The 72,089-nt window shown below is 37.2% G+C and overlaps 5 protein-coding genes across 8 annotated transcripts; 2 read left to right on the forward strand and 3 right to left on the reverse strand.

Annotated features, from left to right (window-relative positions):
* Positions 1-1,965: 1,965 nt before the first annotated feature.
* Positions 1,966-4,736, forward strand: LOC131621617 (transcription factor PCL1-like). Of its 2 annotated transcripts, none has more exons than XM_058892654.1 (2): positions 1,966-3,300; positions 4,223-4,736. In XM_058892654.1, exon 1 carries the CDS (start codon positions 2,297-2,299, stop codon positions 3,260-3,262), a length of 966 nt encoding a protein of 321 aa, XP_058748637.1. In that variant the 5' UTR covers positions 1,966-2,296; the 3' UTR covers positions 3,263-3,300; positions 4,223-4,736. The 2 variants fall into 2 exon arrangements, with proteins under 2 accessions (XP_058748637.1, XP_058748638.1); XM_058892655.1 differs by having other exon boundaries at positions 1,966-3,285.
* Positions 4,737-12,211: 7,475 nt separating this feature from the next.
* On the reverse strand, positions 12,212-14,243 carry LOC131621618 (pentatricopeptide repeat-containing protein At5g59600-like). Its single transcript, XM_058892656.1, has one exon. The coding sequence runs from the start codon at positions 14,197-14,199 to the stop codon at positions 12,544-12,546; it is 1,656 nt and encodes a 551-aa protein (XP_058748639.1). The 5' UTR covers positions 14,200-14,243; the 3' UTR covers positions 12,212-12,543.
* Positions 14,244-30,485: 16,242 nt separating this feature from the next.
* LOC131621727 (protein TOC75, chloroplastic) lies at positions 30,486-35,367 on the reverse strand. Its single transcript, XM_058892771.1, has 7 exons — positions 34,092-35,367; positions 33,742-33,963; positions 33,539-33,646; positions 33,222-33,413; positions 32,876-33,124; positions 31,183-31,437; positions 30,486-31,067 (listed from the first exon to the last, which is right to left on the reverse strand). The coding sequence occupies exons 1-7, from the start codon at positions 35,256-35,258 to the stop codon at positions 30,828-30,830; spliced, it is 2,433 nt and encodes an 810-aa protein (XP_058748754.1). The 5' UTR covers positions 35,259-35,367; the 3' UTR covers positions 30,486-30,827.
* A 3,761-nt stretch (positions 35,368-39,128) lies between these two features.
* On the forward strand, positions 39,129-41,114 carry LOC131621729 (uncharacterized). 3 transcript variants are annotated; one of them, XM_058892775.1, is made up of 4 exons: positions 39,134-39,354; positions 39,481-39,801; positions 39,895-40,779; positions 40,884-41,114. In XM_058892775.1, the coding sequence occupies exons 1-4, from the start codon at positions 39,270-39,272 to the stop codon at positions 40,925-40,927; spliced, it is 1,335 nt and encodes a 444-aa protein (XP_058748758.1). In that variant the 5' UTR covers positions 39,134-39,269; the 3' UTR covers positions 40,928-41,114. The 3 variants fall into 3 exon arrangements, with proteins under 3 accessions (XP_058748756.1, XP_058748757.1, XP_058748758.1); XM_058892773.1 differs by having other exon boundaries at positions 39,129-39,354; positions 39,895-41,114; XM_058892774.1 differs by having other exon boundaries at positions 39,131-39,354; positions 39,484-39,801; positions 39,895-41,114.
* Positions 41,115-41,174: 60 nt separating this feature from the next.
* On the reverse strand, positions 41,175-45,019 carry LOC131621728 (D-xylose-proton symporter-like 3, chloroplastic). The gene is made up of 14 exons (XM_058892772.1): positions 44,711-45,019; positions 44,532-44,632; positions 43,979-44,057; positions 43,821-43,880; positions 43,651-43,717; positions 43,236-43,360; positions 43,051-43,152; positions 42,593-42,970; positions 42,401-42,448; positions 42,241-42,303; positions 42,067-42,147; positions 41,872-41,970; positions 41,576-41,713; positions 41,175-41,463 (listed from the first exon to the last, which is right to left on the reverse strand). Exons 1-14 carry the CDS (start codon positions 44,891-44,893, stop codon positions 41,329-41,331), a joined length of 1,659 nt encoding a protein of 552 aa, XP_058748755.1. The 5' UTR covers positions 44,894-45,019; the 3' UTR covers positions 41,175-41,328.
* Between the last annotated feature and the right edge of the window lie 27,070 nt (positions 45,020-72,089).

The following is a 72,089-nucleotide window of genomic DNA, read 5'->3' on the forward strand; positions in this document are numbered from 1 at the left end:
CAACCATCTCCGAACCCTACGCTATGCTCATCCAGAACGTGAGTCTCCTGCTGACTCAGCCCTAGCACGGGACGTTCTGGCAGTTCCCTAGCACGTGGGCCTCCAGTTGGATTTGGCCCAATTAGGGAACCTTGGCCCAGCGCTGGGGGCTATAAATACCCTCTTTCACTAGAGGGTCAGGTATTCCATTCTTCACTCTCAACCCTCATTCTCTGATAGCTACTAACTTAAGCATCGGAGAACCTTGCAGGTACCCCCATCTTGCTCTCCAAGCCAGATTCCGCTGCCTTGACGATTCTTCTGATCAGGTACGATCACTTTTGATACTTCTATGGCTACTACCACGTGGTCGAACTTTGGATCAAATGACTTGAAGATCTTTGCGACAACTGATATTGATGTCAATGCTTCTCCACATACCTTGATTTATTTCACCAGTTTCGTAATCCTAGTGAAGAAGTCAATTATGCTTTCACTTTCTTCCATCTGAAGCATTTCATACGTTCTTTTGTGAGTTTGTAACCTCATCTCTTTTACTTTTTCAGCGTCTCCAAGCGATTTTTCCAAAATTTCCTATGCTTCTTTCGCTGATTTAACATCATTAGCTTTTTGAAATTATCTGAACTAACACATTGATGAATTATAAAGAGAGCTTTATAATTTTTCTTCTTCAATTCTTTGTGTGCGGCTTCTTGCTTATCCACCATGTTTTTTGCAAGTGGTGTTACTCCTTCTTTCACAAGATCCCAAAGATCTTGATAACAAACACCAGTCTTCATCTGCTTACACTAAGTCTCATAGTAGTCAACTTTTAGAATCGGAATACTCGCTGAAAAATGCTCGTTTGGATGATTCATCGCACTATGCTTCCCAAGAATCACATAGTTAGTGCTCTAGACACCAGATGTTGGAATTACACACCAAATTTTGAAGAATTTCAAATCAATCTTGATGAACAAGAATCAATCACATCGATGATTTCGCCTCTTGTTCTTCACTCTTCACTCAAGTGAATCAAACACACATTGGTTGCAAGATGACTCTGCTGCACAATTATTATGAGAGAAGAAAAGAAAAGATGATTTGGGGAAGAAAAGAGAAATTAGGATTTGGGAGAAAAGGGGAAGAAGAAGAAAATTTATGTAGAGTTTATCTCTGCCTTCAAAATTAAAATTTTATTCAACTTTTCTTCACACCTTACAAATGATAGGGTACGTACCTTCCTATTTGTATGTCGACATTGCTTACACATTAAGCAATTCATAACAAACTAACTAAAACAATCAAAACAATGTTAAGTCGAACTTCCGAGACACTTCTTCGACATTTCAACACATAATATAGTTTCAGCACAAAAAATTACTCTAAACAACTAAGCCTTCTAAGAGTTGGCTTATTTCACACCTAGAGAAAAACTAAAAAATAATATACTTTCCAAAATTAAAAATTTAAATTACGGATGCATACCTCCATGGTAAATTTCAGTTAAAGAGAATCATAAATCTCAACGAAGATTTGGCATAAATTTACGTATAATATATCATTTGTCGAACTCCAAACTTAAATATAAGACGGTAAGCACAAGGAGTTTTCAAAAAAGTAAATATGAAACAAAGAACATTTTTTAAAATTAAAACCATCTAATTTATGTCAAAGCGGAACTTAATATTAAAGAGATTAACTGGCAGAAACGAAGTAAAGGTGTTTTCCACTTTTAAAATAGTAAGAAATTCAATAAACAAATAATAAAAAAAAGTAATAATAAATAATGCAATTGCAATAGAGAAAGAACATGAAGAAGATATTTATGAATGGAAGGATCAAAAATATCTAGCTAAATGGTACACATCGGCACCGCCACTTGGCTCAAGAATATAATATTATACTTTTTCCCTCACTTTTTCGCAATTTCCTCCCAATTACAATTATTATAATTATCATTATTAAAATTAAAAAACTCACTTCAGTTCCTCCTTCATTATTATCTTTTCCTTGTTCCCTGTTTGGCCTCTTTTCATCTCTACCCAAAAACACACACTGCCGAATCTCAGAAAATATCTAGATTTTCTGTCTCTATTATTCTGTTTTCATCTTTCATCTTCTTCATTCAATTCCATTCCTTCTTTCATTCATCCAATCCAACCCAACCCAACCCAACCATTTTGACTTTCTGGATTTCTGGATCCAAATTCTACCAGACCCGAATTATTGCCTTTGCAAACAGAAATACAGTTTTTCAAAATTATATAATTTTTTTTTTTAAATTATCATTTGTTGAAACGGTTAGAGGAAGTGAATGGGGGAAGAGATAAGAACAGACGAAGAGCGAGTATCGGAGTGGGAAAAGGGTCTACCCACCTTTCACGATCTCACTCCTCTCACCATGGCGTTAATCCCGCCGGAGCTAGCTTCCGCCTTCAGCATCTCCCCGGAGCCTCACCGCACACTCATCGACGTCAACCGCGCCTCCCGCAACACTCTCTCCATCCTCCGCGGCGGCGGCACAAGTCATCACCAAACGTTCTCATCCAACCACGACGAGCCTCTCGAAGAAGACGAAGAAATGGAAGAGGAAACCGATCGGGACGGCTCCGGTTCGGATTCGCGAAAGCACCGGAAGATCGATTCGGTTTCGGTTACGGAGGAAGCGGATTCGGCGGTTAGAACAGAGACGACGCTAAAACGGCCGCGTTTAGTGTGGACTCCGCAGCTTCACAAGAGATTCGTCGACGTTGTGGCGCATCTCGGGATAAAGAACGCGGTTCCGAAGACGATTATGCAGTTGATGAATGTGGAAGGGTTAACACGAGAGAATGTTGCTAGTCATTTGCAGAAGTATCGGCTTTATTTGAAGAGGATGCAAGGTCTTTCGAACGATGCTCCTTCTTCTTCTGATCATCTTTTTGCTTCTACTCCTGTTCCTCAGAGCTTGCATGAATCTGCTTCTGCTGTGAATTCTCATGCTCATTCTCACGCTCATTCGCATGCTCATTCTCATTCGCAATCGAATGGACATGGGAATTCGCAATCGCATCATTCCGTTACGATTTCTATGCCTTATCCGCCGCCTCCGCCGATGATGTCTATGCCTTTAATTGGTATGCCGCCGCATCCGCATGGTCATATGGGAATGGCTTTGCATCCTCCTTCTGGTTCTTCTTACCGATCACATCCGTTTAATATGATGCATCATAGGGATTGGCCTCCTCATCCTCACTCTCACTCTCACCCTCATATGTCTCCTAATGATAGTAATAAATAGAAGGGATTCTATCTTATCTTCAGGTCAGCAATCACATGGTAAAATCACCATTTCATTGTACTTCAAAACAATTGTTACTCTTTCTTATTGTTTGAGCTCATTTAAATTGTATTTATAATTGTGAGAGTGTTTGGAATGCTAATGGAAGTCTATAACATGTGCTTATTGATGCTCCCTTGATTAAACGAACACCTATATCTATAGCACAAGCACTTATATTGATAAGTTTTCTGTAAGTTGTTTCTATAACACAAGATAGAATAAAGTTTAATTTTTTGGGTACTATATCATATCAACTATCTTGGAGAACTTACCGAAATAAGTTGAAAAAACTTAAACTTAAGTTAGTAGATAAATTTAAATAAGTCAATTGAAATATGACTTTGTTTACTTAGGATTGATTGAGGTTATGGCTTTTCTTAAATGTACTATGGTTTGAGTAACTCAACTCCCTTTCACAAACATCTGTTACTTAATTGCTGATTATGGTAGTAAACTAGACTATGTTGTGTTGTTAGTTGTTAAAACATAGTTAAGAGGGCGTTCGTATTGTTTTTAGTATGGGTTGTTAATTAAGCGGGAAGTAGGAAATGCAATGAGCTTGGTTATTTGTTCTGTTTTTGAGTGCATTATACTGAGGTGCTAAATGACATTGAGATCAATCTCATGTAAATGATTGGTGGATCACTTTAATGATGTCGTTACCTGTTACATTGTGTTGTCATCCTCATATGGTAAAATTATATTGATACTTGGAATGCTTGATCAGATTTGGTCTTTGTTTCTATTGATTTTTTAGGATGGTCTTTGCTGTTGGATGTAGAATGTACTTTATTTCTTTATTTGGATTTATATTACCATTACTCAGATTGATGACATTCACAGTTCTTGTTGTTTATTAATTTAAATTTTATGAAGAAATAGTAATTTTATGCATTTTCATTGTAATGTCTCGTGTAGATTCAAATGCTTGATTGTTGATTGTAACTGCATCAATCATCCTCTCTAGTTTGCCCAAACTGATTCTTGAGGAAGTATATGAAGATTCCATGGAACTAAATTACTGTCAGAATCAGAAGAGTATGTACTGTGTCCGCAGATCTACAAACTTCTTGGCACACATGCTTAATTTATGTCACATACATGTAGGTGATGATTGTCAATTACATCATGTTTCTTCTGGTAGATAGCTGATTCTAAAGTAAATTCTAAACTAGTTAGTTCTCTTATTCATAAATCATTCAGTGCTATTATACTGTGTAGTCTGTACTCCTAAAAAGGTTTACCTTCTTTTTCAAAACAATTTGAATAAAAGATAGACTGAAAAATAGTCGGCAACCACTACCAATCGGAACATGCTCTGTAGTCTGTAGCATTAGAGTTGTATTTTCTATATCTTAATGTTCTGAGTATTATCTTATTTGACATAAACCCGCCATTATAATATTAGAAATGTTACAGTGAGACTGGAAAATGATTTGTATATAGAGGCACAAAATATGTACACACACGCTTTGAGAATTATTGTTTTACTCGTGAGCATTCATTTTAATGGGTTTTATTTCCCTTTATCAAAAGAACTAAGAGCTTGAAGAAGTTTGATCTATCATCTGCGCAGTTTGTACATTTTGCTAATTTGTTGTTCCTTAGCAGGCACAATATTTATGTGTGCTTTTAAGAACCTTTTCTTATGGATAAGGCTTATTTAAGGTTGTAGATATTTTGTTTGCTTTTTTGCTAGTTGAATTTCGTAAACGACAATATTAAAAAAGAGTAGCCAAAAGATTCCAAGCAGAGTTTGGTTGGAAGTTGGAGACTTGGTGGTCGATTAAAGCAACTTGAATGAGTTAAAAGAAAAAGAACCTATGGCATCATCCTCTTTATTTGAATAAATAAAAGAATAATGAAATCGATGTCAAAGACGCAAATCCTTTAGGGTGTGTTTGATTGTGAGATGAAAATGAGAAGAGAGAAAAATGTGAGAAAGCGTGTTAGAAGAGAGAAATGGGTGAGAAATGAGTGAGAAATAGGATATATTTAATGTATTGTTTGTTATGAGAGAAGTATGAGAGAAATAGAAGAGAGAGAAGTGTAATTATTTTTGAAAGGACAAAAATACCCTTAAATTAAAAAAATTAATGCTACAATTTTTTTCATTAAATTTTTATCACTATTTAAATATATATTTTAATTAAAATAACAATTATTGAGTAATTTTCATTTATTTAATTGTTTTATTATTTTAATTATCAAAATAATTTAATTTAGTAAATTTATTTGTTTTTATACTATATGCAAATAGGCTAACAAATAAAAAAAAAAAAACACAACAAATTTAACTTTGGCCAATTGTAAACCACAATAAACCAAAGTCGTTATTTAATTGATTTTATTGAAGTATCATCATTAGAAAAAGAAACAACGTATAAGGGTATTGATTGGAAACAAAAAAAATTAGACCTTTCTCTTCTCTTTCTTCTCTATAATGAGAAGAAAGCAAAATGTGGTGGGATCCACTTATTTTCTTTCTCTCTTCAACATTTCTTCTCATTACCAAGCAAGAGAAGTTAGCTCTTTCTTTGCAACTTCTCTCTTTGATACTTCTCTCTCTTGTTCCAAACACACCCTTAGTGGGATTAGGTTTCTTGAATAAAATAGAGTAAAGTTTTTATGTACTTCAAGAAATTTATCAAATACTAATATTTAAATGATTGAATAGAGAAATTGGTCGGCAATATTATAAGCCTTTATAAAATAGTTTGCAAATCTTGCAAACTTTTATTGCTTTACAAAAACTGCAACACATCAATCAAACAAAATAATAATAGTCCTCTTAGTTTATTTTTTTGAATTTTTGATTGAAGCATTTGAAATTCATTTTGAATATGAAAAATTAATTTTGACATATTTGGTTATTTTTTAATAAAAAAATTGTTTTCATAATTGATTTTATTTTTAAGCTTAAATGAGATTTTTACATTAAAATTTATTGTTCAATTCACTTCCGTGCTGTTTTGGAATCATAAATGGATTGAGGAGCGGTGATGATGGCGGATCAAAGTTTCAGATGCGGTGGAAAGGAGGTTGGCCAACAATGTTAGCACTCTAATACTCAAGTCAATACGTGAAAGAAAAGAGTAAAGTGAGTTTGAATTTGAAACTTGTTGCTTGATTTAGACGCCTTCTTTATATATAGTAGAGAGAATAACAAACTCATTATTTGTTAGGAGTGAATTGCGGAGAGTCGTTAGATGCACTTATAGTTGTGATCCTTTGTAATCATTAAGATGATAGTTCTCGTGTGCTAAGATTTTGGAAGAATTGTGATCCCTTATTGGTGGTCGATCGAGGTCGATATGGTCGGTTCAAAACATTTGTCCCCCAAGCTCTTGCTTATTCACAACAATGCGGGGGTTTGTCACGTCAACCTCGGATGCCGACCACTTCTTTGTTCACCTTTGGAAGGATGAAAGAGAAATGTTTGAGTTTCTTGGGGATTTGCGCATTTATGATCCATACTTCAAACGTCTCTTCGAAGGTGTCATCATTACGACCCTATAAAACCAAAACACTAGAGTATTGTGTGCGAGTGGTTTGACATGTTTGGTATAGTTTACTTTCTTTTCCATGATGGAATTTAGCTATTGAAGAGTCACTGTTACCTCTTCTTTTCTTTTGAGTTACTTTCTCAGTTTAGCAATTATCTCCTTTTCCTTGCCATCTCGTCTTCTTGCTTTTGAAAAAGTCCGTGCATTATGGGTAAAAAAGATCACAAAAGAGTGCTCACAAATTCTAGAAGAATGACCCATTTTCTTGAGTGAATTCTCTCTATTCTTCTTATGTTTTTTGTTTTTTTTCTTCCAAAAATGGCAGTATTGGTGGAGCCTTCCTTGAAGTTTGCATGTTATTTGATTGGGGTGCATGGACTCCCACCGAGGATGAGAGGATATGCAGTAAGTATGGTAATTGTGTCATTCCTTTTTATGAATTCACTTTCTCTATTATGCGTCTTCGCCTTCCTTCACTGCCTTTGAGATAGAAGTCCTAAAGCATCTGGTGATGGCTACTTCACAACTTCATCTCACAAGCTGGGCGTACGTGAATGTCTATTAGTAATGTCATGAATACTTGAAGGAGATGCCTTCTTTGACCCTTTCCTTTCATCTCTTTTGACGTTTTCTTAGTCCTGCAAGTTGAGGGCGTAACAAAGGATTAATCTCCCTAGAGCCGATCGTCCATGGCTTTAGGCCTCTTCCTGAGCTACAACCTTTCAAATATTGATTATTTATAGTCACTACTAACCGCTAGGAAGATCATGCTACAATCTACATTATTGGGGACGGAGTAGAAGAAAGATGTGTTGAGTTGTTCCCAAGTACTGGATTGAGAGTCACTTTCTTATGAGGAATAAGATGTATGTATATAAAGAGGGGGATCTTACTACAGAAGATATGTATCAAAATAAACGATTGACGGGCTTTAATAGTAACCTTGGTTACTTTGGGTGAGATTCCCCCATGGATGAAGTCGGTCGCAAACACTTGCAGTGTCTTATTGACATTCAGTTGTTGGCGGCGACTGTTCCCGAGAAGAGAGGAAAGTGATTTTCGGTAAGTTATGGAAACTCTTAAATTTGTTGCCTTCATTTTCCTATTCATTATGCATTTGTTCTAACAATGATCATGTGCAAATTAGATTAATGATACAATGATCATGTGCAAATTAGATTAATGATGAAGTACAATTTGACTTATAAAGCGGGGAATATGACCGGAAGGGAGTGACGTTGCTTTGAATACGCTTCTGACGCTGCCGAGTATGTCAGATCTTCTTGCTAGTCTATTATTGATGGGGTCGAGCTCTCATTCCTTTATAGACCGTTGAAACCCTCCTTCAAAAGTAAACTCTTCATAATTGGCCAATTTGTCTGAGTCTTCCTTGGAAGAGGAACTGGTGACTCTGGCTCGGTATACCCGGTATACTCTGGCCAATTTGTTCTAACAATGATCATGTGCAAATTAGATTAATGATGAAGTACAATTTGACTTATAAAGCGGGGAATATGACCGATAGGGAGTGACGTTGCTTTGAATACGCTTCCGACGCTACCGAGTATGTCAGATCTTCTTGCTAGTCTATTATTGATGGGGTCGAGCTCTCATTCCTCTATAGACCGTTGAAACCCTCCTTCCAAAGTAAATTCTTCATAATTGGCCAATTTGTGCGAGTCTTCCCTGGAAGAGGAACTGGTGACTCTGGCTCGGTATACTCAGTATACTCTGGCCAATTTGATCTAACAATGATCATGTGCAAATTAGATTAATGATGAAGTACAATTTGACTTATAAAGCGGGGAATATGACCGGCAGGTAGTGACATTGATTTGAATACGCTTCTGACGCTGCCGAGTATGTCAGATCTTCTTGCTAGTCTATTATTGATGGGGTCGAGCTCTCATTCCTCTATAGACCGTTGAAACCCTCCTTCAAAAGTAAACTCTTCATAATTGGCTAATTTGTCTGAGTCTTCCCTGGAGGAGGAAGTGGTGACTCTGGCTCGGTATATCTGGTGTGCCACCATCGCTTTGGCCCTTAGTGGAACTAGCTGCTTGAAGGCTCTTTGGTCCAACCAAAAACGTGTTAAGAAGAAATGGCGAGAGAAGAATGTTTGTGATCTGAAGTTTCAGTGGGATAATTACCTGCAAGAAATAGAGATAACTTCTACTTATTTTATCAGGGTAAAGAATGCTTTGCTTCCCCTTAATTTCCCAGGTTATCTTTTCGACCAAGATACCCATTTGGTGAGAATGGTGACGAGGAATAATTAGGCTCTAGTTTCTGTTTGGGACAATTTGTCATCTTCTCAAACATCTATTACCACGACCTAGAAGGGATTAGAGTCTTTGCGCCTTGAGAACACTGCTCTGGTTCAACAGCTGGTCAATTTCACGAAGCCCGGTCTTGAGGTGGTCTTGTAGTCATTTGAGAAATCCATGTAGCAAGTGGAGCATTTCACCGACCTCTTATTATCTTGAGGGCACAAGTTTGACCTGTCCAAATGCTCAAAGATGATGAGACTATTTCTCTGTTGGAGTAGTTATGCTCTCCCTTTTTGTAATATATGTATAGTACTAATGTATTGAAAGGAAATGTGGGCATATTTTTATTTTTTGGAATGAAATTTATCTGTACCTAATTTGAGGTGTATGCGTATGATCATGAGGGAAGAGTTCTGGATCTTGTGCAAACTTACGAGATCTTTCCTCAAAGTTTTTTGGACGCCATTGGAGCCGTTCTTAGTCAAGGGTTGGTTCTCCTTCCCCCTACTAGATGAAAATTGGTTTATGGTAAACGTGTGGCCAACCCACTAGATGAAAACATTTTTTTGGTAATTCTAATATAAAATATAGAGGCTTTCCAATCATTCAAAAGTGCTTGTGTGATTTTCCTTACTAAAATCTAGAGTTATTCTTATACGTTTATCATAGAGATCACTCGACACGGGCTTGGAGATCTTTCACACTTCCACATTTCACAACTCTAAAGCTTTGTGTTATTTGTCACATTATCTTTGACTTTAACATTTCATTATAACCTTAAATCTTATCTTTGATGAGACTTGAGATAACTCTTCATGATAGACACCATCATTAGACAAACTGCTTGATTAAAGATCTTTGCGGACTTCACCGAACGTCGCTTGACATAAGGTGATGTCCTTTAAAGATAGACTTTGAAAAGTCGATCTCCAAGCATCACAACATGATATTCAATCACCACTACTTGATTACATCAAATGATAATTTCACCGGTCATCATCCGAACCAAAAGGCCTTGATCGACATTTTTGATGAAGACTTCTCTTAAGGGCATTGTCAACATTAAAACCAAATAGTTTGTTACATATATAATAACTGCAAACACATAGATCCACATTATCAACCTCTTGTGTAGAAAAATCATCCATGAACACAAAGTTTACCTAGGGAGGTACGCCCTACGACAAAAAGGTGGAAGAAAATATTTAGGGATGGCTTATGACCCCGGTAATCGCAGAAAAAATAGAACACTTTCACCAAAACCCAAGCATTGAAGTGCACTTGATATAGGGAAATCTTCATATGTCTGAAAACTCCTACTTCAAATTCATTGAAAGAAAATATCATATTTGGCTGAGTAAACTGACATTCATAAAAAAGGATGGAATATTCGTCAAAGTAACTATGAATCCTCTTATTATAGTCTACAAAGACGATCACCCGATTTATAGACCAACCTACATTTATGAGACCATTTCCACTTTTGTTTTTGTATAAAAAATAGAGATAATGATTGATTTGCATCAGCCGACTCCAGAGAGGGGAGACCTCATAGACCTTCAGGTAGTGGGCAACGCTAACAAAACACGATTGACATATTTCAATATTTGATTTGGCGCTTGATCTCGGCCTCACTAGTATCATGATCATGAGTATTTCTATATGACCGAATAAAGTGTTCAAGTGTTTGCTCATCTCGAGCGACAATCTTCATAGATGATAAAGGACCGACAAGAATGGGAGACGTTAGTGACCCCTAGGAGGCCAAAATAACATTATCAATTTGAACACCACCAGTTGGCTTCTCATCACTCTCATCAAAATTAAATACTAGAAGAATCGTTAGAAAAGTTCTCCCTAAAAATAGATTTATTGGAAGCACCATAAAATTAAGGGCTATCACAAACAACCACATGAAGTGAATCAGGGATAATATGCTCCTGAGAATTACTATTCAAATCATTTGGGATTTTTTCCCCAGTAGAAGATAAAAGATCATTATCGACAAAACTACTTCCCAAATTAGCAAGTCACTCATTCATATAGCTCATTACAAATATAAAGGGATGGAAACCATGAAATAGGAGTCCAAATTCGAAAATGGTACCTAAAGAGAAGCTGAGTCAAAGAGCTAAAGGCAAGCGAGAGAAATGAAAGATTGAGAACAACCCAAAGGACACCCTGCTCCGATAGGAAAAAGGGGCATTGTTGTAACATCCGAATTCAATTAATTTATTTAATTGAATTTAGCTGTATTTTAGTTGATTTTAGTGAATATGTGTGTAGTATTTGGCATGTGGTTGGGTTGGTGACAGTAGTAGAATTAATTAAAACTTTAAATTAATCCTATAATGAGGAGAACAATTGGAACAGTATAAGTGTAACACTCCGTTTCTCGTATAGATTATATGATTTTATTTATTTATGCCTTTTTGAGAATTTATTTAATTATTGGATGTTTATGGGGTAAGTGTCCTTGAGTTAGATGCATAAAGAGATCATCAAAGGAGAATAGAATAATTTAGAATTATTTTATTAATTAAAATAATGTTTTAGTTTTATTCTTTTAAATAAAATAAGAGAAATATCACAATTGGGCCAAATGTGAGGATTAGGGAAAAGTTATGGGGAGAAAGGAGTAAGAAGTATGTCTGTTGCTCCGAAACAAGGTCCAATGACTATTTGACCTATATGTATATATGCTTCTTCATACGTAAGGCTTAAGCTACACACATTTTTCATACTTCATTTTATCTACTACTAATTTCATACTTCATTTTAGCTACTACTAAACTCTTTCACTGACTTAACTGTTAGAGTGTTAAACTTACATGTACACCCCGTGTTGTATAAGAGGATTGTAGTACTGGATCAGTATTCCAACATGCAACTCACACTTAATTCTGAAAAAATGGATTCGAAATTTAATTTATAATTTAACAAAATAACATTTAAATGCATTTGATAATATTCAATTTTGTTTTTTTTTTTAACAATTTGCGAAATCGACTTAAATCCGTTTAAATTTGAAGATATGAAAACCTTAGTAGTTGGAAGCTTGCAGTTTTTGAAGGAAAATATTCTACACTGTATGTTTGTTGGAATGTGCCAACAAAGATGGGTTATTTTGAATAACAAAACATGTATAACCACTCGATTCTAATATCAAATTCTGCAACCTCTATCGCGGCGTCTCTCCTCTTTGTAGCCACTGACTATGGACAAAAAGAAAATACTACTAATAACTTGACTTGACAGTTTAGGTTTTAAATGCTAGTTTATTCATGTCAATTTTGCTCATAGTCACTCTATGGTAGAGTATTATACTCGTGTTTTGTTTAGGCTTTAATTCTTGGAGTTTTTCTTAAGTGAATGGTACTACTACAATCTTGGCTTTTTCTATTAAACAAATTTGCAAAGGAACCTCGAACATAAACAATCACTCATCCACCAATAACAGTTATTATACATTATTATCTATCCAACTCAATCCTTGAAGTTTTCTTAATTTTCCCTTCTTTATCCTTTTCTTGATCCGCTCAACCCTTCCCCATTTTCCAGCATCGGCATACAAGCTGGACAACAGGAGACTGTTCCCAGCACTGTCAGGTTCTAACTCCAACAAATGCTTGGCAGCCACTTCAGCAAGCTCTACATGCCCATGATTTCTACAAGCAGACAATAATGCACCCCAAACAAACAAATCAGGTTCAACTGGCATTGTCTTGATTATTCCATGCGCTTCCTCGAGTTTCCCTGCTCGACCAAATAGATCCACCATGCTTGCATAATGCTCCAATCGTGGCTCAATGCAGTATTTCCCTTGCATAATCTTGAACAGCCTCTGCCCAAGTTCAATATTTCCAACATGACTACATGCTGTAAGAGCTGCAGTAAAAGTTAAATGATCTAGTTTTGTTACCCCTTCCATCTCCATCTGGTTGAAGAGCTCTATAGCTTCTTCGCAATATCCATGATTCGCATAACCGAAAATCATAGAGTTCATAGTCACCGTGTTCTTCTCCGGCATCTTACAAAACAGTGTCCTAGCTTCGGAAATGAACCCACATTTTGCATACATGTCAACCAAAGCACTCCTTACATATAAATCTTCCTCCACACCAATCACCAAAGCATAGCCATGAATCTCCTTCCCAAGCCTCACTCTTGCCGCAGTAGCACAAGCTGGAAGAAGTGCACTGATAGTAGCCGAAGTTGGGCAGAACCCACGATGCAACATTTGCTTAAACATATCAAAAGCTTCCTCATTTCGAAAGTTCTGTACAAAACCAGATATCACAGAAGTCCATGACACCACATCAGGCTCAACGCCATCTTCAATCATCAACCTGAAAATTTGAGATATCATTGCTCTGTCACATTTCTGAGCAAACCCAGATATCAATGCATTCCAAGTCACCACATTCGGTTTCAAACCCATCAACTTCATATTTTCAACCAAACCGATCGCCTCATTTGGAAGCCCTTGTTGAGCATATCCAGAAACAACAGCATTCAAAGACACCAAATCCTTCATATCCATTTCATCAAACACCTTACGTGCATCTTCAACTTTAGCACACTTAGAATACATAACAATCAACGCACTTGAAACAAAAGCATCAATCTCAAACGAACACTTCAAGATCAAGCCATGTATTTGCTCTCCGTAGAGTCTGTAACCAACGTGGCCACAAGCTTTGAGAATACTAGGAATAACGAAGATGCTGTTGGGTTTCAAGCCATTGATGGTTTGCATCTCGGAGAACACGGAGAGAGCGTGATCATAAAAGCCGCAGCGAGCACATGTGCCGATGAGGGCGATCCAACCGCGAACATTTGTTGGAGGAATTTTGTCAAACAGTTTGCGTGCATGGGAGAGTTGGCCACAGCATGCGTATAACGCTACGAGATTGGATGCTACAAGGTTGAAACGCGCGTAGCCGTTGGTGGTTAGATGCGCGTGAAGCTTCTTTCCTTGCTGCAATGCTCGATTGTGAGTGTATATTTCGATGAGTTTAGCGTAGGATTCTGGTTCTGATCGGAGAAATTGATGGTTGGGGATGACATTTTTGGCGGGAATGCTTATGACTGTTCTGCTTCTTACCAGAACATGCATGGCAAGCACAAAGCTACTGACAGCACTACCAACGCTCAATTATCTTTTCAAAATAAAAGGGGTGTTTACTAATTTATGTCTATTTCCACTTTCTAAAGCATTTTTGTTGGGAAATTAGTAATATACCCGTGGTCTGCACGGGTAAAAGTTATTTAATAGTGTAAAATTATACTTTAAATTGAGAGTTATGTTTATGTATACTTAACAGCAAATTAAAAATAAGAATTTCGTATCTCTAATAATAAGAATTTTGTAAAATATGTATTTTGTTGATAGTGGTCCGTGAAAAAAAGAAAATAATTTGACATTTTAAAATATAAATTTTGTGTCTTAAATAAAGACAAATGTTAATTAAAATAAAATAGGTGTGAGAAAAAGAGAAATTTAACTGACAATGGTTCATGAGAAAAGAGAAATTTTGATATTTTAAAATAAAAAGTTTGTATAAATTTAAAAATTTATTAATTAATATTTTTAACAATATTAAATAAATAGAGATAATTTTATATAGTGTACAATCTATTTAAATATAAATATAAATTTAAAATAAATTATTTAATTGTAAAATAAATAATAATAATAATAATAATAATTTAAATTCAGCTGTATTGAATAATCTTATATAAAAATAAAGAATTCGTAAGATAAAGAAAGAAAAAAAATGGAAATTTTAACGTTTGAAATTTTTTTCATTGTGAAATTCAAACCACAATAGTTTTAATGAAGTGGTTTTAGTGAAGAGAGAGATAAAAGTTATTTAGAAGTGAAGTGGAAGTGATTTGAAATGGGAGGATGATGTACTATGGTTTTAGTGAAAAAAAAATATATGTTGTGAGAATTATTGGATTATCCATAGATTTATTACATGTGGGCGTGGCAACATGAGAAATGATGGGAAGGTTGGAAAAATAGGTTGATTATGAATAGACCATTTTAGCCTTTGTGCTTTGTAAATTTAAAAATAGAAAAGAATATTTTAGGCAATATGGTGGTATCTTTTATTAATGGCTAGATAGTTGATAACCTTCATAATTTTACTCCTCCGTGAACTCAAAAATAGGCACTAGTGAAAACATGAAATATAAACTTAAAGACATAAGAAAATTTTAACGTGGAAAACCTTTTTAATATGATAAAAAAATCACGGGACTTTTAGGCCTCTTAAACTTCCACTATAATGATAATGGGAATACAACAACTTCACCCTTAGGTGGAATTCACTATAATGTATCTCTCAATTTACAAGAAACACTCTCAGAACGAAACTCTCTATGAAGAACAATTTTCTCTCTTGAGCAAGACTCTCTTTCTCTCTTGCTTCTTGTTCTTCTCTTTTGAGTTGTGATTTGAATGATTTGCTTATGGTCCTATTTATAGGAGAAGCAAGCCAAAGGTACCTTACATGCATTAAGACACTTGTCTTTTGCCTTCCATACAAAACACCAAATGTTCTTAACAAATCATGTACCATAACAAGTGTTTTTTGCAAAACATACACCATAATAAACATAATAAGTGTTCTTTGCAAGATAGCACCATAACATGTGTACATCATAAATTTTTTTACTTGTCATCACATGCAACCTTTCATTTAATCAAATATATGTTGGTCATGTGAAAATGGTCGGACCCCGCAATTTTTTGGGTTGTTTTTGTTGAAATATAAACTTGATTTGGGCCTAAATTAATTATTAGTATTTTGGGCTTAGTTATTTTGGGCTTAGATAATTTTGGGTAGTGTTTCTAGAGAATTCTTGTAGTGTTTGGAATGTCTAGATATTTCTTATAGTTGTAAAATTCTCTAGAATACTCTTTGAATCTCTAGAGTTGAGAACTCTCTAGAATTAGTGAGTCTAGAGTTCTCCTTAGAGTACTATAAATAGAGATGTAATCTACACATTTGCATCAAGCAAAAATACAAAGTTCTCTCTTCCATAAAGAATTCTCCTACCTATCAAGTTTCTATTCAAGCCTCCAATATTTAAAAACACTTGTCCTACACACAAAAACAACCTTAATTCCAACAAAGTGGTACCAGAGCTTCAAGGTCCTCAAAAGATGGCAAATGGAGGTTTCCCTTTTCAAATGTCGATGCTCACAAAGAACAACTATGATAATTGGAGTATCAAGATGAAGGCGCTACTAGGATCTCAAGATGTGTGGGATGTCGTTGAAAAAGGCTTCAAGGAGCAAGATGAAGCCTCACTAAGTCAAGGTGCAAAAGATACTGATCGCGACTTTACGTGTCTATTAGTCGGGATAACTGCAAGTGCACAGTCGTGTCGTGTAGTTTTAAAAGATATCGAATCCACAGGGACTATAAATCGACCTACCGTTATCTAAAGTTACTATGTAAAGCTAAGGCTAATGATATTTAGGTTTTTTATAAATGGGGAAACTAAAATCTTAAATCTAGGTAAAATATAATAACAAACGGATATCAGTATGTATTTCATCTAACTTAGGTGATCCGAAGTTCCATTGGCCAGATTCTAATTAAATCAAAGATCTTTACTAACTATGTTATTTAAAAGTCCTCCTCTCAAACTCTCGCTCTATTGATTCAGACTACGATCCTAACTCTTAATGTACGCTTTCGCCATCCCACCAGATTTAGAAACGCTTTTTGAAAACAACGTAATTAATAAAATGCTTGTTTTATGAAGTCGTTATCTACTTAAATCTCCTAATCTCAAACTTTCGCTCTGTTGACTCGGAACATGCTAATATCCCTAACGTGCGCTTTCGCCATCCCGCGCGGGGTTAAAAACACTTTTTGAAAATAAATAAGTTCTAATTAGTTTTAATACGCTTTCGCCATCCTTAAAACTAATGTCCTATGTCTACTATCCAGTTAAAGATCTCAAACTTTCGCTCTATTGATTTTAACCTTTGACCGTCTTAACCCCTCAAACTTTCGCTCTATTGGTTTTAAGACTTACTATTAAATTAGACATACAAACCAAAAGCAAGTGACATTTAATAAAACATAATTAAGCCAATTTAATTCGGATCCCTACGGTTAAATTACTTTACATACCGACATCTAAATAAATTAGCCAGACATACTTAAAGAAACAAACATGAAATTATAATTATTAAACATGGAGTTATAATTATTAAACATGAAATTATAATTACTAACCATATTATAATGATAATGATAATGATAAAACAATATTATAAGAACATAAAACTAAAATAATTGCAAATAAATAAACCTGGAAGTAAAGTAGACGAAATAAACTTGAATTAAATTGCGAACAAAACAAATCTTGAAACTTGAATGAAGCTTTGAAATAATGTCGGCAAGATTGTGATCCAAGAGTACATAAATTGTAGGCCTAAAACTAATGGTGTGGTAGTTCCTCAATGTGAGAAACTACCACTTTTACAAAGTGATAATTTATGCCTAAAATTATGAACAGCGCTTCCGCGCCTAAAACTTGGATGCCTTCAAATGAATGCTAAGACCCTTTATATAGTGAATGGCAATGGAAGTTACATTCAGCATCACGTGAGAAGTAGTGGAGATAGTGCGTGGGAAGTTGAGAAAAAGGTGGAGACGTGCGCCCTGAAGTGAGAAAAAGGTGGAGACGGACGTCTCCTTCGATGACGTGGCCTATGATCGTGGGTGAGCTTGGGAGACGGACGTCTCCTTTGATGACGTGGCCCTAGAACATTGGAGACGGGCGTCTCCTATGCAATTGGGCCCTTAGACGGGCGTCTCAGCTTCGTGGGCTGGGCTTCCATGCTTGATCCATCGTATTTTCACCCTTCACATTTGATTCATTCCATTTGCACCTCCACTTCACTACAGTACCTCTTTTCCATCTTTTAGGCACAAATAGTAGTGATTTTAGCTCAATTTCTTTCCTTTTCACAAATAGTCCCAATATGAGCGTAAAACCTGAAAACATAGAAAATACCGGCATAATACCAACATAAAGCAACATAATTAAGATAAAATCGGGAAATAATTGATATAAATCGAGCCAAATAAACGATACATTTTCGTGTTATCAAATATCCCCACACTTAAACCATTGCTTGTCCTCAAGCAATCAACCACACGGTAAAAGAAATATTTAAGCTCGATTTGAAACAAGGGCATGACACGACTCCTAATCATATTTGTGTTAGGCAAATGTTACAACGATAAGTAATAGATATCAACACCAAGGATACCGCGACGACACAATGTTCAGAAACTCCCTCCTTATACAAACCAATTCGAATTATGCCATTATAACTTAACCTATATCTCTCGTTTTTCATTTCACTCTTTTCATTCAAGCGCAATCACATTAAGCCCGTTATCTGTACACGCACATAGTAGGGGAAATCGGTTAGCGACTATGATCCTTTTCTTTTCTTTAGCACGGGGTTCTGGTTTTTTAAATGGCGAAGCCCCATCTTTCCCAACTGCGGTTGTGGGGGATCGGATCGTAGTCCACCCTACCAAGCCCAGTACCAGTGACCTCTAGGCCAACCAACAGTGGGTTCTAATTATTAAATCCTTATTGGCTTAACAACCGTTGGGCTAAATGACCGGGTGAGGGTCACCTAACTTAGAAGGCTATTCTTCAATTAAATCATTTAAAAAAAACAGGATCATTCACTTATATTCATCGACTCCCTACGTAGTTTGTGCTTAAGATGGTGCCGACTGCTAATATAAACTACTTAAGAGCTACTTTGAAAACTTGAGCCTAAGGTCTCGACATAATGGGGGTCCAAATTGATATTACATAATTAGGGGGTTTAGGGTGTCAGGACGGTATCGATGTTGTTGAGACATCTCCAAGTCTTTCTAACAAAGCCTAAAGTAGGACAACCTTTATACTTTCAGAGTGTGTATGCCATGCGTCAAAATTCAAATTTTCGTCGGAGGTTAAAATTTTCAAATTTTCAAATTTTTGGGAACATTCGATAACAACAGAAAATCATATATAAAGACTTGACAACATAACTAGAAAACAATAAAACAACAAATGAAAGCGGTAAAGCTTCTCCCCCACACTTAAACCAAACATTGTCCTCAATGTTTCGATCCAAGGTGGAGAAGAAAAGACAAAACCTGTATGGATGCTACTAGCGGGTTATCTCGACCAAATCCGCTCCGCGTCCGGAGGAAATACCTTCTCCTATCATGCTCATCAATTGTGTCACCACCAGCAGCAACACTCGTAGGAATGTGCGTGGAGACCCTCTCATCTTTGAGATGATCGTCTATAGATTTTTCGCCTAGATATGGTTGAGACGTGACAAGCGATCCATACTTTTATTTTCTGCAAATTCAAACAATAAAAGGAAAACATTAAATAGAAAGCTCGTGGGTTGCCTCCCACGCAGCGCTTTGTTTAACGTCGATAGCTCGACGGCTTAAGAGTGCAAGCACTCAAGGTGGTTCTCTCGAGAATGACTCCTCGGTTGAACTTTTAGGAAACCTCATTTTCCATGGCCACTTATCAAGCCATCTCACATATCCCTCACCTTTTCTTTTCTTTCTTCTGTGGGGTGGTTCATTCTTTTGAAATCGTGGTGGCGGTTCTGGATCGATCCTAAGTATCAGCTTTTCAAGTTCGGGCTTAGTGATATTATCCACCACCTCAAAGGTTAACCTTACCCTCTTATCACTAACGATATCCTTAGTTTCATGGTCGTCTAAATTTCTCTTTTTATGCAAGACTTCAAATAAGGGTGCATAAGTGTGGATATTTTCCAATATCTTCACATACATTATGGATTTGGAGTCTACCTTAGCTTCCACAAAACTTTGCGGGAAAGAAATCGGTGGGGTATAGGGAAGAGGAACAACTATAGGTGCTTCCCTCCCTACCTCTTCTACAACCTCCCTTTCAGATGGTGTTGGTGGATTTTTCTCAATCTTCACTCTTTTCTCACTAGAAATCTCTTCAACCACATTATCACTCTCTTCAATCTCATAATCACTCTCCTCAATCTCATTATTACTCTCCTCAGGAATTTCAATTTGTTCTTCACTAATGGTTGTGCCAATATACTCCTCAAGTAAGTCTCCTAGTGGCTTTTGTTCAAGTTGGGCGATTTGAGTATCTAACGCCATGTTGTGAGTCGCGAGGGACTCGACCATAGTGGTCAGTTGCCTAAGGGTTTCATTGTTTTGAAGACTTTGTTTGATAAACTCTTGGTTTTGGACGGTTTGTGTCTCTACAAAGTGCTCCATCATGGCTTCTAATCTAGAGTGAGTTAGCGTCTCGTCGGAATCCTCCATTGATGTTTCGAAGTTAAAATTATGGGATTCTTGAGGTTCTTCAAAGGGAGCTAGCGTAGCATTTTGCGTTTCTTCAAAATGCTCCGTCGTCATAGATTCTAGCCTAGAGAGAGTTTGTGCTTCAATGAATTCCTCCATTAAGATTTCGAGGTTGGATTTATGATAATCTTGCGACTCCTCGAAATGTTGGGCGTGGTGATCGTAGAGGAAATTCGGTTGATGATAAGTTTGCGTTGTATTGAAATCCTCTATTGATGCTTCAAGGTTAGAGTTATAGGATTCTTGTGGTTCCTCGAAGTAGGTTAGCGTCACATTTTGTGTTTCCACAAAGTTCCTTGTCATCATAGATGTTTCATTAAAATTTTCCATTATCATTTCGAGGTCGGATTTATGGGGTTCTGGAGACTCCTCAAAATATTGATTGTGGTGATCGTATAGGATATTCGGTTGAGGATAGGTTTGGTTGGGATTATAAAATTCTTGCGACTCCTCAAAATGTTGGGATTGGTGATTGTAGAGGGAATTCGGTTGAGGATAAGCTAGTGTCGAGTTGTAATCCCCAATTAATGTTTCGAGGTTTGGATTGTAGGTTTCTTGTGGTTCCTCGAAATGTTGAGATTGGGAGTTGCAGAGGTAATTTGGGTGAGAATGAATTGGTGGCGCATCATTGAAATTCTCCAATAGTATTTCGAGATCGGATTTATAGGATCCAGGTGATTCCTCGAAATACTGGGAGTGGGGGTTATAGAAAAAGTTTGGGTGATACATAGTAGTAAATGAAAAGAAAAAAAAAAATTGCCTTAGTCTCTACGGTGTAACAGTGAGTTACGATATCGACTTAAATAGTCCCCGGCAACGGCGCCAAAAACTTGATCGCGACTTTACGTGTCTATTAGTCGGGATAACTGCAAGTGCACAGTCGTGTCGTGTAGTTTTAAAAGATATCGAATCCACAGGGACTATAAATCGACCTACCGTTATCTAAAGTTACTATGTAAAGCTAAGGCTAATGATATTTAGGTTTTTTATAAATGGGGAAACTAAAATCTTAAATCTAGGTAAAATATAATAACAAACGGATATCAGTATGTATTTCATCTAACTTAGGTGATCCGAAGTTCCATTGGCCAGATTCTAATTAAATCAAAGATCTTTACTAACTATGTTATTTAAAAGTCCTCCTCTCAAACTCTCGCTCTATTGATTCAGACTACGATCCTAACTCTTAATGTACGCTTTCGCCATCCCACCAGATTTAGAAACGCTTTTTGAAAACAACGTAATTAATAAAATGCTTGTTTTATGAAGTCGTTATCTACTTAAATCTCCTAATCTCAAACTTTCGCTCTGTTGACTCGGAACATGCTAATATCCCTAACGTACGCTTTCGCCATCCCGCGCGGGGTTAAAAACACTTTTTGAAAATAAATAAGTTCTAATTAGTTTTAATACGCTTTCGCCATCCTTAAAACTAATGTCCTATGTCTACTATCCAGTTAAAGATCTCAAACTTTCGCTCTATTGATTTTAACCTTTGACCGTCTTAACCCCTCAAACTTTCGCTCTATTGGTTTTAAGACTTACTATTAAATTAGACATACAAACCAAAAGCAAGTGACATTTAATAAAACATAATTAAGCCAATTTAATTCGGATCCCTACGGTTAAATTACTTTACATACCGACATCTAAATAAATTAGCCAGACATACTTAAAGAAACAAACATGAAATTATAATTATTAAACATGGAGTTATAATTATTAAACATGAAATTATAATTACTAACCATATTATAATGATAATGATAATGATAAAACAATATTATAAGAACATAAAACTAAAATAATTGCAAATAAATAAACCTGGAAGTAAAGTAGACGAAATAAACTTGAATTAAATTGCGAACAAAACAAATCTTGAAACTTGAATGAAGCTTTGAAATAATGTCGGCAAGATTGTGATCCAAGAGTACATAAATTGTAGGCCTAAAACTAATGGTGTGGTAGTTCCTCAATGTGAGAAACTACCACTTTTACAAAGTGATAATTTATGCCTAAAATTATGAACAGCGCTTCCGCGCCTAAAACTTGGATGCCTTCAAATGAATGCTAAGACCCTTTATATAGTGAATGGCAATGGAAGTTACATTCAGCATCACGTGAGAAGTAGTGGAGATAGTGCGTGGGAAGTTGAGAAAAAGGTGGAGACGTGCGCCCTGAAGTGAGAAAAAGGTGGAGACGGACGTCTCCTTCGATGACGTGGCCTATGATCGTGGGTGAGCTTGGGAGACGGACGTCTCCTTTGATGACGTGGCCCTAGAACATTGGAGACGGGCGTCTCCTATGCAATTGGGCCCTTAGACGGGCGTCTCAGCTTCGTGGGCTGGGCTTCCATGCTTGATCCATCGTATTTTCACCCTTCACATTTGATTCATTCCATTTGCACCTCCACTTCACTACAGTACCTCTTTTCCATCTTTTAGGCACAAATAGTAGTGATTTTAGCTCAATTTCTTTCCTTTTCACAAATAGTCCCAATATGAGCGTAAAACCTGAAAACATAGAAAATACCGGCATAATACCAACATAAAGCAACATAATTAAGATAAAATCGGGAAATAATTGATATAAATCGAGCCAAATAAACGATACATTTTCGTGTTATCAGATACATTGAAGGAGTCAAGAAAGAGAGACAAGAAAGCTCTCTTCCTCATTTATCAATCGGTGGATGAAGATACTTTTGAGAAGATATCCATCGCAACGACGACCAAAGAAGCGTGGGACAAGCTTCAAACTTGCAACAAAGTAGTTGAGCAGGTAAAAAAGATTCGTCTTCAAACTCTTAGAGGTGACTTTGAACGTTTGTTTATGGAGGAGTCCGAGTCAATTTCTGATTATTTTTCTCGAGTATTGGTCGTAGTCAATCAACTTAAAAGAAATGGTGAAGATGTTGATGATGTGAAAGTCATGGAGAAAATACTTCGCACTTTAAATCCAAGTTTTGACTTCATTGTTACCAACATTGAATAAAACAAGGATTTAAAGACCATGACCATAGAGCAACTTATGGGTTCCTTACAAGCATATGAAGAAAAACAAAAGAGAAAAACTAAACAAAAGGAGGCTATAGAGCAACTACTACAACTCCACATAAAGGAAGCAAACTATGTAAACTACAAGAGCCAAAGAGGACGAGGACGTGGCCAAGATCGTGGACGTGGACGAGGACGTGAAGGAGAAGGAAGAGGAGGTTACAACAACTACTCTAACAACTTCAACAAAGGAGAAAGAAGTTGGAATCCACAAGCGACAAGAGGTCGTGGAAGAGGAAATTCATGGTCGAGGTACGAAAAATCACAAATCAAGTGCTTCAACTGCAACAAGATTGGTCACTATGCATCCGAGTGTAGATTCTCGAAGAAGGTTGAAGAGAAAGCTAACTTTGTAGAAGAAAAAGGTGGAGAAGAAGAAACTTTGCTACTCGCATGTCAAAACCAAGTTGAAGAGAAAAGAAACAAGTGGTACCTCGACACTGGTGCAAGCAACCACATGTGCGGTGATCGAAGCATGTTTATAGAGACCAATGAAGCGGCAACTGGCGATGTCTCATTTGGAGATAACTCGAAGATACCGGTCAAAGGCAAAGGTAAAATTCTCATACGCTTGAAGAATGGTAGTCATCAATTCATATCCAATGTCTACTATGTGCCTAACATGAAGAATAATATTTTGAGCTTGGGACAATTATTAGAGAAAGGCTATGACATCCACTTGAAAGAACATAGTCTTTTCTTAAGAGATTCTAGACATAACTTGATTGCTAAGGTGCCTATGTCAAAGAATAGAATGTTCCTTTTGAACATTCAAAATGATGTGGCAAAGTGTCTCAAGGTGTGCTATACCGACTCTTCTTGGCTATGGCATCTACGATTTGGGCATCTCAACTTCGATGGTCTAGAATGTTTGGAAAAGAAGGAGATGGTGAGAGGCTTGCCTAGCATCAACCGCCCATACCAACTCTGCGAAGGATGTGTAATTGGGAAGCAATTCCAAAAAAGCTTTCCAAAGGAATCAATATCAAGAGCCACAAAGCCGCTAGAGCTCATACACACCGATGTTTGTGGACCAATCAAACCCATCTCTTTTGGTAAGAGTAAGTACTTTCTCCTCTTTATTGATGATTATTCCAGAAAAACATGGGTTTACTTCTTAAAGGAGAAGTCAGAAGTGTTTGAAAATTTTAAGAAGTTCAAAGCCCTTGTGGAGAAAGAAAGTGGTCTTTTCATTAAGGCCATGAGATCTGATCGAGGAGGAGAGTTAACTTCAAATGAGTTCAATAAATATTGTGAAGACCATGGAATCCGTCGTCCACTGACTGTGCCAAGATCGCCACAACAAAATGGAGTAGCAGAAAGAAAGAATCGAACCATACTTAACATGGTGCAAAGCATGCTGAAGAGCAAGAACATGCCGAAAGAGTTTTGGGCCGAAGCTGTGGCATGTGCAGTTTACTTGACAAATCGCTCCCCAACAAGAAGTGTGCACGAGAAGACACCACAAGAAACATGGAGTGGAAGGAAGCCTGGGATCTCTCATCTTAAAGTGTTTGGAAGTATTGCCTATACCCATGTTCCAGACGAAAGAAGAACAAAGCTCGATGATAAAAGTGAGAAATATGTGTTTGTTGGTTACGAATCAAGTTCCAAAGGATACAAGCTTTATAATCCAAATAGTGGAAAGATCGTCATAAGCCGCGACGTGGAGTTCGATGAAGAAGATTGTTGGGATTGGAGTGTTCAAGAAGAAAGGTATGATTTTCTTCCTTACTTTGAAGAAGAAGAAGAAATTGAACAACCAATGATAGAGGAACATTTTACACCACCGACCTCACCGACACCAAGGTTGGAAGAAACAAGCTCAAGTGAGAGGACACCACGACTAAGGAGCATTGAAGAGCTTTATGAGGTAACCGAAAACCTAAACAACATTAACCTCTTTTGTCTTTTTGGTGATTGTGAGCCTCTAAGCTACCAAGAAGCGGCGGAAAACATAAAGTGGAGAGATGCCATGAACGAAGAAATCAAGTCAATCCCGAAGAATGATACGTGGGAACTTACTACACTTCCACGAGGACACAGAGCAATCGGAGTAAGATGGGTGTACAAGGCAAAGAAGAATGCAAAAGGAGAAGTGGAGAGATATAAAGCAAGATTGGTGGCGAAAGGATATAGTCAAAGACAAGGAATTGATTATGATGAGGTATTTGCTCCCGTTGCTCGTCTTGAAACTATTAGACTGATCATTTCTTTGGCAGCCCAAAATAAATGGAAGATCTATCAAATGGACGTGAAATCGGCCTTCTTGAATGGTTTCCTCGAAGAATAAGTTTATATCGAGCAACCATTGGGCTATAAAGTAAAAGGGCAAGAAGAAAAAGTCTTGAAGTTGAAGAAGGCATTGTATGGTCTCAAGCAAGCACCAAGAGCTTGGAATGTTCGAATCGACAAGTACTTTCAAGACAAGAACTTCATCAAGTGTCCATATGAGCATGCACTTTATATCAAAGCGCAAAGTGGAGATATTTTAATTGTGTGCTTGTATGTAGATGACTTTATTTTCACAGGAAACAGTCCAAGCATGTTTGAAGAGTTCAAGAAAGACATGGCAAATGAATTTGAGATGACAGATTTGGGGCTCATGGCATATTATCTCGGCATCGAAGTAAAGCAAGGAGACAAAGGAATTTTCATCACCCAAGAAGGTTATGCCAAAGAAATACTTAAGAAATTCAAGATGGATGACGCCAATCCAGTTGGCACCCCGATGGAATGTGGAAGCAAGTTGAGCAAGCATGAAAATGGAGAGACTGTGGATCCAACTCTTTACAAAAGTTTGGTTGGAAGTTTACGTTACTTGACATGTACAAGGCCGGATATTCTCTATGCCGTAGGAGTTTTAAGTCGCTACATGGAAGCTCCAACAACAACTCACTTCAAGGCGACAAAGAGAATTCTTCGATACATTAAAGGTACAACAAATTTTGGTTTGCACTATTACTCTTCTAACAATTATGAGATTGTTGGCTATAGTGATAGCGATTGGAGTGGAGACTTGGATGATAGAAAGAGCACTACTGGTTTTGTGTTCTTTATGGGAGATACTGCTTTCACTTGGATGTCAAAGAAGCAACCTATAGTCACACTATCAACTTGTGAAGCCGAGTATGTCGCTGCCACATCATGTGTTTGTCATGCAGTTTGGCTAAGGAACTTGTTGAAGGAGTTAAAGATGCCACAAAAAGATCCTATAGAAATATGTGTTGACAATAAATCAGCACTTGCTTTAGCAAAGAATCCCGTCTTTCATGAAAGAAGTAAGCACATCGACACACGTTACCACTTCATAAGAGAATGCATTGAGAGAAAGGAGGTGAAGTTGAAGTATGTGATGTCTCAAGATCAAGCTGCCGACATTTTCACCAAGCCACTCAAGTTGGAAACTTTCGTGAAGCTAAGGAGTATGCTTGGAGTCACAAATCAAGTTTAAGGGGGGATGTTGAAATATAAACTTGATTTGGGCCTAAATTAATTATTTGTATTTTGGGCTTAGATAATTTTGGGTAGTGTTTCTAGAGAATTCTTGTAGTGTTTGGAATGTCTAGATATTTCTTATAGTTGTAAAATTCTCTAGAATACTCTTTGAATCTCTAGAGTTGAGAACTCTCTAGAATTAGTGAGTCTAGAGTTCTCCTTAGAGTACTATAAATAGAGATGTAATCCTACACATTTGCATCAAGCAAAAATACAAAGTTCTATCTTCCATAAAGAATTCTCCTACCTATCAAGTTTCTATTCAAGCCTCCAATATTTAAAAACACTTGTCCTACACACAAAAACAACCTTAATTCCAACAGTTTTTAACATCAAAGATAATTGTTTATATCAAACTTTGGAAAATTTGTGGGGAAACTTTGGAAAAATCATGCTAATTATAAATATTTAGCTGTTACTCAGATTCTTAGAATTTTTTTATCTTATTTCTAAGGTTCATAGAAACCCTCGCTGTTATGCTTTTGTAATAGCCTGCATTCATGACTTGTCAATCTTTGGTGCATTAAGGCTATTCTTAGGGGATTTGAATTAGTTTCCGGTATTCGTGTGAACTTATCTAAGAGTAGGTTGGTAGGCGTTAATTTGGGGGAGGAGTTCGTTCAAGCGGCGTCGACCTTTCTCAATTGTGTGGTGGGTTCTTCTCATTTTTCTTTTCTTGGAATTCCGGTGGGTATTAATCATAGGAGAAGGGAAATGTGGAGATCAATGGTCTTGAAGATTCGGAGAAGATTGGATTCTTGGAGATTTAAGCATTTGTCAATAGGTGGTAGAGTGGTCCTCTTGAATTCGGTCTTGTCAAGTATTCTGATTTATCTCTTTTCCTTTTATAAGGCGCCTAAAGTGGTCATCAAGGAGATTATCAAGATTCAGAGATGCTTCCTTTGGGGAGGGTCGGAGGGGGATAAGAAGGTGAGTTGGGTAGGGTGGAACACGGTTTGCCTTCCAAAGAAGGAGGGTGGCTTAGGAGTAAAGCATTGCGGGTTGTTTAACATTGCGTTGCTTAGTAAATGGAGATGGAGGATGTTGAATGAGAAACATAGTTTTTGGACTAACCTTCTTTCTTGCAGGTACGGTGACTTAACAAGGCTAATGTTAACAAATTCGGTGAAGCATAGAAGAAACTCGGCTTCTTTGTGGTGGAAAGACATTTGCTTGATTGGTGCGGGGGGAGTCGGTCCGTTGGAAAATTGGTTTACATCTTCGATTGTGTGCAAGCTTGGTAATGGGGACTCTATTGATTTTTGGCTTGATCGTTGGATCGGAGGTACACCTCTTTGCGACCGCTTTCCATCTCTTTTTCTTTTAGCCGACTCTAATTGTTCTAAGGTGAGCGACAATGGCTTTTGGATCTCCGGTTCGTGGGATTGGCGCATCAACTTTATTGGCGCGCTTGTTTTGGAGGAATACGGTGATAGTGTTGCTTCTCTTATGTCGGTGCTAGATGGGAAAGCGCCGTTGTTTGACGTGGATGATTCTTTTGTTTGGTGGAGGAATTCTTCCGGTTTCTCGGTTAGGACCGCTTATGCTATGATCATGGAAGACAAACTTAGTAGAACGAATCTTGATGATAACCTTTTGAAGGCTTTGAGTGGGCTTTAGAAAACTAAGATTCCAAGTAAGTGTTTAATTTTTGGTTGGAGACTTCTCCTAGATATGTTGCCTTCCAAAGTTAATTTGGCTAGAAGGAAGATTTTGGTTGATCCGTCGGCTTTGTTGTGTTCGTTGTGTGGTTCGGAGGAGGAGACTTTGGAGCATATTTTTGCTTCTTGCACGGTTTTTAACCATTGGTGGATCTTGCTTTGTGGTTGGCTCATGTTTGATGTGGCTTCCTTTTCGGGTACTCTCTTTGACCGTCTTTGTCTTTTGGAGTCCTTGTGTAGAGTTAATTTCAAAACCCACACTAGATGGCTTTTTGGTATGGCTTTTTGTTGGGGGGTTTGGAAGTGTAGAAATGAGGTAGTTTTTAATAATGTTGTAGTGACTAATGTTGATGTGTTTGGGATGATTAAAGTTCTCACTTGGGAGTGGTTTCTTACTTCTTTCAATGGTAGAGACTATTGTGTGGGTTGATTGGTGTAATAATCCGGGTTCTTGTTTATGATAGTTTAGTGCTTGTGGGTTGGTGTGGTCTTTTGTAGGGGGTGGGAGTGCTTTTGCTCCTTTTTCTTTTGTAATCATGGGTTAGCACCCCTTGTGCTTGTTATATTCCATTTTGGCTTATAAAAAAAAAAAGTTGGATTAGAGAATGAATCTATCTCACAAATGTTATGTTTAGAATTTAAATTAATGAATCTATCTCACAAACTATGGTTATGTTTAGAATTTAGATTCATGGAATTTGATGGAATAAAGTCGAATGAAATGATATAAGTTTATGTTCTATATTTCATCTCATTCCGTCACTTATCACTATTTTTTGTGTTTTACATGTAAATTTTATCTCATTCCGTCACTTATTACTATTTTTTATGTGTTCCACATGTAAATTTCATCTCTTTCTGTCACTTATCACTATTTTTTATATGTTCCATTCCGCCATCATATTCTTTTAAAATATTCAGTCTTAGGGTAGCACTAATTTTCTTTCTTGATTGAGTTCCAGCAATAACGTCAAGCTGAAAATTTGTTAGTCTACACTGGATGATTTGAAGAGTTTTCTAGCTACCGATCTTTCTTAACCAATGAAGAATTGGGAAATTATGTTTTACAACTTTTCAAATTAAAAGGAGTTATGAAGAATTAGGAGATTATGTTTTACAACTTTTCAAATTTCAAGGAGTTACAAATCCGATTGATAAGTAAAAATTAACACTACATTTTTCAAATCAAACGAGCTCAAGTGCAGATAAGTAAAGCTAACCAAGCGGTTGAGCTCCATTGGCAAGGAGCCCTGTCCAAGGACGTACTCGGGGAATACCGAGTTCGATTCCCAGGCGGAACAATCTTGCTTGGCCAGTGCGCATGCCTCTCCGCACGAGCCGGATTAGTGGCCCACCTGTGGTGGGTCGACACCGGTGCGAATAGCAAAAAAAAAAAAAAAAACTTATATAACGTGTATAACAGTTTTCAAAATAAGAATTTTACACAGTGCTGAATATAAAGGTTTTTTATTTATTTATTTTATATAGATGAAAGGATTACATATTTTGGCTGCAAAGAAGTTTCAAAATCGAGTGAAAACAACAAGTGATTGAGCCTAAATCGGTAATGAACTTTAATTAAAGCCAAATCAATCAGAAATACTCAAATTCCATCTCTAGTTAAAATAATTTTTAACCAAATTTTGCTTATCTCTGGACCAAACTTTATTACCAAGACCTTTCAATAATTGAGAGGAAACCTCAGTTACAAATGGTACCAGAAGAGAAGAAAAGATGAGACACAGAAATTGGCAAAAGTGTTTATTAACTAACAGATTTAATAGGTTAATATCAAATCAATAATTGCCAATACTCTCCAACAATCATCATCACAAGGGGAAAAAAATTGAAATACATTAGAAATCACTACATTCCGTTCTCATGAATTGGACATTGATCATAAGCCGCAGAAATTATAAATGGTAGCCAGCAGGATAATCTATACTAGTAATATTTTCATTGAACCCTACACCAATTTAAGTAACCTAGAGAAAACCAAGCCCAGTACCAGCATGGTGTTCACTTAATAATCCAAACTCTATAAGATTCAAGCACCTACGGCTGAAAAATTCCTTCTGCAGTCGAAAAGAACCAAACATACACTATGACTCGTGCACCTCAAAATCTTTCTCCAAATCGGAAAAATACTGCACCAGTTCCTGAATTATGGTCAACAGCATATTCTGCTCTTACTAAACCAAGCTTCATACCAGCACCATAAGAGGACCCCTGACCCATTCGCCTATAGACTACAGTCGGATTTCCTTTGACATCTTTTGAACTTCCTAGGTCAGTGCCATGTTCTGCAAAGGCATACACGTGCGTACCTTTAATAGGTATACGTACCTCAGCTGCCAGCTGTAAGAAAAAACAGAAAATAAGATAGTTGTTTGCTGGATAATGTATAGATTTGGAGAATCAAAACTACTATTGTATCTCCATTGACAGTCATAGATGTAGACAACCATCCTACCTCGAGGATGTTTCTGGCTGCTCCAAGCTCACCCATGTTGTAACCCCTAACAGAATAGGGACCCCCAAGAGTAAAAGCATCATAGCTTGGAAGGTCACCAACACAGCCTCCATAGTGGCCATGGAGGACAAGCACTGGCGGTGGTGATTTACCGGCACCTTCCTCCACAGACTTCAATTGGAGAAACTGAGTCACAGTTAATTGGTGACGGTTAAAGAATGGGAAATTGGTGCCAATGCCAAGCCCTTGATCTACCTGCAATTTGTATAATGACATAACAATGTCAGCACAGAGCATAGCATAGAAAACTTCAGGATCATAATTATAACTTTATTAAACACCAATCTCTTGTATCCTCAAAGTTAGAGTGATATAGTGTTTGATTAGAGGGTGTGAAGGTGAGGGGAGGGAAGGGGAATGAATGGAAGGGAGCAAAACCCATCCTCCTCAACTTTAGCTGTAAACATCCACTATAAAAATTCACAATCAGGTGCAATTCTGCTCAGTTGCGTCAAAGGCGCACAAAAAAATAGAGGGACGAGACATTTATCAGAGGACTGCTTGTAGGTTAGAAGATTGAAATTAAAAGCCTTGGAATTTGAGTGGGCAAGGCTTAACTCATCCAAGCAAAATCAACTTATAAGCTCAGGACTGATCAAGTCTATAAGAAGCACTACCTCGTACCATATATTTAGTTAATGCGAGACACGCCCGCGCATACACATTTAGGGTATATTTTGATTGATGGAATGTGACGGAATTGAGCGGAATGGAATGGTGAATAATGAGATTCAATTGTTTGGATTTGCAAATAATGGATGGAATGGAACATAATGGAATCCATTCCATTATAAAAATTCACAATCAGGTGCAATTCTGCTCAGTTGCTTCAAAGGCGCACAAAAAAATAGAGGGACGAGACATTTATCAGAGGACTGCTTGTAGGTTAGAAGATTGAAATTAAAAGCCTTGGAATTTGAGTGGGCAAGGCTTAACTCATCCAAGCAAAATCAACTTATAAGCTCAGGACTGATCAAGTCTATAAGAAGCACTACCTCGTACCATATATTTAGCTAATGCGAGACACGCCCGCGCATACACATTTAGGGTATATTTTGATTGATGGAATGTGACGGAATTGAGCGGAATGGAATGGTGAATAATGAGATTCAATTGTTTGGATTTGCAAATAATGGATGGAATGGAACATAATGGAATCCATTCCGTCTCATTCCATCAAATCCTCCATTTTTTTCCATCCGATTTGGGGTGTATGCAATGGAATGAGATATTTTTAATAAAATAGCCAAACAATAAAGTGGGATCTATATACCATTCCGCTCCACTCCATTCCATTCTGTTATGTTTCATTCCACTCCGCTCAATTATGTTCCATCAATACAAACATAGCCTTAGGACTACACATTTGAAGTATCGACTAATGTGGGTGGAATAACAAAAGCCAACTGATTTATTTTAACAATATAAAATAGTTAGATATGATCTAAAGGATTTTGAGAATACTAGGGAGAATATCTCCATAAAAGTTAGATGCATTCTTTTTTTTCTTCTCCCAGTAAAGCCTAGATTTAAATTCTAACCAAAAAATGGAAGTGGTGGAAGCATCCACTAAAAATGGTTATCTTATTTGAAACAAAATCAACAGCAATGATTATAGGAGGATGATAGTCACCTGGAACATGTTCCTGCTTCCAACTATAGTTCCATTCACAAACCTTGTATTATCCCGCGTAATATTAGCCTGCAAAAACGCCATCCTATCGATACCAGTATCGCTAAGGGTGGTTGGAGGTCCATCTGCACTAATTCCTCCATTAGGTAATACTCTTTGACCATTGGAACAGATATGATTGCTTTCATCACGTGTTATTATCTCTTCCATTACCAATCCATAAGTGAATTTACTTTGACGAGAAAAATTCTGCTTGGAAAACAAGAATTGAAAGTTAAAAAGAAAGCTACATACAGCCCAAAAAGCCAAGTCAAGAAGACTAGTGTAAAATAACCAGTGAAATTACCTCAGTGATATTAGCTTTTGCACCAGCACGGTCAACCCATATTGAAGGCACTTCATCCACCCCTGGCCCTCCAGTGAACACTGGACTCAGCTTTCGGCTATTGAAGCAGCTTACACGGAGAGTTCGGTTCCGTGGATTTTTTACACCATCCAAATACGGATGTGCATACTCCATTTTAAAAGCAAGATCATCCTACAGCAGTACATAAAGTGCATTTAACAAAAATATCAATGTTTGTGTCTAGTACATAGGTGATAAATTAAAGAACTAGTATAATAAATTGAGGAAAAGAGCTCAATGGACAAGTATAAGGGTACCTGAGGATTCAAGAAGTTGCTAGTTGTCACAGAACCAGTAAGTGACCTATTCAATCCTTGCAGATTCCTATGTTCAAAAGTAATAGTCCCTCCCGGCTGCAGTGAAGCCTGTACGAACATTGAACAGCAAACAAACACATAAATTGGGCAAACAAAGATCAACGTTCAACAAACAAAACAGACTATCAATTCGCCACAAATACCAAAGTCGGACGCCCTCCTCGCCCAGGAACAATACTCCACTCGGTGCTAACTTCAGCTGATTTCTGCTCCAACTCTTTGAGCTTAATTTCAACTATTATGCTTCCCTCGTTCTTCTCATCAGGCCGCGGATTCACCTCAATATTGGAAAACAAAGCAAGGGAATTTATGTTCCTCAAAGCTTGTTTCCCTGCTTCAATGTTAAAAGTATGACCTGGTAGAAGCTGTAATCAATCCAACACAAACAAACATTCATCAACAAGTCATAAAACAATAACCATAGCCACACAAAATGAATCACATTTAACTCCAAACAAACATTACCAACAAACACATTTACAAACATACACACCTGTTTTGGAAGTTCTCGTTGAACAACAGGACCTTCCGTGTTACCTTCAACAACATTACCAAGTTTATCCAAATACTGAACAGACAACTTAGTAATATCCCCTTCAACAACCTCACACACAACCTCACGTGTATTAAGGTTACCAAAATTAACAACCTGAGCACAAGCATAACCTTCCTCATGATACCACCTCTGAACACGGTCCCTTATCCTCTGCAACAACCTAGCACTAACCCTCCCTTGTTTACCCAACATATCCCTAATCTCCTTATGAACCGAAGAAGGCAAAAGACAAGGCCTGGCAGCATCAATTCTCCTCCTATATTCCCTCTCTTGTCTCCTAAAAAACTCAAGTTTCTCCTTGTCACTCATATCAGGGTCCATCTCAATCGGTTTGGATTGACCCATCAAACCAACATTGATGCATCTAAACCGGTCTGCTTTCTCCCACATACTCTCAGCAAACGAAATCGTCAACCCTAACGACCCGTCTGCTTTGGTTTTCCCTTCCATGTCAACCTTCTCAAACATTCCACAAGTAGCTAAGCTTTCCAGCTCCTTCTGAAGCTGAGCTTTGGTGTAAACCCCTCCGGGTTTAAGAGATACCATATCTAAGAAAGAATCCTCAGTTCCGATTTTCCTTTTCGTGTTCCGATCGAGGAAAACGATATCTGAGATTTTGTATTTCTTAAACCCGCTCAGCCTGCCAAGTAAAACCGTGATGTTCGCCGGTAGTTCATGTGAATCCCAATCTTGTGATTTTGGTTCGTCGGCGATGGCTCTGGCAGGAGATAGAATTCTCGACCAGAACGATCCTTCGTCACCGTTAAACCAACCACCTCCACCACCTCCTCCGGAGGAGAATCCTCCGCCTCCTCCACCTGCGCCGCCTCCAGCGGCGGCATTGAGCCCGGGCAAATTAGGGATGGGGAAATGGAGGGAGCCGGTGAGGAAGAAAGCGGAAGCGGCGGCGGAGGAAACAGCGACGGTGGTGGATAGGGTTTTGAGAACGGAAGAATTGAAGGAATCATTGTTATCATCGGAAGAAGAGAGTTGACATTTGAAGGAAGAAGAACGAGCGGTGGTGAAATGGTTGTTACGGCGGCGAGGGGGAGGGGTTGTTAGGGTTGGAGTTAAGCGGTTTGAAGTAATAAAGGAAGAAGACATTGTAGCGATGAGGTCGCTGTAGAGTGAAGAAAAAAAGGGAAGGATAAACCACACTGGGGTTTTGATTTGTTTTTATTTTATTTTTCTCCTATTTTGTTCTACGCTTTTGGCTTTTCAATTTTACCATATGTAATGTAGTATACTTATACTACAATCACATGCATTATTTGTCAATTCCAATGTCGTCTTACACCGGAAAGATCTAAATCAATAATAATATCCAACGGAATAGATTTCGATCACAACAGAAATTTTGTTGCATTCACGTTTTTAAAATATTACTAACCGTTTGATCTTAATAAGACGGTTTAGAGAAAATATATTTGATTTTTTCAAAATAATATTCAATATCGTCTTATACCGCAAAGATCTGAATCAATAATAATATCCAACGAAATTGAATCTTCCACAGGAGGAATTTTGTTGCATTCACGTTGTCAAGATATTATTAACACTTTGATCATAATGGTACGGTTTAGAACAACTCGATTTGATTTTCTCAAAATTATCAATTTTATATCAGAACCATTCAATTTATAAGAAGATGCGTGAAAGTGTGTTTTTTACTGCAAGAAATCTGGATCTGTATCCAAACCTAATAGTTTCGAGTAGATTTGGTCTGTCTCACAAAAAAAATGTATTGTAAACGGAATTGTGTTAACAGAATCTGTATCCTACCTAATTGTACTATAAACGGAATATATATCGAACCTAATTGTACTACTAAAAAACTTATAATTTAAATTGTTTTTGGAGCAAAGTGCTAAAACGGAATTAAAATGTGTGACATATGGGAGTAAGTGAATGTGAGAAAAACAAGGGCTGAATTGTATTAATTTTTTCTTTCTTTTTCGAAAGTTTCTTCAGGAACCTTGTTCTTCAGCTTTTTGGTAAGGCAATTGTTCAAAATTTAAACAGTCGTGGTGACTGCTTCACCCCATAAAGATTTTGGCAGATTCTTCTGCTTCAGCATGCATCTCGCCATATTCAATATGGTCATGTTTCTTCTTTCTACTATTTTGTTATGTTGAGGCGTGTAAGGAGAAGTTACCTCATGATCAATACCATGTTCTGCATAGAATTCTTCAAACATCTTTGATGTATATTTGCTATCTCCGTCTGTTCACATAACCTTGATCTTCTTTTCACTCTATTTTTAAACAAGCATCTTGAATCGCTTAAAGATTTCAAATACTTCGTCATTTCACTTGATCACATAGATCCAAATCTTTCGACTATACTCATCGAAAAATGAGATAAAATACATGTTTCTACCAATGGTATGATCCTCAAAGAGGCCACATACATCTGAATGTACTACTTCTAGTATGCAAAAGGATCTTATTGGCATAGTCGAAATGAAATACTTTCTGGATTGCTTCCTTACTAAGTAACCTTTATAGAGTTTTTCGGGCATCACAAGACTTGGTATACCTATTACCATATCTTGAGTGATTAGTTGATTGAGTGATCTAAAATTCAGAAGGCCAAACCTCAAATGCTACAAGCAACTATGCTTGTGGTCGACAACTGCTTTTAGGCATTGTACCTCAGTTGAACTTATCATAGTCTTAAATGTCCTATTCTTCGACATAGATGATTTCAACACCAAGTTATTATGTGTGTTGAATAGTTCCAATGCTTCTTCTTTCATAACCACTGAGAAACCTTTTTCGACCAGTCGTCCAACACTTAGTAGATTGCACTTTATTGCAGGTACATAAAGTACATCTTTGATCATTGCTTTTACTACACTGCTTCATTGAATAACTATGTCTCCAGTGCCTTCTGCTTGTAATAGACTATTATTAGCAAGTTTGACCTTACTCTTCTTCGACTCGTCAAAAATCTACTATTCGCATTCTTTGACCAGTCATGTGATTCGAGCAGCATGTGTTGAAGAACCAGATCTTTAAGTCCACATGCTCATCTGCAATTGCAGCCATGAACACCAAATCTTCATAATCATATGAATCTTTTGGTGCAAGGTTTGCTCCTTCATCCTTGTATTTTATCGCTTTCTTATCTTTCTTGTACCAACAATTCTTAGCCAAGTGACCCCCTTTTCAAAATTATGGCACTGCACACTTTTTTTCTATTTTTCTTTTTGATAGGAGTTTTCTTCTCCTCCTTTTGAGGATTCAAAGGCTTTATCACCAATCTTATTCTTGATTTGAGTCTTGTCTCTTTTGTCTTTGAACTTGTTTGAACCACCATACTTCTTCCATGTAAAGGCCTACAAAACTTGTATCGAATCTTGAACCCATTTCCTCTCGATAATCTATAACCCGTGTGCCTAAAATGAACCAACCAAATTTCCAGTTTTAGAGTTTCAAGATTGTTGGATTCTTGAATAGCTACGATAACATGATCAAAGTGAGAAGTCAACGTACGCATTATCTTCCCAACTATCATATTGTCAGTAAGTGTTTCACAAAGCTTTATATGAGATGAACAAGATTTAGCAACTGTGCGACATAGCCTGCGATTTTTTCATCTTCGCCTATCTGCAGCAATTCATATTGCCTTCGTAGCCCTATAATTTGACAACTTTCACCTTCTCACCTCCTTTATAATACTTGGTAAGAATATCACATGCCTTCTTCGTCGATTCAGCATGAGAAATCCGATCAAAGTTCGTCGCGTCTACCGCCGATTGAATACAAAATGATGTCTTGCCATACTTCTTCTTGGCATTCTTGTGGAAGGTTCTATGGGCTTCAGTTGCATTATGAGCAAGCGCAAGAACGCCATTAGTAACCACTTCTAGGATTTCATGAAATCCAAACAACAATTGTATTTATTTACTCCATCGAAACCAATTTTTATTATCAAGAATCGGAAGAGAATTTAGAATATTATCATTTTTACCGTTCATCTTTGTAGCAATTGATTAACAACCCACGATCACCGACGTGTGATTCTTGAAAATACGATCAAGAACCTAATCGGAGTTTTAGATACCAATTTGTTAGTGTATGCACTTGGGATGAGAGAAGGAATGAGAGAGAGAATTGTTATTATTAAAATTGATATTAGAAAACCGAATGTAATATGTATTTATATACAACTATGTGACTTGTATACTAAATAACTAATATAACAAACGCTAAGGCTAACTAACTTTGACTTGAACTATGTAACTTAGATTATATTCTCAACAAGATGCTCTAAGAGTTTAGGATGAACATGCACCTTAATTCTTGCTCTTTTACCATATAAGGAAACATATTTTGTGTTGTAGGGAATTATCTTTGGACAATGCTCAATCGAAATGAGTTGTTTAAGGAATTTAGTAATGATGATAATATCATAATTTTATATTTAGAAATGAAAACTGCCAATTACATTAAAAATTAAAATTAAATGATGATTTATTTCCTTTATCATTTAGATTATATTTCCTTACTAAGCACTTCTGTTTCCTTCATTGGGGTTTTATCCATTTAGATTTTTTTTCCATAATACTCTTAACAGTAAAAATATTATTATATATACCAATTGTTAGTTGATTTACTGATATTTGACGCTGAATTTGATAAGATTACGGTTTAATCTCTGCAACTGCAATTAGAAAAAAAATCTAATCTTTACTTGAAATATTTTTTGGAATTAAAATCTCGCATTTATCCCATCACTGGTCCATCATTTTTCTTGTCACATTCATATATTTAAATATAGATGATTTTAAAGGTGAATCTAAAAATAATAAGAATGAAACGTTGATTTCCTCTTTATTATTATGCTAAGGCCATTTTTATCATCTTGACCAGGTCAAATTTCTAATTGAGACAAGTACTTGTTTGTGAGGTTTAGTAGAATGCAAAATGATTACTCTACACGTGTAGAAAAAATCCATAAACAAACTATGGTATTCTTGATTATGCTTAGTGCAAGAATTCAGGAAGCAAATTCATGAGCACGGTTCATTTTGTGTTAAATTTCGGCCTCTGATTATTACCCAAATGAAGAATATAAATACAAAAGCAGTGTTATTCAAAGGTGACAAAAATGGCTCAACTCGAACGCCCTCAGAGACATGTCGAATCTTCGAAAAGTCCTGGCTCCATTCAAACCATGGAACAACTCCTCCGAGGTAATCCTTCCTCGCCATTAAACATTACTAGTTCATACGAATAAGAATTTTTATATGTTAAGACGAAGTTACCATGAAAAAGGTACGTTCGATGTTATATATAATATAACCTTTTTTGACATATAGCAGGAGAAGCCTCAAAGCCAAAGCTGTCACCAAGCAAATCCTCGTCTTCTTCAGCCTGTTCTTCGCCGTCCTCCCCTTTCTTCCAAAGGTTGAGGCATCATGATTCGGAAGAAGACCATGGCCAGAATCAGAATCACAATCACAATCACAATCAGCATCAGAATCAGAAGAAATCAGTAATCACCAAAGTAAAGGAAAAGGCTAAGAAGTTACGCCACAGCCTCAGCAAGAAAAGACACGAGGACTGGAGTGCTACTAGTTCCCCTTCGAGTGCTGGACATGAAGGTGATGGAGCAGAAGAAGATGCGGAACATCATGGAGGTACATGTAGTAAGAAAAAACATATATAACTGGCTTATGTTGATTCTTTTTTATTCGTATATGAATAATTGTTGTCTCCGATTAATATTTCAGTGTATGAATCTGAGATGGCGCATGAAGGACATAAAGAAAATACAAGGCAACATTCAAAATTGAGTCCAGTAACCCCGCAGAAGCATGTTCTGTCAAACAATGAGAAACTTGGATTAGAACAAGCTAGAGAAAAAACGCTAAGTCGTTCGCTGTCAAAGAAACTAACACAACCAGCTGCAACAGCAACTACTGCACCGACACTTTCTTGTCCAAGTAAGATAATCACCAAAACTTCACCCGAGAAGAATCAGTCACCAGCATATGCTGAAGGATCAGAAACAGCTCAATATATAACATCCAAATTTCACGGCCTCTCAGTTTCCAAGCCAGCAGAGGATCACAATTCATCACCAGCAGCTGTAACAGCTAATAAACCGTCATCATTGACCCTTCGCACTTCACGTACTCCTCCAGCTAAGATGCCTTCTCAAACAGATCCAGGCACCCCTCGAACTTCATCAAATCCAGTGGGAACTTCACCACCTTCACCACCCGCGTCTGCTCCACCGGGTGCGAGCAATAACAGTACCCCGTTACAGATATGGGATAAGGGTGTTTCGGTGAAGGAATATTTGATGAACAAATTTGAGCCAGGAGAAGATGAGAAAGCTCTCTCGAAAGTGATATCTGAAGCAATGAGTCCTAGAAGAACTCCCGGTGATGTAGGCGTGATTGAGAAGGTTAGAGAAGCCGTAACATCTTTGCTCCGAACTGAGGCACCAACAAAACATGCAGACACAAACACAAGCACTACTACTCGTACGCCACCCCAAGTCTCAGCATCTACCAGCACCACCAATGCACCATCTAAAATCTCTGTCTCAGTACCTACTAGCCCTACCCGTGCGCCATCTCTAATCCCTGTAACTTTTAACACTCAAGAAGGTAATTTACTACTAGTTCATTTCGTAACATCTGATTTTTTTCCCTATAACTATTTTTGCCTCTAACATAAGCCAGTGTTTAATTTGATCATTCTAAATATGCAGCTGTTCAGGAAGAAAACCATGACAGGGTTCTTCAGGCAAATTGAAAGTCCACATGATGTTTTTGCTTCATTTTTGTGTATGCATTCAGTTCCTGTTCAACCTTGTATTTGTAAAATTAGACTGAAAATATAGTCTCCCTTATATTTGTAAAATTTAATTGTATGTAATAAGTTGTGTTTTTTGCGTGTAACGACCTGAACGATACATTGTATATTTTTATAACATTGCATATACTTACATTTTTTTTTTTGCCACAAAATATTTAGCTGAGAATCATGAATACTAAAATCATAAGTTAGAACCCTTAGTGATTCGAGTAACTTGATTAGAGATGGTAATATCATCTTCTTATTGCAATCATTACCACGAACATCAAATTACACGCATAAGACATACAAAAGGTGACAAACTATAATGCACTCACATCAAAAGCTAGTTTCTGGTGTCACTTCAAGATTTTGGATTCAATGTCTTCTAAGCTCAAGCCTTTTGTCTCCGGGACAGAAGTTACAATGAACACAAGTGACACTAAAGCAATGGCCGCAAAAAGGAGAAAAAGGTTATCTGCTCCTAGATACTCCTGCAGTGGAAATCAACATAGATTATAAATTCCGAAAGAGATCAGACAACGTTAAAAAATGATTAAGTTATCCTGCATACGAAAATAACATGGAAAGTAATGAATCTAAAACCTTTAGTGGTGAGAATGCAAAGGTAACAACAGCATTGGCAGCAAAGTTGGTAAGAACAGCCATACTAATCCCCCGTCCTCTAGTACGGAGTGGGAAGATTTCTGATACCATAAGCCAACTTATCGGCCCAAATGATATCTGCAATTCGAATGCAATTTGACATTAATCGGTAGTAGTCCATAATATTTTAAGCCATGGTTATCAGTATCTTAAATAATACAGAAGAGGACTTCCATTTCTGGTTGAATATGACAACAACAAAAAAAAGAAGCAGGGCCAATGACCAGAAAATTTACCTGGTAGCAACCAACGTAAAGGAGTAAAGCCGCAACAGCAACAATTGGTAACCCTCCAAGAAATTTATAATAAGCGGAAAGGAGAACTAAAGATAGGGCCTAAAAAAATAAAATAAAAGTGAATAACCATTGCATTTGACAAGTTGAAATACTGTAAGAAACTGTTAGTTAGTTCAAATGTGATAGAATTCCTACAATGCCACTGACACCTCCAATCAGAAGAGGTCTTCTCCCCAAATCATCTACTTTTAGAACAGCAACCGATGTCATTACTAACTACAAGTTGATCAATCACAAAAATAATACCGTCAGTGTACCAAAGTGGTCTCTGTCTCTCTTTCCGTAAGTGATAAACCTAAATAGATATACCTTGAATAAGCCAATAACAACTGAAACTTTAGCCGCGTCGGCTGCAGCAGAAAATCCAGCACTCTAGATATATGACATGTATATAATCTACCGTGAGCAAGATGGAGATGAGAAAATTTCGTTGAAAATAAAGCAAAAATGAGTTTTAACAATTAAGTACCTGAAGAATAGGACCGGCATAATACAGAACACTAGGTTGACCTGTTATCTATTGTAATAAGGTGAGATATCAGACAAACAGCAGAAAGAAAACTCTCCATATTTCCTTCAGTATAACATGAATAAAGTGGAAGTATCCAAACACAATTATGATATAATGATGAAATAACTCATTGCACTGAAATGGAACAACCTGTTGAAATAGTACTAGCCCCCCACCGATTACGAACGCTTTCAGATTGGGACCCTGAAACACCTCTAAGAAATTCGCCTCGGATTCTTGATCTTCATACGCTGACTTCAATGAGACGAGACTCTCTTCTATCTGCTTCTCAGATTCTTTGTCACCGGGTGGTCGGCCCCTTAATTTGCTAAGGGAAACAATTGCCTTCTCCTTCAAATCTTGAAAAGAACCTTTTCCTTGTACTGCTTTCAGAAGCAACCACCGAGGAGAGGCTGGAAGAGTCCACATCCCGAGCCCCATTAACACAGCAAGCGGAGCACTAAATCCATACATGAATCGCCATCCACCAACTGTAGTAATCTGAAAGCTTCCCACAAAATAACCCAACTGCGTGATAGTTCAGTCACCGGCTTAGTAATCTCTTTAGTTTTGACAAGAGATGCAAAAAAGGAAATAATGTAATGTACCAGAATCCCCAAGACAATGAAGAGTTCTTTTAATGATACTAGAGTGCCACGGATTTGTGATGGACATGTTTCTGCAATGTATAAAGGAGCTCCATGCATGGCCTGTAATACATTTCGCCCGTAAAATTGTGCCGAAATAATCAATATTACCAACAAAAAACATGTTACAGTTTAAAGTAGCCTACCAGACCTATACCGAGTCCATAAATAAGTCTTCCTGCTAAGAGAACACCAAGTTCTGGTGCAGTGGCAGTGATTGCACTGCCAAGTAGATACAACACGGCAGCACCGATGAGTTGTCGCTTCCTCCCTAGTGTTTTAGTCAAATTAATATATTTATAATAAGAGTTTAATTTTGGTACACCGTTGATGTAAAAAAAATTTACACTTTTAACAAATCACAACCAATCATATGTAGGACTTTATAAGTAATTGTGATTAAAGTCAACTATTTTAAATGATCTGACGACTATGATTGATTGATACTGTAAAAAATATCTTCACCGATGGTGTATACAAATTAAATACTCAATAATAATAATAATCTAAAGAAGTTTGGGTTCTAATATTTTGGATAATGTAAGCAAGCAAAGCATTTACCAATGAAATCGGCAATTGCAAATGCAAGAAGTGAGCCAAGAAGAGCCCCATATAGGGAACCACTGACCTATATTTGACATTACGAGTTAGATTCTAATGTGTAAAGATGGTCATAACTTTTCCATAAATTGCAAGCAACAAGTTTTCCAGGTATGATACAGAAATCATACCACAAGACCGAGCTGAATGGCGGAAAGATTGGACCAAGCGATACCGCTAAGCTCTGGTGACTGTGAATTCAAATCAATAATATAAAAAACCATTTATATATGTTACTGAACTAACCGAAAAAAATGTAACTGACAGACACTGATTGACAAAGTTTTACCTGCAGTGAAATTGTAGCACCGGATGTGGCACCAATATCATAACCAAATAACAAGCCACCCAATGCAGGGAACACAAACCTAAATTTTGAAACAACATGCTACGATAAGCACCCAGGAGCTCTTACATTTCAAATTCATTATAACTAGCTTATACAGAATTACATTTACATATATATGATAAGCACTTCTGCACATGTTATGGAACCAATCCTAATCTTAATTGAAATTAAGTCAAGTATGTTACCCTTACCTACTGAAGTTTTTCATTCTCATTTCCGTATTTGGATTGACTTATTTGAGCTTATTTAGTGCCATAAGCACTTCTTACTCTCTAAAACTATTCAGAAGAGCTTATGAAAATAATATGCCATGTCTGCAAATTGTTTTAGCTTATTTCTATAAACTCTCGAGAATAGCTTTATAAAGAGCTTATAGCTTATACATAATAATCACCTATATGAATATGATAAGCACTTATTAAGTTGATCCAAACAGGTCTCAAGCTTTGTTACTTAACCTATATAGAAAGGAAGAACATTGACAGAAACGTACGGAAGAATTACAGAAGACCAAGAAAATTCCTCTTGGGAAGTTTCATCGGAAGCAACCGACTCAGAATTGTTCCCAGCAGAATACTCCTTCTGCGCTTGAACCTGCCCAGAAGATGAAAAGAGCAAATTAGACTAAAAAGCTTAAAATTTTGATGAGTTTTCAAGTTTCTGGATACTCACATGGAATTTGCGGTTATGAAGAGAGTGAGAGGTGAGAAGTGGAAAACAGATATGTGTTGGCGAGAAATGATTGTTGATGGAAGAAGAAATGAAGCGTGGAGAAGAAAACGGAGGTTTTGACTTTGTTATTATCCTTTGATGGTGAAGTGGTTTGAAATTGAAGAGAGTAGTTGATGATGCCATTTTGAGGTAGTTGATGTTGGTGAGTTGGTTGAATTAGGAGTGAGGAATCATGGTTGTTTGTTTGTTTGTTATCTGATAGTGAATCTTGGCAAGTAAATGAAATGGCACGGTGTGTGATGCAAGATAGTCCATTCCATACACTATCTTACAAGTGTTTTTGGACACTACATAGGAGACATGTATCTAAAACCTTCAAAAATGCATCTACATTATGGTCTTTTCTTAATATACTCTTTACACGTATAAAATAAACCTCTAAAAGCTCAAAAATATTCTTCATAGATGCATCTTCGAACGCATTTAAAATTAATTTTTAATGTGTTTCGAAAATGCATATCTGAAACCACCATATTTACACGTTATTATTATTTGAACATTGGATTTTTGAACATTGGATTCAAACATTCAATTGTATTTTCGGATATGCATATCTGAATTGTATTTTCGGATATGCATATCTGAAAACATTGTTGATATATCAGCTTGTTGCATGATCACCCTACCACTATTTCATTCTTTTTATTTTTCCCCATAACTAAAACCTACTGCAAAATTTCAACCATTTTCAATCAACTTTTCGTCTCCAAACCAAGTTTTAAGTGTTTTATCATATCAAATAGAGCATAGAAAGCTGCAATTTAAGGTAAACTTTCCTCAATTCATCTTTTATTTCCTTGCATTGGTGCTGAGTTTTTGATGAAAAAAAAAGCATCACTTCGGATATGCATATCTGAAACTCGTTTACTATATTTCGGATGTGCATATATAAAACATGTCTTGTTACAAAAACAGAATTTAATAGATTTTATGTTTTTTTCCGTTTTAGATATGGTGCAACTCGATATGTTTTCCAAAGTTGTTGTAAAGGTTTCAAACAAGGTGAATGGCGATGCTAAGACGGATGAGGTGAAGGACGATGTTAAAACGATTGATGTCGAGATAGTTGTTCGAAAATAATTTACAAATGATCAAATTTCCAGTGCTCATCAACATATGCTTGAATGGGTCCGAATGGTAGCTAGCATACTCGGATTTGGCGTTGTGATTGGAAGGTCCGACAATGACACTAAGGCAACCATTTGTACCGATGAGATGCGAGAGAAGTGAAAAATATGTTCCGTGTGTTAGCGATCTCATACCAGTTACAAAGTGAATGTGCTTCCCTAAAATGGGTAATCTTATAGCATGTGCATATGACAAGGTGTGTATCGATCTAATGAGATATGGTTTTTTAGACACATTTTTCCCTTTTCGGAGTTGCCCGTCTCAAGACCGATTCGGTCGTATCATTTGTATTGAGTATCTTAGATCGCTCCATTTTGTTCAGGTTTGTTTGAAATCGAGGTGTCTTATTTCAGCTACATGATCAGTGGAGTGGACGACACATTCCGCAAAAGAGGCGGAAACTTGGCCAGGTCACTTTTTGGAAAGGATGACAAAGTTCACCAAATTGACGGAGCTTGAGAGAGAGTCAAATAGGGAGAAGTTGAAGAAAGAACCGATTTTAAATTTAAGCAATGACAAAACGTTCGGTGCATTTAAGAACGTAATCGAACCATTTTTTGAATGTATTGTCGTGCACAATATAAATTCTATACGATTCAATACATATATAATATATATTCTACATTTTGCCGCTATTTACTTTTATCGTTTTATTTTTTTCTATGGTACTGATTCTGCTAAATTAAAATCTATTTCTAATTTTGCATAATTCGGTTATGCATATCCAAAATAACCTTCATTTAGAAAAATAACAGTGGTTGGTTCGAATATACACATCCTAAATAACCTTCATTTAAAAAAACAAGAGGGGTTATTTCGGATATGCCTATCTGAAACCCCTATTTTCATAAAAATGGTGAATTCAGAGGTTAATATCTCAAACATGCTCTGGTGGCAGAATAAAAATTCTTGGGTCCAAATTGCTCCAAATATTCTATAAATAGGGTCTCCATACCATTTTTTCAGCATCACACACCACAAATAGAGATGAGCCAAACATATCCTCACCTTGCTTTTGTCTACTTCAGTGATGAGATGTCTTCACGTCAATTTAGGTTCTCCGAGGACACGCCTCTCGCCGAGCTGATTACCATACTGAATTCTCTCCTACAGTATCCAGAAAAGTGAAAGGTGGTCCAGCTTGAGTATCGTTCACTCTCACTTGACACTAAAGCAAAAATAAAGTTCACCCAATTTGCACTGAAGATGGATAACGATTTGAAGATTATGTGGAATACTTTTCACCGATACTCTACTAAGAGTCCAACTGAAGTCGATGTGAAGCTTCAACGATTTGGAGAAGTTGTTATCAAAATATTGCAATGTCCTCAGCTACCCATTTATAGCAAAATGTAATATTAAATTTTTATACCACTATCTATGTAATTTTGATTATTTATGTTAAATTTATTTTAAGTTGCTTTGGTTTTAAGGTTTTTGCTTCTGTTTGGTAGTCAATGTTTAATTCAGATATGTGTGTCTGAAAGTTACCATTCGGTTCTTTCGTATATGCATCTCTGAACCTATAAAATAAAAAATTGAAATATGGAGAGTTCAAAATTGCATATCCGAATTAAGGAGGTATTAAGGGATTTCTGTTAAGGACCCCTAAGAATCCATAAGGGCACATTAAGAATTTCTCCTACATTTATCTAAAGAGAATTCAAATTTGTAGAAAAGAAAGTGAAAATTCAAATAAAAATATTGGGTGTCTTAATTGTAACACCCTTCTAAACTCCGCGGCAATTAAACAATTTAAAATCAGAGTAACATGCACAAGGGCGTCACAATTCATAATAAAATAAACATCATCAGTCGTATGTCATGCATTCACTGAAGAAACATCTTAACATAACTCATAAATCAAATATCTCATGTTTACACAGCGGAATAAATCATCAAAACTAGCACCACGTCGTCAATGCTTTTAATCCTCAAAATAAATTAAACAAAACAGAGTTATTGTCATAAACTTAAAACAGCGTTCCCCCAGTGTCACATCTATCAGAGCATGACCCGGCGCTAAATAAACACATTGACTCATGAGCTAATCCTCACCAAGTCGAAGCCGCTATCCCCAATCTGAAAAATATAGTGTAAGGGTGAGTCTCATTCGCAATTAACAATATTATTGCATTATAAATAACAATACATCAATAGTTACATCATTCACCCAATCCATCTATATTCAGATAATTCATCATCATATAAACACACAATACAAATCATAATAATGAAGCACATTCAATTATATTATCCAATTCATGCATATGAATGTAACTGACTCTATGCATGTGGTACCAAACATCATCAATGGGAATAACCCACCGACCGATCTAACAACGGCCCTGCCAACATAAAATTCCACACGATGGGAATTATGACCTTCACTGAATCCTCTCATCATTAGGAATTCAGCCCTCATCAAATGACTATGAAATGAATGCAACATACACAACATACTTATATCGTCATCATCATCATCATCATCAAGCATGTTCACATGTATATTAGCAATCATTCAATATAATTCAAATCATCATTCAATAACACAAGATCATATCACAAGGTTCATCATCCTCAAATGGCACACAAAACAGGCCTACAAATCGAAAGTTACGCATCATTGAACTTTCAAAGAAAATCACAAAACCGGATTTTTAACACACAACGACCATACGCGTATCACCAATCCTATACGTGTATTGCCCTTTACCATACGCGTATCATACGCGTTTCACCAGAGTCAAAATTGCCCAGAAAACATCTCATACGCGTATCAACCTCTTCATACGCGTATCATCAGAACCAAAATCCTCTTTAAAATTTCTCATACGCGTATGACCACTCACATACGCTCCTCATACGCAAATCACCAGCACATGGTCTTTGGGACAGGGCAGCTGCGTATCATACGCGTATTACCCCTGGGAATTGTCCCTCATACGCGTATAGCCTCATCCCATACGCGTATGACACTGTTCCATACGCGAAACACCAGTAAATTTTCCAGAATCTGCAATTTCGCACCATGTCCAATTCTCACTCGTTTCTACTCATATCAGTCCACGATTTTGAGTCTAAAACAGTCCAATTTTGTAAGAACAAGCATACAATCACAAATGAGTTTTTGATTCATGGCAAACATCACAAGCAACCAAATACAAGAGCACAAGTGAATGACTCCAAGAAAATGAAGTTTTGACCATCGTTGCATCTGTCAGGTCGACCTAGTTCACAATCAGGTCGACCCAAATTGAAGTAAAAATTGCATACTTCTGTTAGGTCGACCCAGAGCTTCAGCAGGTCGACTCAAAGTGAAGTAAAAACAACATGGTTCTGTTAGGTCGACTCATCCTTTATCCTAAGTCGACCTAAACTGAAGAAAAGCCTCAAGAATGCAATTTAACTGACTTTAGGTCGACCTAACCTACCAACAGGTCGACTCAACTGGAAGTAATTACAACTTGGCCAAATCTAACTCTATTAGGTCGAACTAACCAACAAAGTAGGTCGACCTATCTGCTCAAAACCTGCCAAGCTATGTGTGTTTTGCTGATACACAGATCCTACTCCTTTATATATTCCTTCATGTCATTTATTGCAAAAACACCAAAAACTGAAAGATACACAAAGGCTTCTCCTCTTCGATCATCGACACAACTCCAACCCAACTACACACAATCATTTTTGCATTGAGGGTTTGCGTTCAAGATCGATAACGTCCATGGAACGGAATTGAAGATTCCTAGTGGGTGAAGATTTGTGGGGTTTTGGTGAATAAAATCTGCGGATTTTGTCCTCCAAGATTGGTGAATTTTGGGGGTTTTTATCAAGAGGCTTTATCAAAGATTCAGCTGAGTGTGAAGATTGAAGAACAAGGGTTCAAGGAATTCAATACACTACAGCAAGGAAATCAAAGTGAAGCTCTTGGAAGACCTTGATATGGCTCAAGATTAAGGGGGAAGAAGATTCAAAGGATCAACATAATTGGTTTATCGTTTATCGCTTTGTTATCTTCTTTGTATAAACTGTTTTCAATAATAATGAAAGACATCCCAATTTTCGTTTGGAATTGGGGGCAGATGTAGTCGTAGCGAGGACGATCGACGAACTGCCTGAACAAATATCGTGTTGTTATCGCTTTTGTCTTTTCATTTACGTTCTGTTCGTACTTGGTTATAATTGCAAATTGATCAACGATTCAAGTGTTAAAATTGTGTATTAAGAACCTTCGTAAACATCACAATTCACCACATATTGAATCACAATCAATTTAGATATTATCACCAAGTGTTTGTGCTTTTGCTTCATCCATTATCAAAGCATTGCAAACAAAGTTTATCAAATCATAAGTTAATCGTTTTTCATTAGAGCAACTAATTGATTCTATAATCTATCCTTTCATTGTTAATCCCAATTATCTTGTGGTTTTATCACATATACAACCTTTTCAATAGCGGTCCGGACTAGACACGAGTCGATCCTGAACCGCTTTCGCTTAAGTTTGAAATAATTCCGAAAAACTCTGAGAGATCTATTCACCCCCCCTCTAGATCCTTACGCCTAGCGTCTAACAAGTGATATCAGAGCTCTGGTTTATTCCGTGCTACGTGAAACACTTATTGGAAAGATGGCTTCCAGACCTAAAGGGGCTCACAATAGAGCTCCAGTTTTCAACGGTGAAAACTATGGCTATTGGAAGGATTGTATGTGTGTTCACATCAATACCATTGATAGGAACATCTGGACAACAATTGTCAATGGTCCCTTTCAGATCACCATGACAAATGCAGCTGGTGCCGTTGTTCCAAAACCAAAAAATACTTGGGATGCTGAAGATGAAAAGAAATATGGATACGATTGGAAAGCGAGAAACATTCTAATCTCAGCTCTAGGAGTTGATGAGTACTATCGCGTTTCCCATTGTAGATCCGCTAAAGCTATGTGGGACACATTGCAAGTTGCCCATGAGGGAACGGATGATGTCAAACTAGCTAGAATCAATACGTTAACTCAAGAGTTCGAACTCTTTCACATGGAAGATGGTGAATCCATCGAAAACATGCAAAAGAGATTCGTACATTTGAAAAATCGTTTAAATTCTCTTGATAGACCTGTTTCCAATGCAGTTGCTACTAACAAAATCTTGAGATGCTTGAACAGGGAATGGCAACCCAAGGTTACGGCAATAAAGGAAGCAAATGATCTAAATACCTCAGACATCACCACTCTCTTTGGTAAACTAGAAGAACATGAACAACATCTTAAATGCCTTGACATGCATGAGAAAAGGGCAAAGAAAGATAAGAACATGGAGAAAAAGGTAGAGAAGAAGTCAATAGCTCTAAAAGCTTCAAGCTCCAAGACCTCAAGACAAGAGCTAGAGGATAGTGATACAAGTGATGATGAAGACTCCGATGATGAGGAAATGGGACTGTTTGTGCGAAGATACAACAAATACCTAAAGAAAAATGGAGCAAAACATTCCGACAAAGGCTTGATCAACTATAGAAAGCAATCAAACAAGTTCAAACAAGATGAGAATAACAAAGGAAAAATCAAAGGTCCTTGCTTCAATTGTGGCAAAGTCGGTCACTACAAACCGGATTGTCCATACCTTAAGAAGGAGAAAGAGAAGAACCAAAGCAAAGGTCACAACAAATCTAGAAGAGCCTACATAGCATGGGAAAGTGATTCATCTAGTGAAAGCTCATCAAGCGATGAAGAAGAATCAACAAACTTATGTCTTATGGCTCATCTGTTAGAACAAGATTTGTTCTGATCAATATTCTTAGTTTTGATGATAACAAGGATATGAATTTTGTGTGAGATAATGTGGTACTCTAATACATTGCAATTTCCCTTTCAGGAAATATATAAAGAGTATGCACAAATCAGCGCTCAGAAGCTTTGACTCAGAAGGTTCAGCATGCAACATCAGAAGATGGTCTGGCAAGACATCAGAAGATGGTCAAGGCAGTATCAGAACATGGGTCTATGAAAGCATCAGAAGAACTTGAGATCAGAAGCAGAAGCATTGAAGTTCTCATGGTATCACGCTCAGAAGCACTTCAAGGTCAGAAGACAAGAAGATGCTATGCACCAAGCTGTTTGACTCTGATGATATTCAAACGTTGTATACACAAACATCAGATCAGAAGAAAGTACAGGTGGCAGGCTACGCTGACTGACAAAAGGAACGTTGGAAGCTATTAAAGGCAACGTCAGTAGACACAGCGTGAACAAGGCTCGAGGTAGTTGACAAAAGCGTGAAACATTAAATGCAATGCTGTACGGAATACGCAAAGCATTAAATGCTCCCAACGGTCATCTTCTCAAAGTGCCTATAAATATGAAGTTCTGATGAGAAGCAAGGTTAACAATTCTGAAAGAACTTATTCTGAAAAACTTGCTGAAACGCTGTTCAACTCAAAGCTCAAAAACTTCATCTTCATCAAAGCTCACTACATTGTTGTTGTAATATATTAGTGAGATTAAGCTTAAACGTTAAGAGAAATATCACTGTTGTGATTATAGCTTTTCAAAAGCATTTGTAATACTCTTAGAATTGATTACATTAATTTGTAAGTAACTAGAGTGATCAAGTGTTGATCAGGATACTCTAGGAAGTCTTAGCTTATGTCTAAGCAGTTGTAATTAGAGTGATCACGTGGTGGTCAGGATACTCTAAGAAAGTCTTAGCTTGTGTCTAAGCATTTGTTCCTAGAGTGATCAGGTTGTGATCAGGATACTCTAGAAGACTTAGTCGTGGGCTAAGTGGAAAACCATTGTAATCTGTTGCGATTAGTGGATTAAATCCTCAGGTGAGGTAAATCACTCTGTGGGGGTGGACTGGAGTAGTTTAGTTAACAACGAACCAGGATAAAAATAACTGTGCAAATTGTTTTTATCGTTCAAGTTTTTAGACTACACTTATTCAAACCCCCCCCCCTTTCTAAGTGTTTTTCTATCCTTCATCATCAACACAAGAAAAAGAAACGTGTAAGTCATCTTAAACCTGAACTTGTAGATAAAGTATCTCATTCTCAATTAAAACTTGCTTTTGAAGAATTACATAGAGACGCAATTGAAGCTTTCAAACTTTTGGCCTCAAATAAGAAAATCTTTTCATATCTTGAATCAAAAGTTGAGAAAACCGAAAAGGATATGGAAGCTTTAAAACAATCTATGCTAGATATTCAAAAGGATAAAGTTGAGATAGATCCTACATCATGGTTTGGTTGTGAGACATGTCATATTTGGCAAAAAGAAGTAAGAGATCTAAAAGCCAAATTAGACAAGGCTCTACAACCAAAAGTGACGTTTGCGGTTGATCCGAATAAGTTCAAAAGATCGTATACTCCTTTATATAGTAAATACACTTTTGTTGCAAAACAGCATATTCTCATCATATTACCTGTCACTATTGTTGCAAAAAGGGTCATACCATTGAAAAATGCAAATTTAGGAGGATTTTGGTTCCTAAAGGAGTATTTCAATGGCTGCCCAAGTGCAACAAATTATGTACTCACTACCAAGGACCCAATGAAAATTGGGGACCTCCCTCTCTAAATTAATTTTGCAGGAAAAATGTCTTGACATTGCCGAAAGGTTGTGGTTCCTTGATAGCGGATGCTCAAGACACATGACGGGAGACATATCACTTTTCGTTGAGTTTCACGCAAAGAAAAAGGGGTATGTCACCTATGGAGACAACAATCGGGGAGCTATACTTGGTAAAGGAAGTGTAGGTAACCCCTCTACCACAACTATAACTGATGTATTGCTAGTAGAAGGTCTTAAACATAACCTCTTAAGTATAAGTCAATTGTGCGACAAAGATTTTAAAGTAACTTTTACAAATTCTGGTTGCACAATAGAACATACTAAGAAAAGAGACATTATGTTTAATGGCTTAAGAGTAAACAACATCTATATGCTAAACTTGGACGAAGTATCTAAGTCAAGTACCAAGTGTCTAATTGCTCTAGGCGAAGACTCATAGCTTTGGCATAGACGCCTCGCTCACATTAATTTTGACTTACTTAACAAGGTTGTCACAAAAGACTTAGTAATCGGCTTACCAAAAATAAAGTTTTCAAAGGATCATCTATGTGATGCTTGTCAAAAGGGAAAGCAAACAAAAACCTCTTTTAAATCAAAGAACGTGGTTTCAACATCACGCCCTCTTGAACTCCTTCACATGGATCTCTTTGGCCCTTCAAGGACTAAAAGCATAGGTGGAAACATCTATGGTTTTGTCATTGTCGATGATTACTCTAGATTTTGTTGGACAATCTTTCTACCTAGTAAGGATCAAACTTTTCCAGCTTTCACACAATTTGCAAGATTATGTCAAAATAAAATGAACACCAAAATAGTTGCAATTCGAAGTGATCACGGTGGAGAATTTGAAAACTATCTTTTTGAAAAATACTGTGATAAACATGGAATTGAGCATAACTTTTCAGCTCCTAGAACAACACAACAAAACGGAGTGGTTGAACGTAAAAATCGTGTTCTAGAGGAGTTGGCAAGAACAATGCTAAATGAGGGTAGTCTACCTAAATATTTTTGGGCTGATGCTATTAACACCACATGTTATGTTTTGAATAGGATATTAATACGTCCTATACTAAACAAAACGCCATTTGAACTATTAAAAGGTAGAAAACCAAATGTGTCACATCTCCACGTATTCGGTTGCAAGTGTTTTGTGCTGAACAATGGTAAGGATAATCTTGGGAAATTCGATGCTAAAGATGACGAAGGCATCTTTCTTGGTTACTCACAATCTAGCAAAGCATATACGATATACAACAAAAGATTACTTATAGTAGAAGAGTCAGTACATGTGTCTTTTGATGAATCTTATACAAAATATGTCGAGAAAGGTGTATCTTTTGATACTGCAGGTCCATCTACTGAAGACATTGTCAAAGATAAGGAAGACGAGAGTGAAATTATTGTGAAGAAAGGTGCTGAGAAAGAGAAAGATGAGTCTCATGATGATGATGAAAAAGAAAGCATCTCAAACAATGAAGAACTTCCTAAGGCCTGGACAAATGTAAAAGATCATCCAATTGACAACATTATAGGGGACATCTCAAAGGGCGTTACAACACGCTCCAAGATAAGTAACTTTTGTCATCATTTTGCTTTCGTTTCACAAGTTGAGCCGAAAAACGCTAAGGACGCATTACTTGATGAGCATTGGCTAATGACCATGCAAGAAGAATTAAACCAATTTAAACGGAATGATGTTTGGGATTTAGTCCCTCATCCGGGAGATCATCAAGTAATCGGCACTAGATGGGTTTTTCGTAACAAACTTGATGAAAACGGAGTTATTACTAGAAACAAAGCTAGATTAGTTGCTCAAGGTTACAATCAAGAGGAAGGTATTGATTATGAAGAGACATACGCTCCCGTAGCACGTCTCGAAGCTATTCGTCTCTTACTTTCCTATGCTTGTTCAAAAGATTTTAAACTATTTCAAATGGATGTTAAAAGCGCCTTTCTAAATGGCTATATAAATGAAGAGGTCTATGTCGCTCAGCCACCCGACTTTGAGAATTACATGTATCCAACTCATGTTTATAAGTTGAAACGTGCTTTATACGGTCTCAATCAAGCCCCTAGGGCTTGGTATGAATGTTTGAGCAAATTTCTACTTAGTCAAGGATACTTTAGGGGTAAAGTTGACACTACTCTCTTCATTAAAAGAAAAGATAAAGATATACTCTTGGTTCAAGTTTATGTAGATGATATTATATTTGGGTCGACTAATGCAAAACTTGTCAAAGAATTTTCTAAGCTTATGCAGAGTGAATTTGAGATGAGTCTCATGGGAGAGCTGAATTTCTTCCTTGGCCTACAAATCAAGCAACTTAGTCATGGAACATTCGTAAGTCAAACCAAGTATTGTACAGAGTTGCTTAAAAGATTTGGAATGAGTGAGGCAAAGGAGATTGACACACCTATGGCAACAAATAGTAACCTAGACAAAGATGAGAAAGGTAAAGAGGTTGATGCGAAATTGTACCGAGGTACGATAGGTTCACTATTGTATCTCACAGCCTGAAGACCGGACATCATGTTTAGTGTATGTATGTGTGCAAGATACCAATCTTGTCCAAAGGAATCACACTTAAAAGCTGTCAAAAGAATTCTACGATATCTACGTGGAACTACTACATATGGCCTATGGTATCCTAAAGGCAATGAATGTTATTTGGTGGGATTCTCCGACTCAGACTTTGCTGGCTGCAAATCCGACAGAAAGAGCACCAGTGGGACATGTCATCTATTCTCAAATTCATTAATAAGCTGGCATAGCAAGAAACAAGTATCAGTTGCATTATCTACCACTGAGGCAGAATACGTAGCTGCCGGAAGCTGCTGTGCTCAGATATTATGGCTCAAGCAACAACTCATTGACTTTGGTATTAAGCTTGATCGTATACCTATCATGTGCGACAACACAAGTGCCATAAACTTGAGCAAGAATCCTGTTTTACACTCACGAACCAAGCATATTGAAATAAGGCATCACTTCCTAAGAGATCATGTAGAGAAAGGAGAAGTTATATTTGAACATGTAGAGAGTAAGAAGCAACTAGCTGACATCTTCACCAAACCTCTAGCAACGGAGCAGTTCTTCAACATTCGTAGGGAATTAGGGATATTAGATATCTCTAATTTGAGCTAAATGCGTTTGTTTTCTTAATCTTATTCCTTTACTTTATATATATATATTGATTATGCTCAAGCTAACATCTCTTTTAGTATGAAGGTAGTTCATCATCAAATCAAGCATTATTCCACATGGACTAGAGGATTATACTTCATTCTACAAAATGATGACAAGATACCTACAATTGAGAAAGTGGTAACATGTTCGTTGTTCACTTCCAAAAATTTTATTGATACTATAATATGCTATCAATTAACATGCTTATAGTGACATTATACATGCTTTTCCATATCTCATCTACACACATATGTTGATCATCATTCTACATAACATATCACGTTTTGGACATACAAGCATGTAGAATAAGCATATCACCATCATTCATAAGCATATCACTGCATTTCTAGCATTTGAGGCAATTTAGGTCGACCTAATTCGTCTCTGAGTCGACCTACAGAATTTTTTTTCTCAATTAACAAAATCATGCTCAGTTACGTCGACCTACTCCTCTTTTAGGTCGACCTAATCTGCATTTTTTTGGGGGTCCTTCTGCTAGGTCGACCCAGCCTCCCTTTAGGTCGACCTACTGATACAAAATTTCCAAAATTGGGCCTGTTGGTCGACCCAGCCCATCTCCATTCATTATTATGCATCCATTTTTCATTCCTCCTCATTCCCAAACACTTGTGTATGGCCAACCCTAATTCTCCTACAGCATACTTCTCCAATCATCCTCTTTCTCACTCAAATTTCCTCCAACCATGGCACCAAAATCAAGAAAGGGAAAGGAAGTCGCATCTGGTTCATCTTCTCAACCGGTAAGTGCTATAGCTCTTGTTCATCCTGATTGTAGGGAAAACTTTGAGAAGTGGCAAATGAAAAGGAAAATTGTTAGGAAATATATCTATAACCCACATGTTGTCAAACATATGCATATTCCCGATGTTGCAAATCTGATTGAACACCAAAATATTCATCCATTGGTGCGCTGTGACACTCCGTACTGTGAAAATACTGTTAGGGCTTTCTATGCAGGGTTCCAAAAAGGGGACGGTTGTAATTTCCGATTTAAGATGGGATCCTGTCATACCCCAATTTTTGACCTAAGATACCACCTCATATCATTTGCATATGCATCATTTGCATCTCTAACAAATTGCATAGCTTGTGTTTGCTACTTGTGACTCAGCAGGGTTTAATCAAGAAACCACTCATCAGTACAAGTAACAATCAACTAGGTTTTTGTTCTCCCTTCATCTCAAATGAATCATCTTCATCAACAATCAACATTTGGTCCTCAGAGATTCATTTCAACAAACTCAGCAGCTTTGAATCAATCAGATTAGGGTTTTGACTGAAGACAGTATACTCCTGACTTTTGCTCAGGATTTGACCTAATGACTTGGGACATGACCTCAAGACCCCAAGTGCATCATTTTGGCCTAATCCATTGGCTCATAACATCTCCTACACAAAGATTGATCAGACAAATCCTCAGATCAGAGTTTTGAACTATCAGGGACTGAAATCAGGGATCACATTTGGGAAACCCTAAAAAACCCCAGGAAGTCAATCAAAGGTTTCAATCATCCTCAAATAATCCCTATGACAATATCCAATGGAGATTACATCTCAATTCAAGATCCACAGTCATCAATTTCATCTGGTCGACAATTAGGGTTTTTGACCTAATTCACTGAATAACTGACTTTTTAATCAGGACATGGTGTCACAACTCAAACCATGGCTCAATATCCTCTAATGCTTCAATGTGATCCATTCATACCATTCATTTGATGAGGATAGCCTGTTTCATTGAAAACTCCAGAAACGCGATTCGTCTGAAAAAGTCAACTGTACAAGATCACCATTGACTTTTGGGGAATTTTGGTCAACCATGACTTTTGAAGTTTTTAATCATCAATATATGATATGAGAAGTCATTTGATCAAGAAAAATCAAGAAAATCAATCAAGAATCAAAAAGTCAAAAGTTTGACTTTCATACTTAGAAAAATTTCTAAGTGTTTTTCAATGGTTTTTTCCAAACTTTGAAAGGGAATAACTCAAAATTTCACCTACAAACTGAAAAAAACTTCCAACATGAAAGTTGTAGATTTTGATCCAATGAACAACTTTGTCACATATAATTTTTTTTCATAAGATCAACCATTTAAGAGATATGGAGCATCAAAGTTGGTATCTTATGAAAATTTCACTTAAAACTTCATTTTTCTCAAAGTTCATGGATCTTTTTCACCCACTTCCTTAAGGATCTTGAAGAAACTTTCAACTAGGGTTTTGAAGTGTGTAATATGAGCTTTCCAAAATGTCCAAGAGCATGAAAAAATATGGAGTGTAGCCATGGTTTTGAATTTTGACATTAGTGAACTTTTCACTTGAAATTACATGCCATTTTCACTAAGTTATGAACCAATTTGCCAAATGATCCAAGTAATGATGCATAGAAGAAATAATTGGTAGATATTTTCTGATTTGAGATCAGAATGGAAGAGGATAAGAAGCTTGAGAAATAACCATGGTTAAGTCACTTTTAACCATTTGCATTTAATGTGAAAGATTCCATTTTATCTCTTAAGCCAAATCATCATTCTTGATCAACTTGCAAGAGCTTTGTATTCAGAAACTTTGGCCTATAAATAGAGGTGCAAATCACTCTTCAATTCACACCAAAACCTCACAATTATAGGTTTTCTCTCTTCTTTCTTGAATTACAAGTTTCATAGTTTTCAAAGAGGTAGAAAACTCAACCTCCAAATCATTGAAGTTATGGCCAAAGTGATGGTTCTAACAACTCATAAACATCATATGGGATGTGTTTGAACCACTCACACACCCCAAATCACCCCAAAACTCAGATTCACTTTTCAACCTCCATATGAACATCAAATGAGCCTTATCATGCCAAAATCCACACAAGCTCATTTCTGTCCAAACTAATGCTTCAAACACATTCCATATATCATATATGAGCTATACCAATCATCATCCATGACCTGAAACACCTCCATCATCAGATTCGATCCTCACTCCAAGCAACTGCAGATCGGGTCCCATGACTATGCTCAGATGAATTCAATTTGTTCCAGACATCCAGACACCTTCCATAATCATCATAGAAGCTATTCAGATTGATACAAAGCATCTGTAACACTTCCAGATCAAAATCCAATTCTCAGTTTGGCCGTTTTTGAGGTAAGTGCACTTGAACTTCAAACTCTACTCTCCACGCATCATAAATGAAATATGAACATACCATCTCATTTCTGCACACATGAGGATCATTAACCCTCAATCAATTGCATCATAACCTGCACATACACGATTTCACGATCAAATTCAGTTTTAGGGTTCTTCATGTTCATGCGAAAATTGACCCCCTTAGAGTGAAAATAAATGAAATTAAAGGCCATCATCATGTTCCTCGTGAAAAACCGAGTGAGATAGACCCTTTGATTAATCAAAACAACACAGTTTTGAAGATTTTTGAAAATCAGTTGAAGGTGTGTTCTTGGCGCCAGTTTTGGTTTGGAAATTTCAAATGCTAAGTTTAAAATATAATTCAATAGAAGCATGTATATTACAAGCTGCGCGCGCAGCTCAGTTGGCAAGTGTTTTGAGTTGTGAGAGAGAGGGCGTGGGTTCAAACCCTAGTGGAGACAAAACCAATTTTTTACCACTTGTTTTCTTTCATTTTTTAACAAACTTCATCAATTAATTTAACCAATCAAAATTCATTATTTTTTCTTCATTTTTTACACACTTCTTATTTAATATACCTATTTTGACAATATCAAAAAAATCATCAAAAAATATTTATTTAATATGTTTTTATTTAGGTTTAAAATGACTTATTTTTAAGTATTTTTAATACTTTAAATATTGTTTTTTCATTTAATTTTTTTAACCTAATCACTTGTAAATATTTTTTGTGATCAAACCATAATCATTTAGGTCTTAATTAAGCATTAAAACTTGTTTTAACTTAATTAAGTTGACTTTTGTCAAAATCAAATCGTTTTAAAACAAGCGATCGCGATTCTTTTCAAAAACGATAAACCATTTCTTTTTGATTCTCAAAGAAAACTTTTGATTAAATCTTTTTAATTGATCAATTGATTTTCAAAACGAAGTGGGGCCTCTCGAATATTAGAGAGTATAAGTCCCTTTTCTTTTTTCTTTGTACAGTTTTTCAAACAGAAAACTTTTTCCAAATTACTTCCAAACAGTTTTTAAAACAATAAATCTCAAAACCATCCACCCTGTTTTATGAAAATAAAACAGGGGCCTCTCGAATATTAGAGAGTGTAAGTCCCATTTCATTTCTTTTCTTACCGTTTTCAAAACATTCTTCAAAACAATAAAACTTCTTCAAAATAAACAATTTTCAAACAATTTTCAAATCATTTTCAAAGCAACAAAACTCCAAAGAAACAAAACTTTTCAATATACCATGGGCCTCCATGTAGGTATAAGTCCCGAGCCCTTTCGTACATACCCACTCTAGTACATGAAATTAGGTATTTCATTGTACGCCTTTTGTACATATCTCAATCTGTTTTTTAACTTTGAATAACAAACCAAAAATGAAGGTTTCTTTAAATCTTCCCAAAAATACCATGGGCCTCCATGTAGGTATAAGTCCCAAGCCCCTTTGTAAATACCTGTTTACATAGCTTTGAATAAATTCAAGTGGACCTCTCCCCGAGTGTGAGTCCATAGCCCTATGTATACAAATGGAGCATGCTTACAGGTATATTTCCTTCATAAACTCCATTATATGCACACACTTTGTCATATATATGTGCTTGTTCATACTTGTTCATATCTGTTCATATAACTGTTCATATTTGTTCATGTACTCGTTCATATTTGTTCGTACTTGTTCATGTTTGTGATTGTGTTATATATATTTGTTCAACTTAGTACAACACTAGGTTCCCCATAGCCTCCTATTGGGCTTCGTGCAAAGAATCTCCCCTAGTTTAGGTTAGGACATAGAGTATGGTTTCCCGGTGAAATCGCTCTAAGAGCTCAGACCAACTATACCATGCCTCCCCTTGGGCTTTGTACAAACGAGTGACCCTCCCATAGCCTCCTCTTGGGCTTACAATGCAAGGACCCTGGATTGTCCCTCCCATAGCCTCCTCTTGGGCTTACAATGCAAGGACCCTCGGATAGCCTCCTCTTGGGCTTCGTACAAGGACCCACGGGCTTCTTATAAGCATCCCAATATCCAAAACCAAATACCCTAGGAGATTAGACATTTTTCATCTCTATGCTAGGAGTATCTCTTCTATATCATCACAAACAATCAATCAATCAATCAAACTTTTTGCCACAAGGCTGGCTAATCAATCAAACTGTTTTACCACCGTACTGGATGATTAATCAAAGTTTTTGTCACAAGGCTGACTTCATTGAAACTTTTGCCACAAGGCTGGCTGATTAATCAAAGTTTTTGTCACAAGGCTGACTTCATTGAAACTTTTGCCACAAGGCTAGTTAAACAAAAACATCTTTATCATTCTAAGCACCCTAAGTGGCATGGCCCCGGGCTTATAATGAAAAGATTTTCAAACAAAATCAAACAGATGTATGTGATGATATAGATTAGATACATCTAGCATTTAGACGACATTTGTCTATTTTCCTTTGCTTCCACTAGCATAAGTGGGAACTACGGTTGCTCTGACTTTCTCAACATCCCTTTGAGAATACGTAGGCACAAGGTCGATCCTTGGCGAGCAAAACAAAACAAAAAAAAACCATTCAAACCTTAGCACCCGTAGACCCCGAGCTACAGATGCTCTGATTCCCTTTAAGGGATATGTATGCAGAGGATCGCGATGATCTTTGCGAGCATAATCAAACAAACACCTTAGGTCCCACCTATTTCACAACAGAACCTTCACCGTAGCATAGAATAAAAAACAATAAAGAACCCTGTAGAGTACTACAGATACGTTGGGTGCTGTCATACCCTAATTTTTGACCCCCCTGAGATGACATATCTTCAGGATTGTTCATCAGGTCAAGACAAGTACCCAGAGCAGTCATTTCTCCATCTGGTACCTAATCGAGGATGCTCAAAGACAAGAAAGCTCAGGCAAAGGATCAATCAATACAAGGATTAGTCCCTAATACAATCATGAGGCTCAAAGACTTCACTTTTCTCATCTATGATTGATTAGACATCCAGTCATATGAGTACAGGTTTACTCAGGTCGCCAGACTAGGGTTTTGAGCCTATCAAGGACTGAAATCAGGGATCACATTTGGGAAACCCTAAAAAACCTCAGAGGGTCATTCAAAGACATCAATCATCTTCAAATAACTCATATTACAAGGTCTACTGGACATCACACTTCAATTCAAAGTCTACAGTCATTACTTTCACATGGTCGACAAATTAGGGTTTTGACCTAATTCAACAAGATAGTTGACTTCTGATCAGGACATGAATCCAAAACTCAAGACATGATTCAAGGATCTCTACTACCTCCATATAATCCATTTATATCATCCATTTGTGGAGAAGATCTTATTTCTACACAAAAGCCCAAAAATTCACTTTGTCAGGAAAAAGTCAACTGTGAAGGATCATCATTGACTTTTAAGGTTTTTGGTCAAAAAATGACTTTCAAAGATCAATATCATCAATATATGGATGTCAAAGTCATTTGGCCAAAGAAATTCAAAGAAATTCATCAAGGAGCGAAAAGTCGGGAATTAGGGTTTTTGAAGGCATGGTGAGATCTCAAAATTTCACCTACACAACTCAAAAAACTTCCAACATGAAAGTTGTAGATCTTGCAAAATAAAACAACATCTTACAAAGGAACTTTTTTCAAAAGATCAACCATTTATGAAGTTTTGGAAATTTTGAAGTTTAGGTCATAAACACTTAGAAATTTTTCTAAGTGTTTTAACCTAGTTTTCATCCAACTTTGGGCTCATTTTTCACAAATTTCCTAAATGATTCTGAAGAAGACATAAACTAATGATTTGAAGTAGATGTTTAGGTCTTTCCAAATTGTGTTCAACCTTCTCCAAATTCAATTTGAGCTAGGAGTTATGCTTGTTCAAAGTTGGCCTCATGAAGTAAAATTATAGGTCATGGACACTTTTGGACTTTGCAAATTTTGTGCAAATAACCTCTCTTATGGATGCTACACGACCCATAACACATCTGAAACCATGCCATGCATTCATTTTCACCATGCCATAAGGATTAAAGAAGATTCTAAAAACAAGAACATGTGATTATGTAATGATTACATTTGTGAATTTATGGCAAATTGATGAATCACCCAAGGAATCTTCTCACCAACCAATTAGAGCTCATTTCTGGCTCAGAATTGTCCCCTAAGATCAAGCAAAATCGAGGGCTAGGGGATTGATCAAATGGAATCAAAATTCTCATCATTGCATAAGAGATATTTGCAAAATTCCTTCATGGCTAAGAAAGCAAATCAACTTCACTAAGGAAGCTCACTCCTCTGCAGCTATACTGATCCATTTGCCTATAAATACAGATGCATTCCTCATTCAAAAACACACCAAAGCAACCATATTCCTTGCTTTCTCTTTCTCTCCTCTTGTTCATTGTTTTTCAAAGTTCTTTGGCAAGAAGAATCGATTTCTTCAAACCAAAGCTTATCTTTGGGAAGTGAGCATTCTAACATCTCAAGGGAGGTCATTTGAGGTGATCCAAGCACCTGGATCACTTCTGTAGGTGGAGGAACACCATTGTTGCTCTCACTTTGGAGCATTTGCAGTTGGAGGTCCATGGAGTGATTCAGAAGGTTTCAAGGCAAGCCAATCATCCAGACACACTCCTCAGGTCATAGTGAAGCTAACCAGATGGCTGCAGCTCATCTGTAACTCAGGATTCAACAACCTCCATGTCCACTTGAAGCTCAAATCGAGGGAGGTCCATAGAACAATTCAGAAGGATTCAGGCTACAATAAGCATCCAGTTAGCATCATTGAGTCTCAGGGAAGCTATTGAGATCATTCATTCAAACCCAGGTGCTCTCAATCATCCTCACGATCTCCATTTTCAGAGGTAAGTTTCTGAACTTCACCTCTCTAATTTAAGTACCCTTTGTGAAATAGCTCGATTCTATCTTGTTCAGCATCATCAGAGGATTGAAAACCCTCTATCATCATCCATTTATCTTTCAGTATAGTCATTTAATTTGATTTTGAAATTTTAGGGTTCTTCACGATTTCTGATAAATTAGTTAGATGTAGTTAATGATAGTTCATGTTAGTTACATATTTAGAATCGTGAGTGAAATTAGAGCAAGTTTCGTGTTTACATCATGACAAATGGTTGAGAAACGAGTGAGTTCAGAAATCCAAAAATGGAGAGCTTGAGGTTGAAGACGAAGATGGTGGTGGCGCGCAAATTTGAATTCTCAGGGCTGGGTTTATTTTATTTTGAATGGTATGCGTTTTATTAACGACTAAACAACTTGCCCTAGTGGCCACACATGCGCCCTTAGTATCATCATGCCACAAGTCTGGGGTTCGAATCCCCCTCGCCCCAGACTTTTTCATCCTTTTATTTTTTTCAGATTTTTCTAACTTGTTTTAAAACAAAACCAAATGCGCGCGTGTTATAGTCACCAACTGGCGTTTGTCTCAGTGGTGTTGTTTTGAGTGTGTGGCTATAAGGGCGTGAGTTCAAGCCTTGCTAGGACCAAAACCTATTTTTTTATCACTTTTCCAACTTAATTCCTTCACAACTTTAACCAATTATTTAACTTATCAAATTAATTCATTTTGACTTCATTTTTTAAACACTTGTTGATTAATATATATATTTTACAAATAATCAAAAAAATCATAAAAATATTATTTATTTCATGTATTTTAATTAGGTTTAAAATAGTATGTTTTAAATGTTTTCTTAAATACTTTAAAATATATATAATCATTTTGTTTTAACCTAATTACTTTGCGAATAATGTTATGATAAAACCCTATTTATTTAGGTCTTAATTAGGTATAGATTTCATCTTTGCCTTAATTAAGTTGACTTTTGTCAATCTACAAAATTGTTTTCAATCTCCGATTAAACAGACAATTAAGGTTTTCAAACAACAAAACCTTATATCATTTCAATCTTTTTTTCAACTGTTTTCATAAACAGTAAATCATTTTTAACTGGGCCTCTAATAGAGTGTAAGTCCCAAACACCTTCTCTTCTTAGCTTGTTTTCAAAACTGTATTTTCAAAATCTTCTTTCTGTTTTCAAAACATTCTTCTGGTATTTGAAGGGCATTATTCCCGGTGAAACTCTTCAGATACCTATGTGACCTTTGTCCATCTTCACTTCTTCTGTTTTCAAAAAACATTAATTGTTTATCATATACATTCAACTGTTATCAACAAAAACAACAAAAATTACTGTTGAGGCTCTGTACATACTTCTTCAATGGCCTCCACTCCATCCAGGTTAGGCTTTACAAGCTTTCAATTTACAGTCTTTATTTAAATTACTGTCAAATATAAACTGTGCATATATTAGTTTAGAACTGCGTTTGAGTATAAACCTTAGGACAGTTAAACTATATATATATATATTATAGGAATATGACCTAGGATTGAGAATGTCTTCCCGGTGAAGGCTCTTTCCTAATTAGAGATCTGTAGTTCAAACCCCCAAGATGAATTATTCCCGGTGAAACATCTTGGCAAAAACCTTAGAATCCAAATAATAGGACACATCCACCCAAAGAGGAATTATTCCCGGTGAAACCTCTTACCCATTTGCTTAGAGCCAAAATAAGTTCAAAACTACATAGCTTCCTCTTGTGCTATAACAAGGACCCTCGATTAGCCTCCTCTTGGGCTTTGTACAAGGACCCACAGGCTTCTTAAAAGCATTTCCAGCTTCCTCTTGAGCTTGTATACAAGGACCCATCAGGTTTCTTATAAACATAGGAACAGGTCTTTAGTCACCTTTTAGCCTACCCTGGTGAGTTTCTTCCATTTAAACCAGACCTTAAACAAGCTAAGTTTGTCTCAATTTCACATTGAGTACATTTTTGGAATGAGAGACATGGACAGTCTCTGTCACCCTTATCTTCATCAATCTTCCTTAGCAGAGTCTAGGATCCATGTTTGGTCATCCTCAGCATTGAGTCAGCCTTCATCTTGGGCTTTAAACAAGAAGTCTCCACTAGATAATCTTTCTGCCAATCTTTTCATCCTTTAAAAATTAATGGAGTGCTACCCAAATCATTCTATAAAAACCCCTGGAAAGGGTTAGCCTCCAACATCTGTCTAAAATGTCAAAATCCCTGGAAAGGGTTAGCTTCCACACATTCCTTCATTTCAGTAAAAAATCCCTGGAAAGGGTTAGCCTCCAAAGTCAATTATTAAATGTCAAAATCCCTGGAAAGGGTTAGCCTCCAAAGTCAATTATTAAATGTCAAAATAAATAAAGATTCATTTCTCTTAGGAGATAATTTCCCCAAAAGAGTCAAAACCCCTGGAAAGGGTCAGCCTCCAAAAAACATGATAAAAGTCAGTCTTCTAACAGACAAATTCACCAGCTGAGTCAAAATCCCTGGAAAGGGTTAGCTTCCAAAGAAAAACAGTCTTTTAATAAATAAAACCTCCTCAGTAGAGTCAAAACCAACAAAAACAGTTAGCCTCAACCTTGGGCTTCATACAAGGCACCCAAACAATAAAACTCCCCTGTCAAGAGTCAGCCTCAACCTTGGGCATTGTACAAGGCAGATAATAGAGTCTCCCCAGTGAGTCCTTCACCACTCAGTAGCCACAACCTTGGGCTTTGTACAAGGCAGATAAACCATATTTTTCATGTGTCAAAGATTCCTAACACTTAGGATCTTTTCCCCATAGAGTCATCCATACTCAATTCATTAAAAAAGAGTCCGCCACAACCTTGGGCTTTGTACAAGGCAGAAAATAATGTTTTCCCTAACTAGAGTCATAGTATAAAAAACCCAATTTTCTCAGCAGTTAGCCACAACCTTGGGCTTTGTACAAGGCACACAAATAGAGTCTCCCTAAGTAGAGTCAGCCTCAATTCTGGGCTTTGTACAGAACACTAAAATACCCTGTAATTAATCCTCAGTGGAGTCATCTCCCAGAGTCAATAATGTCAATTAATCAATCAAAAAGCCTCAAGCTTGGGCCTCATACAAGCCAGCTAAAGTCAAATCTTTTATACAGTAGATAGACATAGCTTATCTCCATAGAGAGATATTTTTACTACTCTACCACATTCAAACAAACAAACATTTCAATTTCAAATTTCAATCAAAGTCTCCCATTTAGGACTCTGAAAGACATGCTCTGGCACATCCCCAGACTTGTACACTTTCCCTAATTTGGACGAGCAACTTTCTTTCATTTAAGAGGCATCTGACTGGCATACTTGCACACACAAGTAAGGTCCCCCTCTTGAATGAAATGAATTCAGTTATTCTGTCACTCCTTTAAAATGTTTGTGGTAGAATAGTACAAATACCTCTCTGTAGAGATGATTTCATGTCTCTTTACTGTAAACAGAGATTTAATTCCAAGCTTCAACCTTGAGCTTCAAGCAAGGCACCAAAAAAAACAATTAATTTCCCTAGTTAGTTCCCCGAACTACATTAAGCTCTGACTTCCACTAGGGATATGTAGGCATGAGGTTCACAAGGAATCTCAGCGAGCTAATAAAATACCAAAAATAGTCAGTTTGTCTGTCTGTCTGTCTTTTAAAATCAATTCAATTCTCTCTCCTAATACAAAGGAGAAACTTTCCCAATCATTAGCAATAAGCACAAACACAATGACACAGAGAAGGTTCCTGTAGAGTACTACAGATATGTAGGGTGTTTAAACACTTCCCTATGTATAACCGACCCCCCGGACTCCAGAATTTCTAGTCTAGGTGTAAATCCCCACACTTAGCAAACTCCTAGGGTTTAGTTGAGATCTTTTTTCCCCTTTCCTACTCGTAGGACAAATAAGAAAGTCCGTGTGATATCGTAGGAAGAACTGAAATAAAATTCATCCCGCCACGGGCGCATTCTCCTTCCAAATTTCGCGTGAAGGGTTTAGCGTGCCGTCCTCCCAAGTGAAACGGGGAGGTAAAAGAAAACGACACCACAGAAAAATGGCGACTCTGCTGGGGATATAAGTGTTAAAAACCTTGGTTTTTCATCCAAACCAATGGTTGACCTGTTGCTGGTCCAGCCCCAATGAGGAATTAGGGATGCCAAATTCCCCCTCAAACAAGAGAGGTCCTGCCTAACCTCTGTGTCATATCATGTGATTGTTGCATATATATTTGTTTATTTTGTTTATTCTGTATCGGGAAAGGGCTTGATTCCCCCTTGTGGTGAGAAATCCTATACCCGGATTTGAGTGCAACATAAGATAGGATGGAGGATGTCTTCCCGGTGAAGGCCCTCTAATCTTGGTTTCCAAGTCTACTCTTGGGATTTGCCTGGCTGGTTGTGATTAACTGCGCCACTGCATTCCGAGACTGATTTGTACCAGGAGGACCTAGAAACACATTAACCCCACTTAAAGCCTTTTTTAGGACGTAGAGCGGTGATTACGGAAGTAATTGTCACGCAGATACTACACTCAGAGAAAACTCTCTTATAGATACCAATCAACGTATCTTTAAGGTTGAGCAAAAACTCTGAGACCCCTAGAACCCGTTCTACAGGTACAAAAATCCTTAACCTTAGTTTACCATTGGGGCGGGATTTGCGTTTTGACTTCATGACCACTATACCCTTCAACGCCATGTTTGTTTAAAACTCTTGTGTGTGCATTCATGCATTCATGCATCATTCATTAATAAACAACTAAAAACAAAAAGAGTCTTTTTCGAGTCGTTTTTCAAGGAAACTAAATAACAAACGTTTTGAACTTCATAGAAAGAGAGAAACGGAGAAAGGACTTAAGGATCTATACCATGGATTATGGAAGAAAGAGAGCTAGGAAATACACCTTCAAGATTCCCCAGGTCGAGGAACTGGGAAAGCTCGGAAAACTGGTGGTCAACCCCCAGGCTTTCAAGGAGAAGTATGGAAAACTTCTGCCTTTGCTCAATACCAACATGGTGGATGGGATCCTTCCCACCTTGGTGCAGTTTTACGATCCAACGTATCACTGCTTCACCTTTCCAGATTATCAGCTCATGCCTACGTTAGAGGAGTACTCTCGTCTGATTAGAATACCCGTGTACGCGCAAGATCCGTACTCCGGTTTGGAAAAGAATCCTGACGACGTTATCATTGCTGCAACTACTCCTTTGAACGTAGTCGACATCAGAACTCATATGGTGAGTAGAGGAGGAATTCAAGGATTGCCCTCCAAATTCCTGTTTGATCAAGCTCGGTACTTCGTCAGCATCCAAGATATGAGCGCTTTTGAGGAAGTCTTGGCTTTGCTTATCTACGGATTGTTTTTGTTCCCTAACATTAACGATTTCGTCGACATCAACGCAATTAAGATCTTCTTAATTGGAAATCCAGTTCCAACTTTGCTTGCAGATGCTTATCACTCTGTGCATTCAAGAAACCTGCAGCGAGGAGGATTAATCACATGCTGCGTACCGTTGTTATACGAATGGTTCGTTTCGCACCTGCCAAAGTCTAGCACTTTCTGGAACATGAGGGATGGCCTTTACTGGTCACAGAAAATCATGTCTCTCACTCATACAGACATTGATTGGTGTAGTCCTGACAACGACGAAACCAAGATCATCTTCAGTTGCGGAAATTTCCCCAACGTACCCCTTATTGGAACTAAGGGAGGAATCAGTTACAATCCAGCTTTAGCCCGTCGTCAATACGGCTATCCCATGAAAAACATTCCAAGTAATATTCAATTGGAGGGTCTGTTCTTCAAGAACATCGACGATCATGGCAACATGCTGAAGAAAGAAATTGTCCAAGCCTGGCGTCTTGTTCACAGCAAAGGGAGAAGATTGTTAGGAAAACATCTTTGCATCTCCCTGGATCCTTACCTTCAATGGGTACGCGTCAGAGCATTCAAGCTCAGGATGCCATATCAACATCAAGAACCTATTCCCCTAAGGGAACCAATTTACCTTTTCTCCACCGATGTTGAAAAACTACAAGCAGCATTAAACAAGGTATGCCAAGAAAGGAATGCTTGGAGGAACAAGTATCGAATTGTCAACACGGAAAATGTTGAAATTCAAAACATCCTAAGAAGGAAGGATGAGTTACTTGAAGTGCTCGATCGACAAGTGACACAAACGTCACTTTCTCATCATATCCCTCCTGCTTCCTGGATCATCGATCAGCTCACGTCAGAGAACGCTCAGCTCAAGAAACAGAAGAAGATGTTAGAACGTGAAGTCGGCTCTTCGTCAAAGTTTTAGAGTCCTTTCTCTCAGTTTCTCTGTATTTCCATTTTCAAAGTGTGTAAAAACGGCGTTTTCGCTTAATTAATAAAGTTTGATGTTTCATAACGTAATTATGGTGTTTCCTTGAAAAATAATAACTTAATTGCATATCATACATCGCTTTAGTCGTACGCACTGACACGAGAATTGTCGCGGATCTAATAGTCACTTTCCTTTCTCCAGAAAGAGAGGAGGAGAAGGAGGTGAACCAAGACTTTCAAGCTGTCTCATCCATACAACACTCGTTCAAGTCGCAAGAAAAGAATGGAAGACTTTGAGCAAGAGAATGAAGAACTCAGAGAAGAGATTAATACTCTCAAAGGTACTGTTGAAAGACTTAATAGTATGGTAGAAGCCCTGGTAGTTGCGCAGAATCGACCAACGCCAGAAGAACCACAAAGGACTGTGGTTTCCGAGATTGTTTCTACTCCTGTTCCTCAGTATACCATGCCGCCTGATCGACCTTGGGGCATGCCGTATAACTTTACTCCAGAAGGGTACATACCTCCAGCTTCTGAAGCTCCAAAAGTCACCATGGATATGCGTCCACCGGAGGGTTACAAACCTCTGGAAATTGAAGTTCCAAGAGCAACGGCAAGGGGTTTCGCACAACAGAACGCTGAGATACCAAGATCTGCTGTCATGGCTTCTCCACAGCCCATTATGCATACTTTTCCCCCGCATGGCGGACAAGTATATCATCACGCTCCAAGTGAGGACGCTGGCGTGTATGAAAGATTGGACGAGTTCCAAGAACAGTTTCTGCAAATGCAGAAGGAACTCAAGACTCTCTGAGGACAAGATCTATTTGGAAAGAATGCTGCAGACCTCTGTCTGGTTCCAAATGTTAAGATTCCTCACAAATTCAAAGTACCAGAATTCGAGAAGTACAAAGGAAATTCATGCCCACAAAGTCATCTTGTGATGTACGCTCGAAGAATGTCAACTCAGACTGATAATCAACAATTGCTCATTCATTATTTTCAAGACAGCCTGACTGGTGCTGCACTCAAATGGTACATGAACTTGGACAGTTCAGAGATTCGTACT

The sequence above is a fragment of the Vicia villosa genome, unplaced genomic scaffold (assembly GCF_029867415.1).
Source record: "Vicia villosa cultivar HV-30 ecotype Madison, WI unplaced genomic scaffold, Vvil1.0 ctg.000010F_1_1, whole genome shotgun sequence".
Classification (NCBI taxonomy): Eukaryota; Viridiplantae; Streptophyta; class Magnoliopsida; order Fabales; family Fabaceae; genus Vicia; species Vicia villosa.

Excerpts from the sequence above, each read along its gene's own strand:
- LOC131621617 (XM_058892654.1), top strand. The coding sequence starts at position 2,297 with ATGGGGGAAGAGATAAGAACAGACGAAGAGCGAGTATCGGAGTGGGAA.
- LOC131621618 (XM_058892656.1), bottom strand. The coding sequence starts at position 14,199 with ATGCATGTTCTGGTAAGAAGCAGAACAGTCATAAGCATTCCCGCCAAA.
- LOC131621727 (XM_058892771.1), bottom strand. The coding sequence starts at position 35,258 with ATGTCTTCTTCCTTTATTACTTCAAACCGCTTAACTCCAACCCTAACA. Across the intron at positions 33,964-34,091 it reads AACGAGAACTTCCAAAACAG|CTTCTACCAGGTCATACTTT; the intron begins GTGTGTATGTTT and ends GATTGATTACAG. Across the intron at positions 33,647-33,741 it reads GAGGAGGGCGTCCGACTTTG|GCTTCACTGCAGCCGGGAGG; the intron begins GTATTTGTGGCG and ends ATGTTCGTACAG.
- LOC131621729 (XM_058892773.1), top strand. The coding sequence starts at position 39,270 with ATGGCTCAACTCGAACGCCCTCAGAGACATGTCGAATCTTCGAAAAGT. Across the intron at positions 39,355-39,480 it reads CATGGAACAACTCCTCCGAG|CAGGAGAAGCCTCAAAGCCA; the intron begins GTAATCCTTCCT and ends TTTGACATATAG. Across the intron at positions 39,802-39,894 it reads AGATGCGGAACATCATGGAG|TGTATGAATCTGAGATGGCG; the intron begins GTACATGTAGTA and ends TTAATATTTCAG.
- LOC131621728 (XM_058892772.1), bottom strand. The coding sequence starts at position 44,893 with ATGGCATCATCAACTACTCTCTTCAATTTCAAACCACTTCACCATCAA. Across the intron at positions 44,633-44,710 it reads TTCATAACCGCAAATTCCAT|GTTCAAGCGCAGAAGGAGTA; the intron begins GTGAGTATCCAG and ends TCTTCTGGGCAG. Across the intron at positions 43,361-43,650 it reads TGCAATTGCCGATTTCATTG|GGAGGAAGCGACAACTCATC; the intron begins GTAAATGCTTTG and ends CTAAAACACTAG.